The sequence below is a fragment of the Eucalyptus grandis genome, chromosome 8 (assembly GCF_016545825.1).
Source record: "Eucalyptus grandis isolate ANBG69807.140 chromosome 8, ASM1654582v1, whole genome shotgun sequence".
NCBI classification, from domain to species: Eukaryota; Viridiplantae; Streptophyta; class Magnoliopsida; order Myrtales; family Myrtaceae; genus Eucalyptus; species Eucalyptus grandis.
In genome coordinates this window covers 18,391,228-18,460,697 of record NC_052619.1, presented here as the reverse complement: position 1 = coordinate 18,460,697, position 69,470 = coordinate 18,391,228, and the positions used below count along the sequence as shown (strand labels likewise).

Here is a 69,470-nt window from a genome sequence, read left to right as displayed (position 1 = left end):
ATGAGGGCGTGAAGTTCAAACCCCCTCCCCTCCCGGATGAGGGGGCAGGGTGTGAACCAACCACCGCGGGGTGGGTTTAATCATATTCATAGCTGAAGATAGAAGAAAAAAAAAAAAAACGTTTCTAGTTAATCTTAAGCATACTACTAGGATCAGGGAATTCATGGGGACCGGCTTCAAATCTTGTTTGATGTCGCTTATCAAAACTAGCAAGAGAATAATGAAGCAAGTCACCGTGAATTTCCTAATCTTAGTGTCAATTGTCAATCTCCTTCCTTTGACTAATTCCCGAGGTGAACTTGAGTCTGGTGTGCAAAAGTTGGTGCGGGAATTTGTCTAACTTGGCCATGGTATCTGTTGAGAGCACTTCTAATTACAGCAACTCTATCATTATGCCTCAGCTTTTGGCAGTTTGATCATGCGGCGTGCTCGTGAATTCACTCATGAAGAATTACAAATGCTTTGAAACCAATAAATCTTGTGATTTAATTTGTGAATTCCTTTATGAGATTGATGATTGTATCGTAAGGAGTCTAAATTCTATGTGAATTATTGAGTACAGTTGATAATTGGGAAATAGTGATAGTGTTTGAGTGATTCGAGTGTTTTTATCGTTTTAGTGGCTGGTTTTGTTTATTTTATTATGCAAGTGCTTGTTTTTTGCAATAATGTCAAGTGGGAAATAGTGCAATCACGTTTGCAAAACTGATTTGGGGACATGTGCAAGTAATAAAATCCGATTGGCCCCCATAGACTTGTGTATGTTGATGCTCATCTTGCTTTGTTGTAGGTTGCAACTTCCTCCGAGTCTATTCCACACGTCATAATTGGAGATTGTTTGGGTGGATCCATTGCCTCTCTTTTCACGTTGTGGCTTCTACGTATACTTGATTCACCAACCACAAAGCGTCCACTTTGCATCACATTCGGTTCGCCCCTTATTGGGGACGGTGGCTTCCAATAGGCCATATCGCAACATTCAACTCAGAGTACTTGCTTCTTGCATATGGCTCATAAGGATGACTACTTCCCTAAACTCTTTCACTTGTTAACCATGGAGCAAAGTGAAAGGGCTAGTAAGAATATCTAGAGGGAGTGAATAGGCATGAAAACAGATTTTGCGAAATGTAATGAAAAAATTTACTTTTAACCTAAGTTTGGTTGACTACAAATTTTGCAGAAGGAATCAGACTTTAACAACTATTCCAAAACACAAAAGTATATTACAGCAAATAAAGTAAAGTAGTTTAGGGAAGAGAAAAATAGACACAATTATAATGGTTTGGCTTAAGATCAAGCCTACGTCCATTCTCCACATTGACAGGCTTCCGGTTGGTTTCCACTATGAATAAAAAGAGAATTTATAATCTTGCGATCTCGACTTCTTAGGGAAGAGTCTTTGCTGCTCTCATGAAGTCATGGTATAAGTCTCTCTCTTTTGAGTACAAATTTGAGCACAGTGTAAGAAATAACAAGTAAATGGAAGTTTCAGACTTTGGAATTCTTCTTTCACGCACACTGTCGAACAACTGGAGAGGCCTCCTTAAATACTCCTTCATGCTTTCTCAACCGTTGGCACTTTCCAAATGAATTCTTCTTATCAATCCATTGGACAAAATCAATCAAGGAGATCTTGAGCCATTTGAAGATTGTGATGAAAGCCTGTTAATCTTGTTCGCTCATACATACAATTAGGATCTTGGTTTTCATAAGTAGATTCTTTCCAAAATAACTTGCCTTCTGAAATGATTTGATGTATCTAAATTGATTCCAATAAAGATAACCAATCTCGTAGGTGATATTTTCAAACAAAAAGCCATATCTATCTTGTACGAACCAAACCTTTGAAGAAAGAAAGATAATCTCAAGTCTGGTAAAGTCTTCATTCTTCACTTGCGTTCAGTTTGGAATTTGTCAAAGTTGGCAGACTTATGTTGTAAGATAGACTTTGACACAGAAGTCTAGCAATCTTCGGAAAAGAACTTGGATAAGTTTTGTCAGCTTCAAAACATCATAGGAGTTTTCTCCAACACAAAGTCTATACAAACCTTTTTGGTACATTTTTTGTGTGTTCTGAATCTGGTGCTGCATGTTTCGAAGCCCCTAATTCCATAATTCAGGTGCTTGCCCCTAGGAGCCCGGAAAGTGCCCAAATCATCAATTACAAGAGCATCATTAAATGTATTGAAAGGCGATTGATTTGCAAGAACCATTCTACAGTTTATGTGCCTGATACTAATTCATTTAAAGTTGGGATAACTGCGCAAGTTGCAGCAACTGGCCTTATGCAAATTTAGGTAACTATTTATTGTACCTTCTTTTGCATACGTGGTCTCAGTACATCTCAGAAGAATATTTCACAATTGTTCTAGTTAAAACCAGAAGGATAATTGCGCTTTGCCACATAAACCAAAATGAACTGTATCCATGCTTTTAGCTTCATACTTAAACCAGGAAAATTTGCTCAACTTAAATAGTCCCTTATGAATGTTTTCCTTTACCCTTTGGAAGTCATTTATTGAACTCTCATTGTCATGGTAGCCGCAAAATATGGATATTGATACTCTATTGAGAGGGATTGTCAAGTCTGAAAAAGACGTCCTAGAACAAAATAATCAAGCATTTAATCCTGCATAGCGTTTGAATGACATGAAAATTTGCCTGGCTAATTTGGAATAGTACAAGAAAAAATGCAAGAATGATGGCTAGGGTTTTGGTTACTACGACAGCTTCAAGAATAAAATGGCTATGTGTGACCATGTAGCCCTCAAGTTTATGAGAAAGCTCACTAATTACTGGGAACGCGTGGTGGAAGAAGTGGAGAAGCGGCCTCAGAGAGAGGGAGCAATGCTGCGAGTCCGCTGGCTCTTTGGAGGGACAAATTACCGGAGGATGGTCGAACCGCTCCACATAGCCGAGTACTATAAGTGGGGATCTCCCCTGAGATATGTAACCTCTGTTGCCCCCATTTATATTACTTAACTATGTGGAGTGGTTCGACCATCCTCTGATAATTTGTCTAGCGGACTCAAAGCAAAGCATTGCTCCCTCTCTCTAAGGCCGCTTCTCCACTTCTTCCACCACGCATTTCCAGTAATCAGTGAGCTTTCTCATAAACTTGCTACATGATCACGCATAGCCCTTTTATTCTTGAAACTGTTGTAGTAACCAGAACCTGGCCATCGTTCTCACATTTATTCTTGTACCATTCCAAATTAGCCAGGCAAACTTTCATGTCATTCAAACGCTCTGTAGGATTAAATGCTCGATTATTTTGTTCTAGGGCATCTTTTTCAGACTTGACAATCCCTCTCAACAGAGTATCAATATTCATATTCTGCGGCTGCCATGACAATGAGAGTTGAGTAAATGACCTTCCAAAGGGTAAAGGAAAGCATTCATAAGGGACTATTTAAGTGGAGCAAATTTTCTTGGTTAAGTATGTGAAGCTAAAAGCACAGATACAGTTCATTTTGGTTTATGTGGCAAAGCACAATTATCCTTCTGGTTTCAACTTGAACAATTATGAAATTCCCTTATGAGATGTACTGAGACCACAGGTAGAATAAATAGTTACCTGAATTTGCATAAGGCCAATTGCTGCAACTTGTGCAGTTATCCCAGCTTTAAATGAATCAGCATCAGTATCAGGCACATTAACTGCATAATGGTTCTTGCAAATCAATCTCCTTTCAAGACATTTAATGATGCTCTTGTAATTGATCATTTGGGCACTTTCCGGGCTCCTGGGGGCAAGGACATAAATTATGGAATTAGGGACTTTGAAACATGCACCACCCAATTCAAAACACACAAGAAATGTATCAAAAGGTTTGTATAGACTTTGCTCCATGGTTGACGGGTGAAAGAGTTTAGGGAAACAATCATCCTTATGAGCCACATGCAAGAAGCAAGTACTCCAGGTTGAATGTTGCGATATGGCCTGTTGGAAGCCACGGTCCCTAATGAGGGGCGAATTGAATGTGATGCAAAGTGGACACTTTGTGGTTGCTGAATCAAGTGTACATAGAAGCCACAACATGCAAAGAGAGGCAATGAATCCACCCAAACAATCTCCAGTTATGACGTGTGGAATAGACTCGGAGGAAGTTGCAACTTGCATCAAAGCAGGATGAGCATCGACATACACGAGTCTATGGGGGCCAATCGGATTTTATTACTTGCACATGCGTCCCCAATTTTGCAAACGTAATTACACTATTTCCCACTTGACATTATTGCAAAAAACAAGCACTCGCATAATAAAATAAACAAAACCAGCCACTAAAACGATAAAAACACTCGAATCACTCAAACACTATCACTATTTCCCAACTACCAACTGTACTCAATAATTCACACAGAATTTAGACCTCACGATTCCTCACGATACAATCATCATTCTCATAAAGGAATTCACAAATTAAACTATAAGATATACCGGTTTCAAAGCACTGGTAATTCTTCATGAGTGAATTCACAAGCACGCTGCATGATCAAACTGCCAAAAGCTGAGGGATATTGATAGGGTTGCTGTAATTAGAAGTGCTCTCAACAGATACCGTGGCCAAGTCAGACAAATTCCCGCACCAACTTTTGCACACCAGACTCAAGTTCACCTCGGCAGTCCGTCAAAGGAAGGAGATTGACAATTGACACTAAGATTAGGAAATTCACGGTGACTTGCTTCCTTACTCATTGGCTAGTTTTGATAAGCGACATCGAGCAAGATTTGAAGCCGGTCCCCATGAATTCCCTGATCCTAGTAGTATGCTTAAGATTAACTGGAAACTTTTTTTTTTCCTATCTTCAGCTATGAATAGGATTAAGGTCAACCCAACTAAAAAAGAATGGAAAAGGCAATGGGCCATCAATTAACTGACTGCTCATCAGCAGCCATTTTGCCAAAAAGAAGGGGGATGATCCACTTTTCAATCAAATAAAGCTAATATTATGTGAAGAAACAGCTCAAAATGATAATCAGTGAAGCAATTATCAGAGCAGGAACCCACTTCAATAAGACCTAATTCCAAGATCTGAGACCAACTTATTATGATTAGAAGCAGTGACTAAGCAAAACTCATTGACCTTCAAACTTAGTAACTAGAGCTCATCGATTACTTGAAAAGAAACGAAAGATAAAAGGGTATTACCTGAGCTTTCAGGGGAGACAGCTTATCTTGGAGAGCGTTGAACAGAGAAATCGCAGCTTTGTTTATGGAAAAAGACGGGTTCTTCTTGGAGCAGAGGAACTTAAACTCAGACGCCTCTGATGAAGAATAAGGGACCAAACCGCTCTCTTCTTGGAGATAACTGGTAACAACTGGTGGGGTCACAAAAGCAATGATTTTGTATTTAGGGTGCACAAATTCTTGAATTTTCACTGTGTCAGAAGATGGCGGGCTTTGGTGATCGCAGTCAATGAGTTGAAAAGAATACCGGAGGACAGGGCCAAGTTCGCCAAATCGAGTCCGTTGCTGAATCTGCCAAAGAACCAAAAAAAAAAAAAAAAAAATGAAAATGAAGAACAAGAAACCAACTGAGAAACAATAACAAGAATGCGTCCTTTCGGAAGCCGAATTGCGAAAAGGGCTTTCGTTTGAGAAAGATAAAAAAGTTTTAATAACGTACAGAGGTTTAGCGGCTCCCTCGAAGTCCATTGTCGGAGCTCGTTGTTGGTGTTCTTTCGTAAATGACGTGCCTTTATGAACAAATTCCCCGGCCCGGAGTCCACGCGTTCTTCCTGAAGCTCCCCCGACCATGAGAACGCGTTTCTCTGGAGCTGCAGGGCTGTGATGTGTTTGGTGGTTTCTTCAAAATGGAATGACTAGGGGTGTCTCACCGATGAAGTTGGAAAAAGAATAAAATCTCAACAACTCTGCACGGTACAATGCCACTTCCATGACTGAGCTATGCTGACCCTGTTGCCTTCGGGAGCAAGCGTTTCCAGGGTCCACCATGTGATCGGACATCAAGACTTCCCTTTTATGCACTTTTAAGCGCATTCAAATCCAAATAATCTTGTTTCTATCAGGGGAATCGACGGCCTGGATATGTTCAAGGCCCTCACGTTGGCCCAATTTAGATCACTTTGGCTTTTTTACAAAGTATACTACATACAATCAACTTTCGATTCATATGAAGTTCTGAGGAACTGAATGGACCGGCTTACCAAGCTGGTGAGGGAGCTCGGACAATGTGAAGACGTGGGTAACTACCACACCGATGGACAAGAAAACGTGCACGGATGGGTTTGAGGTGAGGTTATGGACGAGGGTGTAAAGGCGATGGTAACGCAAGAGGGTGGTGGATCTCGTCCGGATTTTTATCGCCTTCATTATGTTTTTGCCATTCATCTATCTTTTATCTTCATTAATGAAAGGACAACTTTAATTATTGAAAGGTCGATGATATGGAACCCATAGCTTGTCAGGCATTGTACTTCATGCATCTTTGTTCATCTTCCCCTTAGGGTTTGTGTAATATAGAATCGCACGGAGGATTCCTAGGCTTGACTATGTTATGGACACAACATGTGACTAATAATTGACAAACCAATTTATTAGTTAGGTCCATATCATAGTCAAAATTCAATATATACCAGAGATGATAGGTTGAAAATTTCAAATTATGTAGAGTGTTAGCTTATGTTAAATAAGAAATCATTACTTTGAGACTTGGGATAATCCAAAACTCAAGTTTGCAATCAATGTCACAAAATAAAAAAAATGCCGTTGTAAAAACTAGGGGTGTGCAAAAGAACCGGACCCACTTAGACTGCCCGAAATCGGATTGGAACCGCCCAGAACCGATGGTTCTTAAGGGAACCGGTCCGGTTCCCCGTTCCAATTTATGGGAATCAGTAGATAACGGTCCGGTTTCCGGTTCCATGGGCAGATCTGCCCACCCGCCCACTCAGACCAGACCGGTTATATTATAATAATATATTAATTTTAATATTAGAAAAAAAATGAAATTAGCAAATCTAAAATTTAGGACTCCAATCACCATCTTGTCTCAATTCACTACTTTCCTACTTTATCTCGTCTCTCTTAATTCAAAATCTCCTCGAGCTCGCTCTTTCTCTCCAATTTACCTCCAGATCTATTCATCTCTCTTTGAGTCCTAGTTTGAACTCGGCGAAACAGTGAGTTGATTCTCCTTTCCCCCCTCGAACTTGAACTCTCTCTCCATGTCATTGACATCCTCGTTGCCACCTTTGTATTCATTGTCACTATTGTCCTCTTTGTTGTTGGGCTCGTCTCGCTTCTACTTCCCCTCTTCCTCCTCCCCCTCCTTGGGCCTCCCCCCATCGTCCTCATTTTTGGGGACAAGGGCGAACTCCAAGTCTAAGAATAGCTCATCGTCCCAATTGTCCTCTTCATTGTCAGTCTCGAGGGAGGAGCGGGAGATGGTGGAGGCGGTGGCGAAGATGGTGGTGGTGGTTGGGATGAAAGCGGCGCAAGGGTCACAACTACCGACACCGCACTAGTACTTGAGGAGGATAAAGCTACCATGATCAAGAGAGCTAGAATAAGTAAATGTGAGGAGGGCGAAAAGGGGAAGGCGCAGAGGTTGAACCGGTTTTATGGATCCACCTGAGAACTGGACCGGACTGGCGGTCCAATTCCCGGGTGGATTCATGCAATTAGCGGGTGTTTCTCGGTTTCAACTTTTCGGAACCGGTTTTTAGTGGGCGGTTCCGAGTTCTAGGTTGAGAATCGCCCACCTCGACCATGCACACCCCTAGTAAAAACTACGTAGCTATGAAAATTTGAGGCAGTTTGTCGGTCCACATTCCGTCGGGAGTATGTATCATAACTCCTAAAAAAAACTACAGTGGGTCTGATTAAAGGAGAAAAAGGAAAATCCGAGAAGATCACAACCGTTGGACATACAAAGCTCCCTTCAGAGGTGTGCTCACGTGTAAATCTAGAGAAAACATAAAATAGGTCAGTCTTGCCAAGTAGACAATGGAACACTTCATTCAACGCTTGCCACATGTCATGGGTCTTACTCTAGGATTTTTGGAAAGCAAGCGATTGCAACAAAAATCGCCCTTTTAGCTTCTTTTGTATGTAGTTGCCTTCCCTTTGCCCGAATTTCTCGAATTAGAGTTATGGTTTGAAGAATATTTGTGATTTAGCTCCAATTCCTTTATTTGAGACAAACAAAAATGTTTGACACCAATTATGCTAGCTCACTTTGCTAGCAAGCCGCATCAAGCCACATCAAATAATTAATATTAAGAAATTGTTACATTGGATTTTTTCAATCACACAAATCGACAATGTTACTAAAGTGATTTTTTTAATAAAAAATAGTATTTAAGTGATCATTCAAATAAATTAATATTAAAAGAAGCGTTGTAATGGACTTTACAATATCATTTAAAAAAATTCATATTACACGTGTTGCAAAATTTCAATAAAAGGCAAAAAGTAAAAACCACTTAAAAAAGCTTTTAAATTAGGTAAAAATTCAAAAATAAAAAATTAATTTAGATACGCTTGGAAAAAGTAAAATAGATTGTATTAAAGAGCGAAAGAGGACAAATGGGAATTAAAAAAGAAGCAATGTTTTAAGCTAGTTTATACTCATTTTCTTGAGATGTTTTTGATTGTGAAACTAAATCCCTCCGGGTCTCTAAGAAATGTTTCATAGTAAGGATTGATCAAATGGTGATCTTTGAACTTCTTTTTAATATTCAATACCGTCCTTTTTTTAATTCATATTAATGTCGAATTTTTAAAAATTGGGACAGATCTCCTGCCTTGTTTCTTCTCTCTTTAAAACCTTTTAAGGACTTGCTCAAATTTAGTTCAATTTATATTTTCCCTTGAAAATTTGATGCCATCAAGTGACGAGAACCTTAATGGGTAAGGGATTAACTTGTGCGGCATCCTTTTCTCCCTCGTCCCTCTCTCATGAAAAGAAATGTGGCACCACCATTGCCAAAGCAACGCACCATAAACAGCCTTCACCACACCGAAGCCGCGGTCAAACACCACCAAAAGCTTTGCTCATATGAAACAAAGAAGAAAAAAAAAATCTGACTCAGATACGTTACGGCACTACTTATATTTATCAATCATTTGGTCCAATCAGCAATGTCACAGCCATCCACATTAGGAGAAAAAAAAGGGAGGGCAAAGTACAAGAAATAAATCGAATATATATATAAGAAGGGTAAAACAGAGACAACATGATCGCCTTCTTAATCACGCAACCAATCTAAGTTATCCTCCTCTTCAGATATTATTACATTCAAACCCACAAGACTTTTTTTTTCTTTGTCACAAACCACCAGGCTTCACAATAGACCGTGACAGCATAGACAACCCCATGCAAATGGAGCATTCTCGAGATCCTGGCCAAATCTTCAAATTCCTAAAGCTGAGGCTCGTGTCTTGAACTTCGAGACCAACATTCAAACCAAATCTTATGCTTTGCCTGAATTCATTGGGAAAGCAGATAAGCTCAAAACCCTAATAGTAACAAACTACAATCTTTTTCCAGCTGAGCTAGGCAATTTCCATGTCATTGGGTCCAATTTAAGGAGAATAAGGCTTGAGGGGACACCCATTGCCCAATATGTTTAGGGAATGCAGAAAAATTATGACAGTTTATGATACTAAGCTTCCTCAATGGCTTTATCTCACAAATGCCATCTGATAATGTCACCAAATCATCACAATAGTCGATGACGAGCTCTACTAAGTTTAGCATTGCATAAGAGATTTTGGCGTTGTCCAACGTTGAAGCCTGACCGATCTCTCACATGAAAAAGGATATCTTTTGCAAACTAAGCAAGCGTAGCTTTCCCACACTTACGAAAGGAACCGTGACGCGTTCGAATCTTATCCTCCTTAAATTGGACCCAATGACATGGAAATTACCTAGTTCAGCTGGAAAGAGACTATAGTTTGTTACTATCAGGGCCTTGAGCTTATCTACTTTCTCAATGAATTCAGGCAAAGCATAAGAGTTAGTTTGAATGTTGGTCTCAAAGTTTAAGACAAGAGCCTCAGCTTTAGGAAATTAAAGATTTGGCTAGAGTTCCATCTACATTATGAACATATAAAGTTAAGAGGTAATTTATGTTTTAACTGCTAACCAACTGAATTTTTCCCCACAAGTCATTGAGAGAGAGAGTTCCCAACCTGTGGAGATGGACACTAGACGAGCACTGCGAGTTGATTGCTTTTGCTCACTCCACCAATCAGGAAAATTATTTCCGGTCAAGTCGAGAATAAGTCTCGCTCTCTTTTCTACTTCCCCCTGGCTGCACTCCATGATAGCCAGTTCTCTAAGCATATCGTGCTGTATAGCATAGTGGCTATTGTAAAATTTGTCCTCGTCCTCACTTGAATTTCTCCTGTATGTATGCAGTCAAACCCTTGGATATAAGCATTTGCGCTCAAGTTTCTTGTGCCAAAATCTAATGCAAGGCATTTGATGATACTAATTTACAATTAAAGAAAGACATTTGATCCTTCCCATGCTTAATATATTAAGTGAGGAGATAGAAATATTTTTTTACAGGCCTTTGTATAATCCATTTGAATTTTTCAATGCAGAACATGTCTGAAGGTCAGATGCAGTAACTGTGGTGTGGATTCAAAACACCTAGTATGCCCATTTTTTGGGGAAACAGAAAGTTTGTTGTGCATAAATTACTCTCTCAATCTTGGTGCAAAGAACTAATAATGCCTTTGCCCATTTCATACATGCATTCTAACCATCACGTATCAAGGAAAACTAATCATTTGCCAACAAGAATAGTAGAATTTGATGAGGTACATCTAGAGTAGTAGAAAACTAGAAAAGTAAGAATGAGAGAACAAAACGTACTTTGGAGCCATACCTGGTGACTACAAGGTCAGCTAGGTTCCTGTAAACGAGTTCATTGAGGTCAGCAACAGCATGCATGCCATCGAAATCTAGCTTATACAATTCCACCCACATATCAATAAGGGCAATGGCAGGGATCTTGCGATCCTCCGGAAATGAGCCAAGGTCCATGAAATGTTCCTTGATTGAAGGGACCAATCAAGAAGCTTTGTTTCCCAAAACGAATGATCCTTTCCACGGAGAGACGTGGCAATGCCTGTAAGAGCCATTGGCAATCCCCTACAGCGTTTCACTATCTGCCACAAGGAAAAAGAAAACAGAAACAATTATGGGAACTTTGATAAGATCTGTGATTAGTACAAACCAAGGCCTCTATTTGATGAAAGAGAGATCAAAGGATAGGGAGGTTGAATTTCATTGATCAATTTTGTTCAAGAAAAAAGTTAACTCGGAGTTTCGATAACCATAAGAAATCCTATAATGGATGTACTCAAGCAGGTATATACCTGGTCCAACAGCTCATCATCTGGTGCATCCATGCTAGTATCATCAACAGTAACAGATCGACGAGGTTCGACCTGGTCGGCTTGGGTCCGACCGGACCCGGGCTCGGTCTGGTGGGGCTAGGCCTGACCGGTCGGGCCTCCGTTCAGCCTGGCTTGGGCCCAAGTAGGATCAAAGGCCGAGTGGGCCAGATCTGTGATCTGGCCCAACTCGGCCTGCCCTCTTGTCTGCGACCAGTCAGTCACGACCAGAGGGAGCTGCGGTGGCGTCCAGCTCTGCGGGGGCTGCTCCGGGACGGCACGACGGTGCCTCCTCGGCTAGGCAGGCGGGGGCGAACGGCCCGGCTTCCTCGGTCATGGCGGCGTCCCTCTGGCCGCCAGTAGTCCTAGGGTGCTCTACACGGAGGAATCGAAAATGGAAATCTCATTCGGGCATTTTGGCGAGCAGGTGGTAGGCACGAGCGAATAGAGAGACTTCCTACCCAACCGGGGCTCGAGACGGGCCTAGGGTTCCCGGCAAGTGACCAGCAGACAAACGGCGACCTATGGGGGACCTATGGAGGCCGGAGCTCGCCCGAAACGAACGGAACGGGCTCCAGCCAACTCGACCTCAAGGACCGCACAGCAGGTGTTCGATGAAATACCAACCTGAGTTCCGGCGGGAATGGCTGCTCGGAGACGTGTTGGAGGCGGCAGCGGTGGCCTGGGGACGCGTCGATGGCGGTAGCAGCGACCTGACCCGGAGGCGCGTCGGCGGCGGTAGCCTCGGTCGGTTCTCGCCTCTTCTCCCTGCCCTCTACCCCCTGGTTCTTCTCCCTTTTTCGGTTCTCGCCGTTCCAGAAGAAAGGCGTCAGGGAGGGGGATCCCGTGCACAGTCGAGCCTTCCTTTGGCTCGACACCCTCTTTCCAGCACCACCCCTCGCTCCAAACTCTCTCTCTCGAGCCCCTCTCTCCCTCAAGCTCTCCCCGTGCTTCTGTCCTCTGGGTTCCGGCGGGGGTTGGAGGTGGTCGGAAACTCCAGCAGCGATCGACGGCCCGGGGGGTCTTCTCCTCCTCTCCTTCTCTCTGCGTTTTCTCTCTGTTTCTCTCCTCGATGGTGTTCTCCTTTTCCCCCCCCATTCTTCCTGTTTTTCTCTTATGTTTTTCTTCTCTCCGCGGGCGCCCGGCCTCCTGCCGTGCCAGCTGCTCTTGCCGGCCTGATCCGCGACCACCAACTCCAGCCGATCGTCCCTTGATTCAGCCGTTCCCTCTGCTCTCCCACTGCTGTTTCTGCTTTCCTCTCTTTTTTGCAGGCGTGCGCGAAGGACGGCAGGAGGGAGATGACCAGCTCGCGCGCGGGCTGGGCTAAACGGGAAAGGAGGATGGGTCGGGCTAGTGGGCCGCGCGAGGGAAAGAGAAAAGGAAAGAGAGGAAGGGGCCAGCCCAAGGTTTGTCCGAACCCGGCCCGACTGCCCATCTTTTTCTTTCTTCTTTCTTCTTTTTTTTTCTTTTCTTTTATTTTTTATTTTTTTTATTTTTCCCTTTTTTTAATTTCGAATTTTTTTATTTGAATTTTTTTGTTAATTCTTTTTGATAAATTTTAAAACTAGTGACGCAAATGCTTCTAATGTCTAAATGTGATGCAATTTTAATGAAAACTTTTTGTTAATGGATTAGAAATTAATCCCTAATTTTTCAATGCAATTAATAAACACTTAAACAAATCGTCCAAAATTTAGGTATCAACATGAGTGCTTTGTGTTTGAAGCTCCATTTGTCTATGCAAATGAACGTTGTTTGCCTATCTACGGTGGCTCCACAAAACTTATTCGGAGCTTTAGGGTTAGCATGCTTCTCGATTCCCTCTCTCAAGGAGGCTCAATTTGTTCGAAACTCGCTTGCTGGTTGAAGACAATTTGGGACTTTATGGTTTCATATGTTTACTAGTTGAAGACGATTTAGGCTTTTGGTTTCATATGTTGCTTGATTCTTTTTGGCTCCATTGTTTCATGGAAAATGTGGCGTTTTTAGAAAATATTTTCCGGAAAATCATTTTCTAAGAAAATGTAATTATTTGTTGGTATTCGGATGAAATCTGAAAATGAAGCAAAAATATTTTCCACTGTTTGGTAAGGAAAATCTTTTTCTCCATACATTTTTTCATTTATTTTTTAATATTATTTTTATTAATTATTAAAAGATTGATTTCTAATTATTATTTTTATTTTTGAAAGATTCTATTATTATTTTATTATTTTTTCTTTGTTTTCCTCCTTTTCTTTTGGTCGATCGCTGGCCACGACTCAGTCGACAACCAGCCACGGGCAAGCCTTGAGCTCACTCGCCTAAGCTCACTGCTCACTAGATCGGTGAGCTCAAGGCTCATCAATCTGGTGAGGCCCAAGCTAACGAGCTTGGAGCTCGCCCGATCTAGCAAGGCTTGAGTTCGGAGAGCTTGAGGCTCGCCCGGATTGGTGAGCGTGAGCCTCGCCACAAGCTCACGCTTGCCGATTTGGTAGACTTGAGCTCGCCACCTCGAGCCTCACTAGATTGGTGAGCTCCAAGCTTGTCGACCTCTAACCTCACCAAATCGACAAGTCTCGAGCTCAATGCTCGCACTCGTCGAGTTCACTAGAGGTGGGCACGCCTCATGCTCACCGATGAGCTCGAGGCTCGCTTGTGGCTAGTGTCAACAACCGACCAAGAAAGAAGAAAAGGGAAAACAAAGAAAAGTAAAATAAAATTATAAAATAATTAGAATTTAATAAATAATAATTTAAAGAAGAAGAAGAAGAAGAATAAGAGGAGGAGGAGGAGGAGGAGGAAGAGAGGGCTTGTAGGAATGTGAGATAAGAGAGAACAAGTGAGAAAAAATATTTTTCACTTTTCGAAAGTAGAAAATATTTTCTTCAAGTTTAGAAGACTTCTTTCTTTTCGTCGATAATATTTTTCCCAATCAATTTATTTTCAATGAAACAAACACCAAAAAAATCCAAAAAAACGTTTTTTTGAAAATTGTTTTTTGCGAAATGAATGGAGCTCGCGAAACAAAAGGAGGTAGCCTAAGGTTCCGTTCGTTTTGCGGAAAACTTAATGATAAAGGAAAATAAGCATTTTCCCTTAATACAATTTATTTTCCTTTATTTTTTCCACTGTTTGGATTCCATTTGAAAATGATTACATACCATCTCAGCCAAAACAATTTGAATTTTTTATTTTAAAAAAATTCTTATTTTAATTATTTTAATTTTATATTTACTTTTATTTTCTATATTTCCTTTTTCTCCTTTTTCTTTTTCTTTTTCCTTGTTTCTTCATCTCTTTCGCTCCTCTGCTTCCTTGTGCCATCCCTTCTACTTCCTTTGGTTGTTCATCCCTAGCTGGTTTACGAGGGGCAACCTTGAGCCTTCGCCAAAGCCTGCGACCTCGCCGATCTCGGCAAGCTCAAGCCTCATCACTCAAGGCTACAAGCTTTCTTGATTAGGCTAGGCTCAAGCCTCGCTAACTGACCGCCAAAGGCTACAAGCTTGCCTGATCTGGCGAGGGTTGAGGCTTGTATCCAAAGGACATGAACTCGCCCAATTTGGTTAGGCTTAAGGCTCACCGGCCTTGGGCAAGGTTGAGCCTCGTTGCTAGAGGCTGCGAGCTCACCCGATCTTGTGTGGCCAGAGCTTGCCAGACATCCCCTTGGGCGATGATGGGTGAAGAAGAAGAAAAGGAAGGAAAAAAATTTAAAAATTAAAAATAGATTTTAAAAAAATATATAATTTTATAAGAATAATTTTTTGTAAACCAAACACCAAATCTAAGCTTTGGTAGATTTGGAAAACATTTTCTGATTTTTTAAAAGGAGAAATTATTTTCCTAAATTTAAGCTTTAGTAGGAAAACTTTTTTTGTTAGGTAAAAAAAAAAAACATTTTCCGTTGACTTATTTTTCTGAGTAAACTAAATATCGAAAATGAGGAAAATGTTTTTCCTGAAAATGTTGCGCAAAACAAACACTTTGGCAATTCTGCTAGTCGTTTTTTTTTTTTTTCCTTTTTGTTCCTATTCGCCTCTCCTCTGATACTTTTAAAAGTATCATTTTGCTCTCGTGGACCTTTTCCTTTTTGTCAGAAATTTGCTGCCATGAACTTGCGTTTTGTTACATGCTAATCCTTTTTCTATTTTGTTTTTTGTTTGGACGAGGGGTGGGGTTCAGAGTGCAACTTGTTCTAATTTTCCATCAATGCCTTCTGTTCTCTGAAGTCAAAGTCCGCGGTTCAACATGCACCATCTCTAAAATTAGAGCAACTTCAATGGCGTCCAATGGCGGTGAACAGCTTAATAAGCTGAAGGGTTCAGTGATGAGGTTTTCCCAGACGTGGAGGGCTTACAATGTTTTGGAAGATATGCCTGAAGATTTGGAAGATCTGGAAGATATACCGGGAATTGGATTTTGATCTGATTTGATTATAAAATCAATTAGGAATTAGATAGAAATATTAAATTGATTTGTAGAATATTTCATTACCTTTACATGTATATCTTGTAATATAATTGTTAAATGATGTACATTAATTACAAGTGAAGAAATACAAAAGATTTCTCTCCCTAAGTTTCATCCGCTTCTTGCTTCCTTTTACTTTCTTACATGGTATCGAAGCACCAGGCTCTAAACTCCACTTCCGCATTGATTGCCTTCGCAAATCCCTTAATTTGCAAGACAAATTAATACGAAGGAATCATTTTTCAGTAAAAAGGAAGAAGAAACAGAGGCGAGTTCTTACCATGACTCACCCAGAGGATCTACTCCTCGCTGTTGGTATTCCATCCATAGGAGACACCACACCTACGAGAGATACGCAAGCCCCCATTTCCACGATTCCTATAACCCAACAATAAATCCAAGCCTAAGGCATACAGTGGCAGTTATTCCCAGCTTAGTCAAATATGGGACAGCCCTTTCCAGGCCATCCTTACCAATGGATACTTTATCCATGGTATGTTGGGCCAGGCCCAAATCCATCATTGTCGGGAGTAGCAAGCTACCAGAGTAACGTCCAACCTGACGGGAGCCGACCAGCCACAAGTGAGGCAAGCCCATTCGTCGAGACAAGACAAGTTGGTGGGTCAGGAGAACCAAGTTTAGGAACGAATCCCTACTCGAGACTCTTCAATGCGGGTCATGGAATCGGGTCTAGTGGATTGGGTACAGGGACAAATCCTTACCTGAGCCTCTCACCCTGGTTTATACCTTTTCTAATCATGGCCGTCACCGGTCGACCAGAGCCCAGTGAGCCTCTGCACGTATCAATCGCTGACGGTCTAGAATTGCGACTAATCAGTTTGCAACTGATTAGGCCGGAAAATTACAACAGATGGTCGCAAGACTTCTAGCAAGTCCTCGTGATGAAAGACAAAAACGGTTTCCTTGACAGGACTGTACCAATTCCCTCGGACGAGCGACTGGCCAAACATTGGAGAAAGTGCAACCACATCATTCGCATGTGGATCGGCAACTGCGTTTCTCCAAACGTCGCAACCAGCCTCCCACCGACAGAGGATTTGAAAATCATGTGGGACAACATCAAAGAAATGTACGGGAAGTTAGATTGAGCAATAATATTTTCTCTCATGCAAGAACTCAGCGAACTCAAGCAAGGAAATATGATGGTCATGGCTTGCTACAACAAGCTCTCGTCACTTTGGAATGAGCTCGAAGCCGCGGAGGAAAAGCTCAAAGGACCAGCAGAAACCCTCAGACAATACAAATCTATGAATGAGAGGGAAAAATCCACTTGGTTCCTTTTGATTTTGAACAAGACATACCTAACTTTCCATTTGTAGATTCTGTCGATGGATCCGGTGCCGCCCCTCGATCGGATTTTTCAGCTAGCTGTCCAAGAAGAGAGCTAGCAGCTCATGACCTCGGAGCATGCACAAGGAGGCGACGGCATCACTCTCGCACTCCGTGGCGAGCGCCGCGGGTGAGATTTGGGCATGAAAACCCTAGCCCGAGAGAGAGATAATCGAGAGGGGCTAGGGCTACATCCCAGTGACAAATCCCTTAAAAGGGACGGTGGCAACGATCCGGATCTTCCTCAGCGATTGGGCGGTCTACAAGGGCTCGATCGCTCCATTGCATCGGACGATAGATCTAATTCCACGATGAAGGCATTCGACGGCCAGATTTTTTCTGCATCTTTAAGGAATTTCGGCCAAAATTCAAAAAGGAGAGGTAAACTATATTGCGAACATTGCAAACGTCCACATCATACCATAGAGAATTGTTTGAAGTCTGCATTGGTAAGAGCATTAGCAAACTTGGCATACCATTGCTTGGAAGCTTGTTTTAGTCCATAAAGGGATTTGCTGAGACGACATACTTTATTCTCCCCCTGTCTCCATAAGCCCTGAGGAATATCCATGTAGATTTCTTCATCTAGGTCGCCATGAAGAAAGGCATTGTTGACGTCCATTTAGTGTAACGACCAATCATGGATTGCTGCAACTGATAAGAATGAGCGAATTGTGACATCCTTAGCAATTGGAGAAAAGGTTTCATAATAGTCAAAACCTTCTCATTGAGTATATCTTTTGGCCACCAACCGAGCTTTGTAACGCTCAATGGATCAATCAACTCTATACTTTATTTTATAAACCCATTTGCATCCTATGGACTTTATGTTCGGAGGTAGATGAACTAATTCCCAGGTATGATTATCAGTCAATGCTTGTAGTTCTGTTGTCATAGCTTGTTGCCACCGTGGATCTCTGGATGTCTCATCATAACAAGTACGATGTACTGAAACAAGCTTTCAAGCAATGGTATGTCAAGTTTGCTAATGCTCTTACCAATGCAAACTTCAAACAATCCAAGTACGATTATGCCTTGTTCACATGGACTAAAGGTACGTCATCTATTTATTTAATGATATATGTAGATGACATCCTTATCATGGGAAATGATGAAGCTACAATAAAGAGTCTTTATCATGGGAAATGATGAAGCTACAATAAAGAGTCTTAAGAAATATTTGCATACAACATTTCATAAAAAGGATCTGGGAGCGCTAAAATATTTTCTTGTGATTGAGATTGCTCAATCTCACCAAGGAATTTGCCTCAGTCAGTGGAAATTTGTATTGGAGCATATCATAAGCCAGTTTATTAGGATGCAAGCTAACAGTTATTCCAATTGAGTAGAATACTAGATTGACTACAACGGATCATATTGGGGGAATATCTCGGAATGATAATCATGTACTAAAAGATCCAACGAGTTATCAAAAGCTCATTGGAAAACTTATATACCTAACTATGACCAGACCGATATATCATACGCAGTGCAAAATCTCAGTTAGTTTATGCACAACCCAAAGGAATCTCACATGAATGCCGCTCTGAAAGTTGTGAAGTATTTGAAGAAGTGTCTAGGACTTGGAATACTTCTATCTAGAAGATGCAACATGGATATTACGGCATATTGCGATGCAGATTATGCAACTTGCCCTTTGAGTCGAAGATCCATCACTGGGTTTTGCATTAAACTGGGAGATTCTCTTCTTTCATGGAAAACCAAGAAGCAAGCAACGGTTTTTTTATCTTCAGCCGAAGCAAAATATCGGGCCATGGCAAAAACACATGTGAGATTGTGTGGATACGAGGTTTGCTTGGGGATCTCAGAGTACAACTGAAAGGGCCAACAAAGCTATTTTGTGACAACGAGTCAACCCTCAAGCTTGCAGCAAATCCCATAATGCATGAAAGAACCAAGCATATAGAAGTGGATTGTCACTTCACTCGGGAGAAAATTCAAGAAGGGATAATCGAGACAAGAGAGATTGGAACCGCTGAACAACCTGCAGATATCTTCACCAAACCTCTATGTCAAAGACAACACGCATATCTACTAAGCAAGCTAGGCATCTTGGATATCTACAAGCCACCAGCTTGAGGGGGAGTGTTGGAAGATATGCCTAAAGATCTGGAAGATCCGAAAGATATATCGGGAATTGGATTTTGATTTGATTTGATTATAGAATCAATTAGGGATTAGATAGAAATATTAAATTGATTTGTAGAATATTTCATTACCTTTTCTACATGTACATCTTGTAATATAATTGCTAAATGATGTACATTGATTACAAGTGAAGAAATACAAAAGATTTCTCTCCCTAAGTTTCGTCCGCTTCTTGCTTCCTTTTAAGCTACGTTTGGTCGTTCGGATTTTTAATTGAGATAGGACTAGATAGGATAGGATATGAAATCCTGGGATTTTTTTATATCCTATCAATTATTTGGTATATCGCAGTATTAAAGTTAGATATATTCATATCATATCATATATATATATATATAATGACATATCATTGTAAATGAACCTAAATATTCATAAATAACGATAGTAAAAATCTTTGGTAACACTATTCCTTAATTAACTTTTATTTTATTTTTCCTATTTTTATATTATTTTCTTTATTATTTCTTTAATCCCCTCCCATCATTCTTTAATAAAATTTTATCAAATAGTAAACTGTACTAACATATTTAAAATACAAAAATACATAAAATATATAATAAATATAAATATATAATTTATAGATTGTATGTTTATTATAAGATAGAATTAAAGTTGAATATATAAATTAAAATAAGATTAATTAAATATAATTTTTAATTTTTAATTTCTTAAATTAGAATTCAAATGTTATTTATATTGAAATATAATTCAATTTTGTTAATTTAATAAGTTTGTTATTTGAAAAAATAATTTTTCTATTATGAACATTAGAAATTCTATTCACATTTATCTCACCTCCCCTATGAGATAATTTTATTCAGTTTATATCTTCTTTATATCCGATTTTATTCTGTCCTAAGTGAATACCAAACGTAGGATATGATAAATTATATCATATCCTGAATTTTATCATAACTGCCAAACGCGGCCTTACTTTCTTACGCAAGGAAAGCAATGGAGAAGGAGGGTTCAGTTTTAGTCCGGACAAAGTCCCCTCCCCTCAGGAGGTGAATCGGGATGCCCTCCTTGCACGCTAGGAGGTGGAGTCACTGCAAGTGGAACCAGGAATGCTCTCTACCTGTCGAATGAGCGGAGATCGTCATCCTTGTTGCACTAGGTGTTGTCAGTCAGGGACAGGATGGAGAACCCCCTCCGAAGTCCCCGCTGAGTATATCGAGTCAATCATCCGACGACGAACTAATGTTGGATTATTATCAAAACCAGCGGCATTATTTCCCTGAGCTCGAAGATCCCGTCCGTCTCTTCAGAGACGATGCGCCAGGCCCATTAGAGTACAGGCGGACATTACGGCCACAAGCTTCATATGAAGGCCATAGCTCGGAGAATTCTTCCTCAGATAGTACGGTGGTTCACGTCAATGAAAATTATGCCCACTACTTCCCGATTTCACTTTTTTTAGTTATATTGGCTCTAGCAATTCCTTGTATTACTTACTGGTTTATACTGTCAGATTGATGTGTTTGATGAATGTTGTTGTGCGAAGAGACCCTTTTTGAGTTTAAAAGTGCACGCCGAGGAGATTCTCATATGTTTTATATTTTGAAATTTAGATAATATTCTCATGCCCACAAGTATTTTGTGCATTCTCTATTTGCTAATGATGTCGTAACTTTTAAACCTAGAAAAGAATGAATTTAAGAAATCCCCCATTTGGAGTGCATTTTATTAGCAGAATATTGATGTGACATTTATGAAAGTGAGTGTTAGCATCGCTGATAAAAATAAATTAACAAAAGATATTTTCACGTTGTCCCATAATCAGAGTGCCAAGAGCTACCATTTCCACAACCATCGTCACTTGACACCTACGCTGCCGTGCTGGAGATTACTCTGTTTCCCCTGTTTTACTATCAAAACTGCTTGAAATGCTTTGCACTCATTCAATCTTCTTTCGCCGGGCCGATCACCAGGGATGACTCTTCCGGTACCTTATCTCTCTGTTTTGGTCATTGTTCATGACCAACAACTGCGCCTTCAACGTAGTTCACTTTCAGCAGTCGTGCGGCGATCGTGCGACGGTCGTGCAGCAATCGTGCGGCGGTCGTGTGGCAGTAGGCAGCGGTCGGCGGTCCGTAAGTAAAAAGAAAAAATAAATAAATACAATAAATAAGCTTGGTATATTTCTTTCATTTAATTTTTTTTAACTGTTATATTTCTTTATTTTTGCAACTCGATGGCCTATTTAAGGAGGCGATCCACATGCAGTTTGATTGAATATTCGTCTTAGTTTTTGGTTCATCTATTTGACCGAGTATCTCACCGCCTTCGTTTGAAAGAGACATCCCTCGATAACAATGTCTATTATTAGCGGTGAAACTCCATGTGCACGACTTACCGCAATATTATGAGCTGCCAATATATTTCTGTGTAATAAACAATTAAATCCTCCAAATACAACAAACTTTGTATTATCCTACATCTTCTAACTTGGCAAAGGCGATCATGCGAGAATGCGCAAGCAGTAAACAAAAAGGCCCGGTTTAAATTTGTATCTGATATGGCTCAGATGTTGACCAATATGACTTGTCTCTCATGTCCTCATCTTAACCAAAAATCCCTAAATCATATTGTATAGCGATCAATTTACTCTCAAACTTTCCGATTTACCTAATATATGCTTTGTTTGTTTCGCGAAAAATGAATAATTTTCTCCAAAAATGATCTATTGTATCGCTTAAAATAATTAATCAACGAATGAAGTTTTCATTACCTACAACAATTTATGTCCAAAACATTTCGTGAATGATGAAAACCAATTTTTGTTCATTCACTTTTGTAACAAATACCAAAAAAGCTTAGAAATAAATTGATCCGGTCGGAAAGTTTGGGCTTGAATTTGCCCTCTCTATAATACTCAAGATATTAAAGTGCGCAATCAAGTGTGAATAAAGTAAACACACATATAACCTAATATTGTCTCTCTAAAAAAAAAAAAAAAAGGCATCTGAAAATCTCTATTATAAAGCCCTAAAGGCTTATTCGATTTCAGGTTTCAATTTTTTATTAATGGATTTTAACAAATTCTTGGAGAAAATTACTCGAGAACTGATTTTTTTTTTTTTTTATAACTTTTCCAAAGATTTCTGAATTTTCTGAATTTTTTTATTGATTTTCATTTTTTTCTAAATTTTATGAATTTTTAGATTTTCTGATTTTTTTTATGAATATTCTTATTTTCTAATTTCTATGAATTTTTTGAATTTTGTAAAAAATTATTATTTTTATGAATTTTAATTTTTCATTATTAAGAAAAGGAAATTCCTATCCGGTTGGATCCGGCCCAACTAGCTGACCTGGATCCTAATGGCTGGGTTCAAATCAACCCAACCTGATAACCGAATCTGACCCGATTCACTTTTATTATCTGAATTTTTTATCTTTTCCTTTTCTTATTTTTTTATTCCTTTTTATTATATTTTCTATTTTCTAATTTTTCTTTATTCTTTATTATTAATTTCCTTTTCTTCTCCACGTCTTCTTCTTCCCGAAGTGTTCTTCCCCTTTGTGACGAGGATGTTCTCTTCACTGAAAAACTCCAGCCCTTCTACCAAGCTCTTGCCAGAGCACTAATGGCTAACAAATCGTTCCCCGCCGTTGGTTGTTCATTGATGCCGATCACTGCCGGATTTTTGCCAACGATGACCTACGCCAACGCGGTTACAATCCAATGCACATCCTCTATCGAAACAATCTTTTCTTCTAGATCAACAATTACATATAACAATTTCCAACAAAACGAAACACATATGCTTGAGGAAAAAGTATAGGAGATCTAACATGGCCGCGACTAATCGCAAATCGTTGTCGAGAAAATAGAGGTGCAGTTGAGACTCCAACCATGGACCACTGACATTGTGATTCATGAGCGTAATATCCATTCAAGAAGAAAGAAACACCGCATTAGACTCAACTCAGCGATCAGTGGAATAAACAGAAATCGATCGGGATCAAAAACACCATCGAACGATTGATTATATGAAAGCGCTCTCAATTCATCCAGTGAATAAATCGTCCAAGAGGTGGTGCGCATTATGAATATAAGCCTTGGATAATTAGTCTGGACACGGTATATCAACTTCAAAATCAATACGAATCGTCACAAAGCAGTTGACATAGGCCCACCCGCTGTATCATCATCATCATCATCAGATTATGTCTAATTTTCTTGTTTATTTTTATTTTTTTGCCTTTTTATTTTTTATTTTTGCAAAATAGACGAACGCCTATATAAACGATAAAAATTCGGGTGTAAACGATACCATTTATGACCCGAAGCACATACATGGAACACGCACTCAACATTTATCCGCAGTGTGACCATGCCATCGTGTCCCTTGTACAAATCTCCCCTGGACGCTTTGTCGACCAAAGTTATGTTTGGCTCACGCCCCTGGCAGTGTTGTAAACAGATAATGCACATATTTTTTGTGGCCTTTCAGCTTCCCAGCCACTTGTAAACGGACCAAAATCACATCCGTTAGTTCATTGATAAACATCATATGTTTTATTTATTATTTCACCTTCCTAGCCAGGCACTTTCCGGGCGCTTCCATGTTATCGCATCATTACATCTGACCCAACTTTCTAACTTGAAGGACACACGAAACGCCCAGCCATGAACAATGTTTCTGCAAGTCGCAAGCATGTCATTCACGAGTCACGAGCCATGGCCGAAAATATCATCGAGCATTATTTTTTGTTGACATATCATTTTTAAAAAAAATAGAGAATTTCGACACGATAGGATATGTTGTATATTAAATGTATATTTTCATATAATATTATTTTTATTGGAATTCTTTATTTTTGCCTTTTCGGCTAAAAAGATGGTTTTCTCTTTTAAGATTTTCTAATTGGTAATCAATGTGTTGCCCGTTCCATTGATATGCTTTGTAACTGGCCAAATCTTTTTGGGGGCTAATTCCCTCAACGAAAAATCTTCAATTTTAGGTTTGATCCTATTGTGCTTCGAACCGTTCCAAATTTTCATGGCAATCTCAAATCTACTTGCTTGTCCAAAAATCGTCACTAAATTTTTCAATATTATTAATATCAAGGGGTTGCTATTATCCCTTACAAGTTGACAATACTAAGGAAAACACAAATTCTGATGAAGATTTTCTAACTGATTTTAATGTCAATAATTTTGAATAAAGTAGTGGCATATTTTGGACATGTAAATAGATTTAGGACTAGAGTGAAAAGGTTGGAGTAAAATTGAGATTAGACCTAAAATTTTGACTTTTGTTAGAGAATAGGACAATTTAAAAAAAAAAAAAAATCGAAATTTTTATCATGACACAAAAATATTCTTTTTTGAAATGAACTAAAAAAACTTACAGGCTATTATTCATGATGATGGGGCTAACGGCGCTGACTTCTCCGACATGATACATTTCTAATAGCCAAAAGAGTAGCAAATGTGTCAACAGAAGTCAGATGACGTTGTTTCTGCAAAATGTCTTTGTTTCCTATTTCTCTTGATCGAGACTAATCTGCTCTATTATGTTTCGAGATATTATTGCGACTCTTTTTCTCTCTATTCTCACTTCAACGGATTAGCCTCGTCATCTACCATTTTAGTTGCTCCCATAGAAAATATAAGGGTGGGTGCTTTTTTTCATATCATTCGGAAAGTCGGGATTACTTTTGTATTATAGGCAAAAGTTCAATGTGTTTCTTTGGGGACTTAGCGCCTTATAACTACAAAACATGCATTTTAATATGCCTTGCATTTTTATGCAAACAAAGTGAGGATATAACGCATATTTCGAAAAAAGAAGAAGAAAAAGATGGACTTTTAATTTTTTGTTTTTTTGACTAGCCAAGTACTGGCTCTTGTAGCTATGGGTGAACATCTGAACTGGTTTAATTTGGGAACAAAATTGAACCGGCCTTACTTGATTGGTTTCAAGCCAGTTTACATGGAGATCGAGTGAGGATTGAAGAACCAACTTTAACTTGTTTAGTGTCTAGTTTTGTACCATGAACCACTGGTTCTATCAAGATGTTTTTGAATTGGTTTTTTTTTTTTTTTTTTACTTTGTTTAAAGAAAATGTAGATTTGATGGAGATAATTTTCAACCCATTGATGGAGGGATTGTCACAAATGTACCAATTTGGAGTTTTCAATAATCGAAAAATTAGTTTGGGATAAATTTATTATCGATGTATCAGTTTGAAATTTTTGACAGCCAAAAAATTAATTTTTGGTAAATTTATCATAGATGTAGCAACTTCAAGTTTTTTTATGGTATTAACCCTTTAATCTATTGTCCCACACAAATAAGATACATGAACTATATTCAAACATGTGCAATTAAAATTTTTTTGGTTAATTATACAAAACTTAGATTAGTACACATTTGTCTTTGAAACTTCAATCGTCACACAATAACCCTATCAACTTTCATTTTGTTATGGCCATCAACCATTCGTTATTTTTTCCAATAAAAGCGTTTTCATTTCATTTGCAAATGAAATCTCTCTTTGCCATTATTTGCCGTGAAAAATGAAGGGAGAGAGAGAGAGAGTAGAAAAAAGGAAAAGAAAACTAAATTAATAAAAATAGTAATGATAGAATAAATAAATATCAAGACCAATATAAAAAAAATAAAAATTGTTTTGATAAATAGAGACATTTTATAGAACTACATAAAAAATCTATAAAAAAAATAGAAATAATTAACGCAAATTAAATAAGAAATAAAACGCCTTAAAGTACAGGGGAGTTTTATCTAAATTCCCGAAAGTTTTTATTTTACTATACTGACCATATTTAAAAAAAAAATAATAAATAAATAAATAAAAATAAAAAAAAAACCTTCATTCTTTGTCCCCATGGGTAGAAATGGTTAGGTTGCCATCACGTAAGGAATTACCCACCTTAAATTAAGGCTTGCGCTATTTTGACCCTCTTATTGGCTCTTAACACCATATTTTACATTAAATTGGTTAATTCTCCCTTATAGGTCTCATTCTCGATGTAAGATTATTTATTACTTTTTTTCTTATTTTTTTTGTTTCGATTTTACTAGAGATGAAACTAGCCATGCTCATTGAAACGATATTTTACTAAAGGTAAATGTGGGACCCACTCTTGATTCAAATTAATGCTTGTCTTCTTTCTTTCTTTTTTGGTTCTTTTTTTTCCTTTTCTCTCCATTTGGAACAAATTTGTACCTCTTTTCCAAAAAAAAAAAAAAAAATATTTTTTCTTTTGGGTTTTTTTTTTCCTTTTCTTTCTCCAAAAAATTTGAAAAAAGATAGTTATTTGTTTTTTTTTTAAAAGAAAAATGATAGATTTGGTAGGTAGCTAACTAATTATCGTGCTCCTCACAAAAGAAAACTAATTATTTTGTTAATGAATTTTATATTTTTTTGTACTAGGAAACTATTATTCAAAAAATAACTTAAGCACAAGTAAGAGGATATTCTTTTAATAAATTGTGGAATACATCAACCACAATATCCAATCCTTGAATAAACTCTCATAAATTTATACAAAAATCAAAATAAAAAAATTCACAATCATGAGGACAATATAGAAAAATAAACTAAAAAATTTGTAAATAAAACTAACATTTCTTTACACCCGTATATGTGGCCGATTGCCAGCCTAGGGTTAAAAAAAGAAAAGAAAAGAAAAGAAAATTAAAATATTATTAAAAATTATTCATGTTAGCGTTGATGGTGTCATATAAGACAATCAGCATCTGAATAAGTAATTTCCAGTTAAATTTGACCAAATGAACTCAAGTAATATATATGAAAATATTTATGACTCAATAGGGAAAATTTAAAGATTTAGGACATTGACAAAAATATAATAGATTTATGACATTCTAGACAATTTTCCCTAAAAATCTTACCACTTGTTTACTTATTTAATAATCATACAACGTTGGTAACATCATAGTAAGTTCATTAAAATGGTCCTCTAACAGGGCTCATTTTATTTTTTATCTTTTAAATTGGTAGCTTACTAATTAATTTGATGGTTAAGTCTTATTTATGAACAAAATTTTTGGTAACTTAGAGTGCGTTTGTTTAAATGTGTTTTTTTTTGTTCTTTGAAAAAAACTGAACACAAATTTTTGTTCCTTTGTTTCTCTCTCTCTCTTTTTATTCTCTTTTTTTTCTTCTTTTCTTTTTCCTTTTCCTTTAGGAGAAAAAAAGAAACTTGGCGCCTTTGTTTACACTTATGTTCCTAAGAACAAAATTTTTTTTATTCAAAATTTTTATGTTATTTTTTTCTATTTCTGTTCCCCCTGAAATAATTTTTAACATAAATAAAAAGTATAAAAAAGACTTACATTTCTTGTTTAAACGTGTTTTTAGGGAACACAAATTTTTGTCCTTTTATTCCGGGAAAAAAAAGAACACTTATTTTTTTCTTCTTTTTTTTTTTGGCCATTCTAGATTGATTCAGAAACACATTTCTTTTTCTTTTTCGTATTTTACATGAGTATCAACAATATCATCAAATCTTGGCCTCACTAAAAAGACTCAAAGTTTACTCAAGCATTTGAACAAATGGTCGGCATGCACTACTGTGAGATGAGGGATCTCCGACCTGCTAGAGGCTCTAGCGTGGATTTAGCTCCTAACAACGTGTACTAGAACACACAGAGGTTTCATGGAGGACCAACGGGATTGAAACTTGCATGAACTAGTCGGCCGCGGGCTCCGATCTGAAGCTCCCAAAAACAGAACACACATGCTTAGAGAGACCTACCTGGTATGGGGGGAAAGGTTGGGACGGACGGTAGCTAACGAGCGGACCTCTGGTGACGGCTCGCCACCCTCTCGAGCTCACTCTCTCTAGCTCTTGGCCGTCTCCTCTCCGTGAGTCTTCTCCTGCCGCTTCCCTCTCAACCCCCTTTTGTTTTTTGTGTTCTCCTGGTTCGGATGACGAGCAACGGGCGTACTTCAGGCGACGGCAAAACGCTCTCTCAGTCTCACTCTCTTCCTTTGGCTCGCCCTCTACTCTCTCGAGCTCTCTCCCACTCTCTGTCCTTCACTTGAACCAAAGAACAGCCGAGAACCCCCTACAAATGAGCGAGACTCTCACTTTTAAGGGTGAGTAGCAAGGCGCGCATGGCCTCTCGCCACACGCCCGCTGCTTTGCGGCCGGACTGATCCCGACCCACGGATCTTGCCACCATCTGCCCCTCGCGATCTCCTCCTCCTCTAGCTTGTACATTTCTCCTCCTTTCCGCAGAATGCATTAAGGACAAAGAGAGAGGGAAAAAGAAGGTTGAGCTCATCTTGGGCAAAAATAAAAGAAAAGTGGGCCAGCCCAAGCAAAGAGAAAGAAAAGGGAAAGAGAGAGAGGCCAGGCTGACCTGCCCTCGGCCTGGTCTCATCTTTCCCTTTTTTCTTGTCTCTTCTCTCTCTCTTTTTTTTGTAATTAATTTCTTTTGATAATTTTTTAATCTTTTTCTTTTTTATGACAATTTTTTTGGAAAAAATTAAGAAAAGACCATTCAATGTACAGTGCAATAATGAAAACACAATACATTTTAGTGGTTTTTTTTTTTCACTTTTCTTTCTTCTTCTTTTTTTTTCTTTTTTTTTAACGATTAATTCTCAATTTTGTATGTGATTAAGTCCTAAATAAAATAGTAAAATTTAGGTGTCAACAAGGTTTAAGATCCCCATTGCTTGACAACAGTCAGTCACTTGCAGAATGTCAAGGAGAGAAAACTCTAAGCTCCATTGAAACAAAAGCTAATGCGCTGGAAACAAAGCACAAATTCTCCGCTCTCACAAAGCCAAGAATAAACCAGCAGGACAAGCTCCAGAACAAGCAAACGCCGATGACGATTAAATTTAGGAAAAAAATTGTACAGCAAATCGACATCCTCTAGGATGCGAAAGAGCATGGATGGAACAGGCCAATCGGAGGGCGCGAGAAACTCACGTCCAGGTGAAAGTGGCCATGGATCTCCACCATGGGAAAGACGCACCAGGTTGCCGGTCATTGGCGGCGAGCGAATTGGTGATCGAGCAGCCGGCGACGAGACCCCTCGGGACAGCAGCCATTTGGAATTTGGAATCGGCAGCGGGGAGGGAGGGACAGAGCTATGAAGTTTTTTAATCAAATTCATGCACGAGGGATTTGTCCGAATCAAAAGTTGGTCGATGGCTTCTCCCAACAAGAATTATCGAAAGCAGACCAGTTTCATGGATTCACAGGGGACCGGACCAATGATCTGATTCTTAGATGAGTCCATAAAACTACTGAGCAGTTTTGAGTTCCCATTTTATGGCACCAGCCCTTAATGGGCAGTTCTCGATGGAACTAATCACCCCTAATTTGGATACGCTAAATACTTTGATTCTAACTAAATCAGGTAAATAGTAAATTATTATTTAATTAAAAATACTAATTTTCTTTGAATATGTACCTGTTCACTTTGCAATATTTCCCATTGTCTCTGTTTATTAAGACTAAGATAAATACATCAATTTTAAAATGAATGAGAATCAAGTCTTTTTTGAGTTTTCTTTCCAAAAATATAATTATTGTTTCAATTGTTTTCTTTGAATCTAGTATATCTTGGAGGAAATTTGTTGATAATCATTAGCAACTTGTGGGCAAATAATTTCTTAAAAAAAGTGATATCGCATCTCAAAATTTGATTCCATTGTTCTTCTCAATCGTTAATCATATTTTCCCAACGCATACTCCCTCGCCTCTCTTGCCACCGAGCTGCTTTACCTCATTCTTTGCTCTTTCTCGATCTTACGCTCTCTCTCTCTCGAACTCATTTGGCTGAATTTACAATGGTAGAGGCATTCGATATTGTCGAGGACATCGTTTTCATTGCCACCTAGCTGCTCCCGCTGGCTTGGCTCGTGAGTCGAAAGTGGCAGCGATTAGGCAAGAGGAACCGTGAGATAAAGCGACTGCTTGCTATTGGTTTCGAAGGGAGCCACAAGGGCCAAGCTTTTGAGGCCTCGACTGTTGCATGGGTAGGCCCTATTGAGGCCTTGGTCCTCTGCACTCTTTTGATGCCGCCACTCGTCACATTGTTAATCCAAAGGATTTGGTGGAGATTAGTCGAGAGGAGTTGCAGGACTGAGTAGCTTCCAGCGTTGGCCTCGGAGGAAGCTTCAAGGGCTGGGACGGAGAGCCGCATCTGATCTGCCAAATTCTCAGTGAGAAAAGTGTCAAAAAAGTCCTAAATATTTTGCATTTGTTGCTAATTTAGTCTTAAACTTTTTATTAGTGTTGATTTAGTATTAAATATTTTCACTTTGTGCCATTTTAGTTTTTCGGGCTAATTTTGGCAGGATTTTGCTTACTAGACCGGTCGGCTGACGTGACATGATTGGTATTGACGTAAACAACTTTTAATAATATTTTAATATTTTTTGAATTTTTTATTTTATCTTATTTTATTTGTCTTTTTCTTTTTTTTCTTTCTCCTCCCCCTTCCTCCAGCAAGTTGTTGGACCTCGGCAATCGGCCAACAAGCCTCGCCAACCATTGGCAAGGCTCAAGCCCTCGCCAAAGGTCACAAGGACGGCCTCGCTCTAGGCTGGTAAGGCCCGCTCCCGCCGGATCTAGCGAGGGTCAAGCCTCACCCGACCTCTAGGCGAGGCTCTCCAGCTATTGCCTTTGGCTAGTTGCTGAGGTCCGGTGACCAACTGGAAGAAGAAAGAGAAAGGAAAAAGGAAAAATAAAATAAAATAATTCAAAAAATATATTAAAATAATATTAAGAGTTGTCCACGTTAGCCGGCCGGCGCCTAGTCAATAAAATCCTACCAAAATTAGCTAGAAATGATTAAATTAGCACAAAGTGAAAATATTTAAGACTAAATTTACACCAATAAAATATTTATGACTAAATTGGCACAAATACAAAAGTTTAACACTTTTTTGACATTTTTCCTCTGTTCTCGCTAGTGTCCATTTGCTGTGCTGTAGTTAGATACGCATTAGTAAGTCAACTTTTTTCTTTTTTGGACTAGAAATACAGAATATATGCGCAGAATGTGCCTGCAATTCTTCTTCCTCATAGTCTTAACGTGCCAAATTTACTTGTTTTAGTTCTGCTCGATGTCAGAGAACTCACTGGCAAGAAGGCCATAGCCAACAATGCCATCCTCTTGAGTCATAGTGAGCCCCGAATAGATTGGTCTTAACAAAATCATGTCTTAACAGTCATTTGGTTGCACCAAATAGTTTGATTCTAACTAAATTATGTACATAATAGTTATTTGAATTAGGAGTGTGCAAAAGAACCATAAATCTTCCGGACCAAACCAAATAAGTCTGTTTAGGGTGATTTTTTATTCCAATTATTAGAATGAATGAGTCTAGTCCAATTCAAGGTAAGGACTACTCATCTAAACCACTTGGACTGAGTGGGCACACATTATATATTTGAATTTTTATGTTTGCAAAATCAAAGCCCTTACTCCCACATCTCACTCTTAGTCTCAACTCTCTCACCTCATCTCGCTCTTGATGACCTTTCATCTAAGCTCTCACCTCCGGCCACAATTCGCGGCATCACAATCGCAGCTTCACTTCCAGCAATCCCTTGCAGTCATGGCCTTGCCTCCCTCTTTTTCTCTCACTCTCGGTCGCCTCTAATATCATCGCTTCCTCTCCTATAAATTCAAAACCCTAATTGTCATTTGCCCCTTTCCTAGTTTCTTCACTCAACCGTCATTGAAAGATTTGGAACCTAATGTGATATCATATACTTTGATCATTAATGGGTTGTGTAGAGAAGGGAAAATGAAAGGAACAGTGATGTTTTGAATGAGATGAGCAGAATGGGCTTCTTTCTGACGAAGTCACCTGTGATACACTCATAAATGGCCATTGCAACTTGCAAGGATGATAACTTCAATCAAGCGCCTGTTTTGCATGTAAAAATGGTGATAAACGGATTGTCGCCAAACGTTCACTTATACTTCCTTGATAAATATTTATGTGTAAGGCTAGTAATTTGAACAGAACTACGGAGTTTTTTTTTATCAAATTCATGCTCGAGGGCTTCGTCCGAATCAAAAGACATACATGATGTTGGTTGATGGCTTCTCCCAGCAAGGATTATTGAAAGTAGACAGTTTCGTGGACTCACCCGATGACCAGACCAAACTAGACCAGTGATTTGATTCTTAGATGCATCAATGAAATCAACGGGCAATTCCAAGTTCCCATTTGGTGGCACTAGCCCTTAGTGGGCAGTAAGGGTGTGCAAAGAAACTGAGAACCACCCAAATTGCTTGGAATTGGATCGGATCAGCCTAATACCGACAGTTCCCATGGTAATCGATCCGATTCTCAATTTCATTTTAGTGAAACCAATGAGTACTAATCTAATTCCTAGTTCTAGGCTTGGAATCACTCACCCACTCATATATATGTACATATATGTATATTTGCATTTGTTAGATATTATTAATTAATTTTGTCTCTTGGGTGTGTAATAGGTTAACCCCCTACCTTTTTTTTTTTTTTAATTCTAATAAATCATTTACTTGTTTTCTCAACCAAACAAAATAAACAAACAAAGAGGAGGGAGGGGACCGATTGGAGATGTTCATTAATGTTGCGGCGCTTTGTCGTCCTATACAAAATTGAAAGCCAACAGCTTGTTTTAATAGTATAAATAGATATTGGATACACCATGATATTGATTGATGAATACAATTTGTAGGTATTTGAGACCGATTCCATGGATCCACTCAAGAACCGGACTAGCAATCCAGATCTCCGGTGGATCTATGGAACCAACGGGCGGTTCCTAATTTTAATTTTTTGCAACCAATCCTTAGTGGGCGGTTCTCGTTTGCAAGATGGGACTGCCCACCCAGACCATACTCATCCTTAGTGGGCGGTTCTTGGTGGAACCGATCACCCTTAATTTTGAGATGCTAAATACTTTGATTCTAACTAAATCAGTGACAGAGTAAACATTTCGATGCATCATCACTTGTACATACTAAATGCAATATTACTTGTTGACTGTTCTTGCAACTTTGCTCGCATCAGCATAAAATGCTCAAATTCAATTGAAGGACTAACCAATGAACGTAGCTTTCGAGGGATACATATCCATGCTACAGCTCAAAGAAAGACGTTTACAGAGGACAAGTGCAGTTATAAATTATTAGAAGAGCCAAATCATGGGCAACTCACTAACTTTGCAATAAAACTAACATTTCAGTTGAGCTTCCTCCTAGTTCAATTTATCACACCCCTAGCAATTGCTAACAATAGTGCTCTGCATAAACATGAAGAGTAAACCCGCAGGCTATGAAAGTAATTGCCGCACTTCGCGTCTCAAAACTCAGGATTTGCTTTCACGAATTAAAAATTTGACGAATCTCAGCTCAGCTCAACACTTTTGACACTACACCTGCACCAACCGTCCTACCTCCCTCTCTCAAGGCAAATCTTTGTCCTGTCATACAAGGATCAACAAGAAGCTTATTGAGAAATCACATTCTAGGTTCTCAGCTACAATGAAAATCACAACAAATAGCAAAATTGAAACATGAGTTCCACATACCTGCTTCAAGTGGAACTGCTGAAATAAGCTCGAAAACTGCCGTCACGTTGTCTCCAGGCATAACCATCTTAACGTCTTCAGGTAGTTCAACTTTTCCTGTGATATCTGCAGTTCTCATGTAAAACTGAGGCCTGTAATTTGAAAAGAAGGCAGTGTGGCGTCCACCTTCATCTTTTGTTAGGACGTATATTTCTGCCTCAAATCTCTTGTATGTTTTGACGGTACCAGGTTTCGCAATGACCTACTCAAAGAGAGGAAACTAATCACATTCTCTCCAAAGCAATCCTTGATAATGTCACATCTGATTGTTTATATCCTATTCAGAGCAAAAAGTATACGGCCTTGACATCATCTCTAAATCGTCCATCAGTAGGCCAAAGATGTACAAACACGACGACAATAAATAGCCATCACTAGAGCATAACAAGAATGTATGTGACATCACTTAACTTATCAATAAAAACTCCACCTTATATAATTTAAGCCTGATTACTTACCTGACCACGCTGTATATCATCCCGCTTCAAACCACGAAGGAGGAGGCCAACATTGTCACCAGCCTACAAGTTTGACAGGATGTATCAGAAACATCGCTGCATAAGGTTCTGGAGAGGTCTGCAAAGAACCAGAGCCTTACCTGTCCCTGATCCAAGATCTTCTTAAACATCTCAACACCAGTCACTACAGTTTTCAGAGGAGCACCCTACACAAAAAGCTTAGGCATCAGGCTCAAACTTTCCTCTTACTGATTGATGAGATGAGGTCAATCCAAGTAAAATCACCCATGATATGCCATGCTGACATGAAATATCTCCAGAATAGATGATAAAGGAGAAGATTTATTCTGATATTCACCTGCATTAAACCCAAAACCTCAACTTCCTCGCCAACTTTAATAATTCCCTGTTCAACACGGCCAGTTGCAACAGTACCACGTCCCTGAAACACAATCAGAGTTGCAATATTAGCAAACAGTGACACTACCCCTTTTGGTGGCATGGAAAGGGAATTCAAGACAAGAAGCATCTATGCTAGAAAAGAGCAAGTACTGTGATCCTAACAGTCAGCTAAATGGGCCAAAGAAAGGAGCAGCGTCCTCTTTCAAATGTTCAAAATGCATAAACATAGTTGATGGTGGGGATTTGGGTTTAGAATATCTGTAAACGCAGTCTCTTATAAAAATGTAAGACAACACCAAAATGATATCATGTTATTGACAAGTGAACTTCTACTTCACCTGGATTGAGAAAACGTCTTCAATTGGCATGAGGAAAGGTTTATCAAGTTGACGCACAGGATCAGGAATGTACTCATCAACAGCCTCCATCAACTTCAAAATAGCTTTCTTGCCTATGTCTTCATTTGTCCCCTGTAAAGCGGACAATGCCGAACCGCGAACGATAGGAATTTCATCCCCAGGGAACTTGTAGAAGCTAAGAAGCTCTGGAAAACATTGAAGTTCATATAAAACCTTTCTAGCTCAACCTCACAACAAAAAAGAGTAGATATCCAACAAGAGAACTTCCATAAGCACCCTACCCCTAAGTTCCATTTCTACAAGCTCCAAGAGCTCTGGATCATCAACAGCATCAACCTTATTTAAGAAACACACAAGGGATGGCACCCCAACCTGCTCAATGCAATAAAAAATGCTTATTATTTACACTGCTACTCAAGAATTATTTAATGACAAGCATGCTTAAAAATCTGCTGGATATGTATACGGCTTTTACAAGCAATATACAGACCTGACGTGCCAAAAGAATATGCTCCTTTGTCTGGGGCATCGGACCATCAGGGGCAGATACAACAAGAATACCACCATCCATTTGAGCAGCTCCAGTTATCATGTTCTACAAGATGAACACAGTGTGTTGATTATTGCAAGGAATCATAGCACACGCGAAATTCCCATCTCTAAATTAATATATCAAATATTTAAATATATTGACATTAAAACTATGCTGCCATTAAAGCACAATAGCACTTTTATGAGATATATCCCTTGCTGATAATTTAACATCTCATAGCTCTCACACTTGCCCAAAATTGTTCCAACTGAAAAGATTGGTCCATTCACATCTTACTTTAACGTAATCAGCATGTCCTGGGCAATCTACATGTGCATAGTGCCGCTTAACGGTCTCGTATTCTACGTGAGCCTGCAAAATCATGTCCAATTGAGGTTAAACAGAAAACATGCAGTTTATAACTAAACAAACTACAAAGTGAATTAAGATGCATAAAAGAGCTTAAATCGTGCCGATAAATTAAGCAAGCAGTTGATATCTTACAGTTGCAATAGTAATTCCTCTTTTCTTCTCTTCAGGAGCCTTGTCAATTTCATCAAAGGCAACAGCCTTTGCTTTTCCTTCTTCTGCCAGCACCTAAACATACCATTAAACGAAAAACTTAAGCCACTTCTTGTCTTTATGATTCGAGGCTTTCAAAATCAATCTTTAAATAAACAAAAGAGAAAAGTGACGAAGGATGGCATAAGCCATCCCACCCAAAACCCACCCTCGTAATTGCAGCAGTAAGCGTAGTTTTTCCATGATCGACATGGCCAATTGTACCGACATTTACATGAGGTTTTCTGCAGGAAAAGAAAATTATAGAAGTAAATTCAAGATTTACTGGAAAAAATATCATAACTAATCTTTCTCCTCTCACCACTGGAAATTGCCTATAGCATATTTTTTAAAGAACATTTTTTTATATCAATAGCTAAGACAGTGAAAAGGAAAACAGACAATATCGTAATGGAAACAACTTTACTTTTAAGCAGGGCAAGAGTTACATTTCTGAGGAATTTAAAAGCAGGTCAGAAAAATAATGAAAAAGCGCAGTAGGGAAGTCAATTTATGCCAAGTGAATCAGCTAAAGAAGAACAAACACCATGCAGACAATATAGGCACACTGCATTCAAATTTATGTCCTAAAATCCCAATATCATGCCTGCCATTAATATTTCTACATAGTGGGATCAGCCATATTTCTCCCTCAAAGATGATAACAGCACACACACAAGTTGCTACTCAAAAACCCCAGTACACATTCAAGTTCACTGTTCAATGCAGTAGAAATGATATTCTCGCCTTTACACTACTCGTTCAGCTAAACGAATTCACCAAACACTCCATCGCCCCACATCATCCCGAGCTTTAACCAATGGCAAGAAGACTAAAGTTTAATACTTCCACCAATTGCTTCCATGTTCTTAAAAATTCATCCTTTCCTTTCCCTGCACTATCACTTTTTTCCGTCTGGCAAAGCTTAAACAAAAGAAGCTTCATTTTTAACCATGCCAGGTCAAGATCCCCACCGTTTAACAACAGTCGGTCACTTGCCGTATGTCAAGGAGAGAAAGCTTTAAGCTCCATTGAAACAGAAGCTAACAAGCAGGAAACAAAGCACAAATTCACTGCTCTCGCAAAGCCATGAGAAAAACCAGAAGGACAAGCTCCAGAACAAGCAAACCCCGACGAAGATAGGATAGAAAGAAAGAACAGAAAAAGGGCACAGCAAATCGACATCCGCCAGGATGCGAAAGAGCACGGACGGAACCGGCCAATCAGAGAGCGAGAAACTCACGTCCGGGTGAAAGTGGCCATGGATCTCCACCACGGGAGCGAGGCGCCGGCGGGTCGGTGGTCATTGGCGGCGAGCGAATCGGCGACCGAGCCGCCGCCGGCGAGCCCCCCGCAGCAGGAGTAGATTCGGGAGGGGAACGGCAGGAGGCGCTTGGAGTGGCGGTGCGTCAGGGCGACGGCGGCCATTTGGAATCGGCGGCGGAAGCAGCGGCGGCGGCGCTCGACGGAGCAATGAGGGGGTTTTAGGTGGGGGACTTTGCTCTCGCCGCTCGTTTTTGCTTTGCTAGCTGCTTCGAAGGGTTTAAGGAGGAGAGAGAGAGGGAGAGGGATCTGGCCAGTTTGTCCTGAAAATTACGGAATTGCCATTGATTGTTGACTTAATAAGAAAAAATTTTACGACTTCATTATTTTCTGTTCAATGGTACCCTAAACTTTCATAATGTTGACTAAAATGTCAATTCGCCCATTATATTTTTCTTATTTAAATATTATAAAAATTTTGAATTTTTAAATTTTTCTTTAACGGTAAATGAATGACCCTAACTTCTTGCTCTCTCTTCTTTCTTTCTTTCCTTCTTTTTTCTTTCTCCAGGTAAAATGAACATTACATAAGATATAGCTTCTGAGTGAAAAAAGAGTTATGTAATGGTCCAATCATTTCATGGAAAATATGACATTTCTAAAAATATTTTCTAAAAAAATAATAATATTTTCCACTATTTGGCTAAAATCTGAAAATGAACTAAGAATATTTTTGTTATTTGATAAAAAAAAAAAAATATTTTCCTCCATGCACCTCTTAATAATTTTGTTATTAGTAATTTTTAAAAATCAAATTTTCAACTTTTTTCTTTCTTTCTTTTTCTTCTCCTCTTGCGTTGGTCGATCTCTAGCCATGGCAACGATTAGTGACTAGCCATGGCTAACGAGCTCGAGCATCACTAAATCTAGCCACTTGGGTAAGGCTCGAGTCTCATCGAAGGTTGCTAGAGCCTCATCAACGTTTAGCAACCTCAAGCAAGGATTGAGCCTTGCCGAAGTGGTTGGATCTAGTGAGGCCTAAGCTCACTTGAGGGTAGTTGGACAGGTTGGGGTGGGCGAGGCTTGAGTCTTGCTGGAGGTAGCTAGAGCCTTGCCAACATTTGGCAACCTCCAACGAGGTTGAAGCCTTGCCTAGGTGGTCGAATCTAATGGGACTCAAGTTTACCGACTTCAAGGGAGCTTAGCATCATTGGCCTATGGCAAGGCTCCAACTTGCCTATGGCTTGTTGTTGGCCATTGCTGTGGCTAGGGACGGGCCAATAAGAAGAACAAAAGAAAAGAAAATTCATATTTAAAAAAAAATTAAAAAAAAAGATAATATAAAAATAAAATGAGAATTAATTCGATGAAAGAAAGTGACATGAAAGAAAACATTTTCCTTAACTAATTCATTTTTTATAAAACAAACATAGAAAAATCAGAAAAAAAATTATCTTACCAAAAAAATCAGAAAATTATTTTCCATAAAACAAATGAAAACTAAAATCATGGTCAATTGATCACCAATAGTTGCAAGATTGAATTTTATGGGGCTTTTATGAATTTGCACATTATTATTTATTTTGATAGATCCAATTTAAATTAATTAGTACATCAATTTATTGAATAAATTTTGATATAGCTTATACGATTGTTCTCGATATTTCCTATTTCCTTTTTTGTAATAGAATTGCGCTTCTTTTGGCCATTTGGGCTTCCGTTTTCTCAATATGCTTTATACTTTCCATTAGACAAAACTTTTATGAAGATTAGGTTTTGAAAAAACATATCAATATTATTAAATCATATGTTTCTTAACACGTTCTCATTTGGAAAAGTACAAAAAAAATTTATAAATCTATAGCATTGGTATAAATTTAGCCATAAACTTTTCAATTGACCAATTTAACCCTAAATATTTTCACATTAATATCAATTCAGTCCATCCAAATATTTTCATGTCAATTTTTAAATAATTTTTTAAAATTTTCATTAATTTTTTTCATCCATCCAAATTACGTTGACATGGCAATGTGAAAAAAGAAAATGAAAAAAATTATTAAAAATTGCCACATCAACCTTGCTCAGATTGTTAGCATCAACGTTAGCACCAGCCGATTAAAATTAGTTGAATGAATTGAATTAATGCCAATGTGAAAATGTTTATAATTGAACTGATTCAATTAAAATGTTTATAACTAAATTAGTACAATTGTCATATATTTAGGACTTTTTTGGTGCTTTTCCAAGTCTTACATATGAAAACTATGAACTAAACCATATTTAGTAGCTTTTTCCCTCTAATTAAGTGAACCTAACATGGGTGAGATAAGAACATTATCATCGTTTGAATGTAAATACAACCATGTCGATCGGTTAATCAAAGGGATGGCAAGCGAAATAACAACATTGAGAAAGAAAGTTAAAGAGCATCGAGAAGCTTGGGTTAGTATGATGGACAGCCATTTTTAAGAGGGTTGAAAAGTTCAATCTCTTTGGAAACGAATCCGCAATGTTTGTAAATCAATCATTTTCAGTAGAATTCTATCTAATTGGGAAAAAAAACCCACTTGAATATGATTAGTGTCTTAATCTCTTTGAGAGTTGGATCAAATAATAATGATCTAGGATCCAAATAAAAGATGATCATAAATTTATATCTATATGATATATTTATATTAAAAATTTAGTGTCACGGAAAAAAAAATTAAGGTTTTTAGAGTCATAAAAAGATTCGAGTTAAACTTCACTAAAAAAAAAAGAAAAAAAGATTCGGGATAAATATATCTCAGTTGAAAGGTTTGGAGGTTTTTTAAGCTTTTTCCACGCATCAAAATGATCCTCAAAACTTTCGACGACAACGGCGTCGTGTCGTCGCTATAGAGCGTCCTCCGTCGGCCGTGCATCCCGAGATACTCTCTCCCTCTCCACACGGCCGGTTCCTCACATCCTCACCTCCCCACTCATCGTATCCGATTCCTCTCCCCCGCCGTACCCTTCGATCGTTTCTTGTTCTCGTCCCTCTTCTTCCTGTTCTTGTCCTTCCTCGATCCCCGCGACCTCGGTGCCCCTGCGTTCGGGGGAGCTCGTCCTTGCCGGTCACGCTTCTTGTGGCCTTCCGGGCTCCGTTCGGGGGTGGGGGCTTGATCTCGGTCGGAGGTCCCCGGGCTTCGGTTTCTTGTTCATGGTCAGCAGGTGGGTCGCGTTCGCTTCCACACATGATTCCCTGGGGCGGCCTGAGCTGTTGCCTGAGCGCGGCGGCTCTGTACGTGCTCGGCAGGAGCAGCGGAAGGTAATGCGTACTTCCGGTGCTGCCCGAATTGCTTCGGATGAGGTCGGGGTTTCGAGCTGTTTGTTTGACTTTCTCGGATGTCGAGCTGAGCTAAGTTGTGGAGTGAGAGGTTCTGGGACTACGCGTCGATGAGGCGTCGAGGGTTTTCGATGGTTTGGCTAAAGTTTGGATTTTTGAATCTTGTCGCAGGGATGCGGAGGCTTTGAAGTGTGTTTTTCGGGTGAACCAGTTGAAGGAATTAGGTGAGCGCATTTTCGAGGTCTTGGAGAATGTTCCTCCTTGCTCTTATTGTCTCTCCTGGACTGAGTGGTTTATGACTTGTCGCGAATTTGATGTGGGCATTTTTCGACTTCATTTTCCAGCATTCTTGTATGTGCTGCGGCGAAGAGATTTGGAAATTTGTAATCAATTCCATTTTGCTTACCTGCATAAGTTTCTATAATAGCTGAAATGACTCAGTGCCTGTTTGCTTAAACTTATCTGAAGAATGGTTTTTACATTCCCTTTGCCTGAAACAGCACAGCTTTTGGATACGGAATGTAAGGTGTTACCTTTGGTTGTCACACTTTGTGGAAGAGTTGGCTCTGACACGCCAATTAATTGTGAATATAGTGGTCTACGGGGTGTGATAGTGGAGGAGACGGTAATAACCTTTCACTTGATTGTAACACTTGCTTTGTTGGTCTTTTGTTATACTCTACCCTTTGTGATACTAATGTTATTGGCTTGTTCTCAGGCAGAGCAACACTTTCTGAAGCACAATGATGCTGGTTCTTGGATTCAAGACTCTGCGTTGATGCTATCTATGAGTAAAGAAGTTCCTTGGTACCTGGTGAGGAATGGCTGCTCTCTCATGCTTTTCTTATCTTCCTTGTTCACTTTGATTTGGTGGTCCAAGTAAGTTTGCTTAATACTGATTGCATAGCTGACTAGTTGCAAGTTTGTCTTGTCTAGAAAGATTGGAGCCTTCTCTTCTACTTTTTGAGAACATCTTGTTTTCTGCTCTATGTCCAAATGATGATCTGAAAATAGGCCTTGATTATTTCTTGTTCATATGCGTAGGATGATGGTACTGGCCGTGCTTATGTATTGGGGGCCCGAGGAGCCTCAGGTTTTGAACTAAACATTGCAAGTGAAGTGTTTGAAGAGTCTGGACGATCTCTTGTACGAGGAACATTAGATTATCTTCAGGGTCTCAAGGTTTGTCTGTCTCAGGGCTTCCTGTTTAGCGAAGACTTTGTTGATGGACCATAAGCCAAGCTCATTGAGGATTCACTTGATTCTTTTTCCATCTATTCACCTTCTGTTTTTATTCCAGATGCTTGGGGTCAAGAGGATTGAGCGCCTTCTTCCTGTTGGTTCCTCCTTGACTGTTGTTGGTGAGGTAAGGTTTCTGCCATATCGTGTTGTTTAATGAGCCTGTGCTGTTATATGCTGAAAAATGAAACATTGGCAACTTAGCAGCTACTTGTGTGATAATGATGGATTGACCAATGTGTTGTCATTTGATAAGCAGTTCTGTTGGGCTTTTCAAGTAGTACTTTGTGCCATTTCTTATGACATGATTATTGATGTGAAATATTGGGTGTGGTTGAGTAAGAATCAAGCAACCAAGGACAGTGTTGTGAAGTACCGTATCATTTGTAACTTAAATGCTTTAGGATGAGCTGCAATTCAATGGGTCTGCTGCTGAATAAGATTGGGTCAATAATAAGTTGCCAATAATCTGTAGTCTGGATGCTGTGCGATAACTGGTAGTTGCTGCTGAATAAGAATTCATAATATTAACAAGAGCAAAAAAAAAAAAAAAGATCTTGTTAAGCCTATGATGTACTAAAACCAACTTGTAGACTTAGAAGTATTTAAACCGTGAGTTAGTAACTAACATTGTGCTACAATGCTCTTCACTGTGTTGTTATATTGATAATGCTGATTTTGTCTTCCATGAAAAAGACTTCAATCTCTCGGACTTCAGGGCACATGATTTTATGAGCATTGTCTGGAGCCAACAGCAAATTTATGCTAATTTTATTTATTGAACTTGTTTAGGTTGGTAGTTAGAACCTATGGTGGTCTGTATAATGCTCTTCATTATCCTCACAAAGAAAACCGAGTTTCCAAAATGAATATGATGGGTAGTAAGGGCCACTGATTTTGTAGATTTGTTTCTGCTAAAAAAGTGTCCCCTATAAATTTTACATTTATTATTTTCTTGAGCTGATTTCTGACTGAGTCTGACTAATCACAATTTCATAGTAAGTTAAATCATCCAATTGTGGAGTTGGCAGTTTTGAGAGATTTAATGTACATCCTCCTGTCTCCTCCTTAGAAAGGAATGTTACTGTCAATTGATTGTACCCTCATCAGGATACAAATAGCCACTTATCAGGAAAATTGGCAGTTTATTGAAATATGACCCTTGTAGATTTTCGTGAGGATGTGTGTTACTTAGCTAATGACCAGCCAGTGGCTTTTCTCTAAATTAATTGCACTCAGCAATGCAGTGAAGTTGACTTACATTTTAAACCCCTCCAATGGGAAGGCTTGATCTCAATAGCTAAAGCCAAAAACAGAGAGATTACTAACACACTCTAGAAAAATGTCACTTCTGTCAGTGTATAAGCATTTTAAGCGTCTGAAGAATCAAGTCATGGAATCAGGTGTAGTCATTATGTAAGGTATGGCAACACTGTTATGAGTTTAGGTTGTCTTCAGTGAGTTAGTATGTTTGAATTGGTCCTTGTGAATGCTTTAAATTGTAAATCGAGTACTTCAAGTTCTATACTCATATACCTATCAGACACCCCCCCCCCAAAAAAAAAAAAAAAAAGTCATCCCATATATATATATGATGAACTGGGGCAACTTTCATGGAAGAGCACTGCGGCGTGCTACTTGTACATATGCAAACAATTTCAGAGTACAGGATTTAACTTGTCTACTTTGTTGAGGCATTTCTTGCTCCAACTCCATTTGATATTGTTTCTTCTATGAATTTACCATATTTGCTTCTTTGCTTGAAGTCAGGCTGTCAAAGATGATATTGGGACGGTGCGGATCCAGAGACCACACAAGGGGCCCTTTTATGTATCTCCTAAAACTATTGACCAGCTCATTTCAAATCTTGGCAAATGGGCTAGGTAAGTATGTTGGGGGACAACTGTGGCCTCATTAATTTCTCTGTTTCTTTCAAATGCAAGCTAACTAGAAGTTTGAACAGGTGGTATAGGTATGCTTCCTATGGGTTTACAGTGTTCGGCATTTGTTTGATTGCAAAACGAGCTATCCAATACATCATGGAGAGAAAGCGACGCTGGGAATTGCAGCGAAGGTACATTTAGTGAAGCTAGTATTTTTAGAAATGGAGATCACTGGTTTGTTGAAATTATCATTCTTTGTTGTTTCTTCATTTGTCTACATGCTCTGAAGTATTTGATGGACTGGATGTGGCCATAAGTTCCGTGCCAGCGACTAAAATTGGATGACTATTTTTTGCATCTCACAAAATCCTAGGCCAATCTTAGCCTTCTTATGTCATTTATTTTGTTCAAAACTGGGACATTTGGGGAGATATATTTAGCTATTTCCTTCTCTTCGCACTTTGCATTCAATTAGTTAACATCAGAGTTTTATTTGATGACTGTTCTTTGTTGCTTCCTCTTCTTCTCCACTTTTGTTGTTCTTAACTGCAAGGATTCTGTCGAAGTATATTTTAATGGATATTAGTCAGGAGTTACTAGGAAGTCAGGAATGAGGAGATTGGGATTTTGTTAGCATCTCTTGTGCTCTATAAATTGAGCTATCTTGTGTGCCCTTTCATCAATCTATTTTGTAAAGATTTACCCTCTGAATTTCTCTTGCTCCCTCTTGAAGATCCTAAAATATTTCTATGGTATTAGAGTCACCAAGAGGGAGGGGACCCAAATCAAGACCCTAGAATGCCAATACACAACTTTTTCTTGCTGTTAATCATAAGAAAAAAAGAAGAAGGGTTTTTGTCTTCTCCATCAAGCCAAGTATTGTGTTCTTTTGTTGCAAGCTCTACTCAGTTGGTCGCTGTTACTTTTCCAAGCCCATCTTCAGTAACACATCAAAATCTTCTTCTCTGGCGAGGACTCAAGCTTCGTCCCTCGCTGTCTTCTTTCTTCCTCAATTTCTTCCCGTCATCAGGAGGAGCTTGTTGCGAACCCAGGTCGTCCTGATGTGGGAGTCGTGCGTGTTCCTACACTCACTGCCACCAGTCCCTACTGGACGAACTTCCTCCATCAGCTACAATTTCTCTCTTGCGGGCCATTGTTCATCTTCATCTTGGTCAGCCTTCCATTGTCATCCTTGCAAGCTGTCCTTCTGGCCATGAGCTCATCCTCCACATTTGTCTCTGACAAGCACATCCCGTTTAATTTCAGCGTTTTTCATCATTTGTCTTTAGCAAAATGCCCCAGTTTTGGTCCTTTAAAATCTTAACAACCTCTACTGTGAATGTCTTCCGTTGTGAGACTCATCTTTGATTGTGAGCATCATGAACTAGCAAAATCGGTGTCAAGTTTTCGGGCGGCTGTGAGTGTTGGAGTCAAACGCACCTTTTTTGAGCAACCAGAGTGGGGTGATACAGTACATTTTGCTGCAACGATAAAGTCATGTTGTCACACGATTTTATCTTCGTTGTTTGAGGAAGCGGAAGGTGTCAACTTTCCAGTCTTGATTTGTTTTTTCAGCGCTTCTGTCAAATACGATGTTAATATGGCTTACATATATTTTGTCAGCTTACACACTTGCTGTTGTCTTAAATCCCTTCAGACAGGACCCTTCTGATGAGATGAATAAATTATCATTCAAGACAATTGCTAGAACTTTTGAAGTTTCTTCCTCACACTGATTGATTTTCAGATATTTGACCTTTTCTTTATCTAGCTCAAATTGCTATCTTTGCTGGGTGGTCTCTGATTTGTCCTCAAATGCCTCTTCTACTTTTCAGAACGTCTCTTTTATTTGTTTTCTTGATATATTTCCTAGTTTTACTTGAGATTTTTTGTTTGCTTTTTTGTTGGTAATCGATCAGGTGCTTTTCCTTCTGGAGACTGATCAGTTATCAGTAGCATATCTCGGTTATTGTTCTCTTTTCTGCATAATGTTGATTAAGTCTTCTCCATGCAGGGTTCTTGCAGCTGTTGCTAGGAGATCAGAACAAGATACTGAAGGTAACTTGTGTTACATAATTGTTACTTCAAACAATCGATCTATTCACATAGTGACGGTTATGATTTATTCTCAGGCACAGATGACAAGACCAAGAATGCACCAGACAGTGCTAAGAGAGACCGTTCGATGCCAGATCTCTGTGTCATATGCCTTGAGCAGGAGTACAATTCCGTCTTTGTCCCGTAAGCAATCTTTTCTTTATTCGATACAATGTTATTAGAGTTTGCCGTTGATGGTGCCTTTGTATATTTACCAATTCCACTCTTCCATGTCGCTGCAAGCCTCAGGTGTCTAGAGGGTTGTGTTCAGTGAAGAGACGAAAAGCTTTGATTTGATTTTCATTGTCCTGGAAGAAGTTTTATATGATAAGATGGTTAATTTCCATGTTCAGGCTTTGCAGTGCACGATATTAGTTAGATAGTATGTACATAACTGTGTACTCTTTAACATTTAGTAGCTTTGGAATACACTGATCCTCCTGCTTTATTCTGCCAACTTTTGTGTTTTAAGTTTTGGCCTCTGATGTTTGAGCTTTCTGGGGTCCTAATTGCGAAATGCTATGGGCAATTGCTTCCTTATAATTGGATGAATGATACTCAACATTATAATCCCTGTGGAAGGTATCTGTCAAAAATATAAAAGAAATAAATCACTGTTGGAGGCGTATAATTTTTATCCATGACCTGAAAAACAAGCATCTCTTCCCTAGCGCATGTTGGAGTAGAATTGAACCTTGTAAGATGTTTCATCTTTGCTTCTTCCGATTGCCTTTTAAACTTGTACTTAGCATGCTACATGCATTTCTTCAACAGGTGTGGGCATATGTGTTGCTGTACAACATGCTCATTGCAGTTGACAAATTGTCCACTTTGTCGGCGGCGGATTGAGCAAGCTGTGAAGACCTTCCGCCATTGAATTAATTGTATTGCAGTTTGGATCTGATAAATTCGGATGCAGTCAAGGTTGGGAAGGCTAAATTCCGTTCTGGCTGCATTGCTTCTCATCTTGCCATGTAAATTTTCATACTACAGAATTCTTGCATTATGCACGTGGTTAACAGGCCAACTTCTTGGATGTCATTAGCGACTCCCACATAATGTCTCTCAACAACAAGTCTATCGGTATACTCCACTATTGTAAGTTCAAGGTCAGTTGTCGCTTGTCCTTGTATATTTGACACGGACCAGCAGGAATTATGCGGGTCTCTGTTGCTTCTACCATTTTGGGATCATCTATTCCATTCTCTACAATTTGCTTATAGTCTGGCAATTTTATCATTCTGGTGGGCGTTCATGGGCTGCACTTAACCTGGCCTTTATTACTAATGCCAGCAGTGAACTCGAGTACATTCCTGATGTAAGAGTTGCGCCAGCTAAATATTTACTTTTGCAAGGGTTAAGCTACTCAACTGTTTAATCCACTGATTCTTGAGTTGGATGCCTCTGGTAGTTGGACAAAATAGAGATGATTTATTCGTTAAATTTTGACGATGCATGTGGTGCCAACTCAGAATTCTCTTTCTTGCTTGTCATTGTTATCGGAATCGCTTTTTACTCCTTTCGTCTGTACAACTCTGCTATTAGATTGCTTTGGCAATTTTTTCCAAAGCAGTAGCGACAGGTTTGCCAATCCCCAGTTTGATGTGTTAGAATGCTATTGTTAGATTCCCTTTCTAGTTCTTCTGGATTGTTTATGGGCAAGTAAAAGTGGGAATTTGATCCTATACTTCAATTCACCGGGACAAATTGGGAAAAGCCTGCTTTCTGGCTGATATTCTAATGTTTAATACACGTTTAGATCATGGCATCTTGATCTTTCACGCAACCAAGTGATGTCTGCACCATTACGCTCTCTTTGTTCCATTCTCACTAGGCTGGTTTAATCTCGGCCTCATTCTTCCCTCACATGACTCGGTATATAACACCCGCACAAGCACTTACTGCATACTCGGCCTTCCTCATTCCCTTAAAACGCCTCTAGAGGGAAAAGGAACCACTCTGATTTGACTTCCCATCTCTAAGCCCTTCGTCGTGCCCCAATGTACCCACGATCTGTCGCTGCTTCTGAAGCAGTTCCTGTCGAGTTTGAGTATGTGAGTCCGCCGGAGGCAACGTCCGACTTTGAGGCCCCTGTTCACAAGATGGCATCTCCTTTAAAGGTGGCCGATGGCCAAACTACTGGCGCTAGGAAAGTTGAGTCCCATGCTCACGGCTTGACTCAAGAGGAGACTCATCAGGAGAAGGCTAAGCCTGCACCTCGAAATGCCCCGGGGAAAGATCGAAGTAGGGAAGCGAAGGAGAAAGGAGAGGACATCAACACCCGAGTGCCGGAGGGACGAAGGGTAAAAATAAGAATGAGAACCATGTCGAATGCCGGAGGGACGAAGGGCGCAGGGCAAAAGGACAGCTGGAGCGACCATAGTTCGGCCTTTACTCAAAGAGTTACGATGACGATACCGCTGGCTGGCATCGGTGGCGGTGGCGGTGGCAGTGGCGGCAAAAATGCTCAGTCTAAGTGAGGCCGCAAAAATCTGACTGATAGCGCCTTTACTTGATACTGAATAATTCAGAGCGCGATGCTTGGCCATGGCTACTCCTCAGGATCTAGAAATATGTATTGGATACAGGTACTGCAAGAACAAGCTTCTGCTTGGTTCTAATGATGTAGCTTGTCTCAGTTTCGACTTGCCAGAAAAGATTGCCTATTTGTGCCAAATTAGCTTGCTTTCTCCGTAAATACATGGCGTCCAATAAAACCACAAAATTGTCAGTGAAAACATCTGGCACGATTAAGTTAGATTCAGTGGTTACAACGAAAAGAAAGTTGGATTAAGAGATTGCCTTTGCACCAAGGGATACACATTAAACCACCTTCAAGCTTGCACTTATCTCATTAGTTTTAAATCTATTATATGGATACTAATTCAGTCCTAAACATTATAATTTTTCCAACTTAATCCTAAATCTTTGTGTGAAATTTGAATATAATCTTTTCAATCAATTTTTGTCGGAAATCGCCAAAGTAGCAGTTCGGTTATTGTTGGCCATCTTACGTGACACCATGGTACACCACCGCGTTAGCAATTTTTGACGAAAATTGACCGGAATGACTATATTTGAATTTCGCGTAAAGGTTTAGGACTAAATTAGAAAGATTGGAAAGTTTAGAATTGATTGGACAAATTCTCCTATAGTAGGCATCATACCAGGTTAAGAAATAGTCGTACCGAATCTCATCTCATCGGAATGTTCATGATTGCTCGTGATTGACCCAATCTGTAAGCTCATAATTAGAGGGATTTTCAGAGGAGTTGAGCTAATTAACAGCTAAATTAGCCAGGTAATTGATGCATATACAATAATTTTGGTTGACGACCACTTTAAGTTAATGTAATCCAAACCATCAGAAGGGCAACATTGGCAGTGACTTGGACCAGCATCGTACTATGTCACAGTACCCTTGTCTGAAAAATTCAGGCCGACCATCATTTCCTTCTGCTGGCCCAACAAAACTGATCAGTAACGGTTAGATATGATCCTCTGTCCAAAAAGTTCTGAGAATGAAATCCCGACCTACATTAGATACTTTAACACGCCCTCTCTCGTGCATAAGCTCGCCTTTACATGTAAAACATATCACGTGAATGTAGGATTCGGACGCACAAGGAGGTGGATTGGACGTCCGGTCAAACCTAAGCCAGCCACGACTCGGCCGGACATCTGACCTGATGTCGAGAAAAGTTGGAGAGATTTTGATGGGCTGGATGTTCCAATATAGATTATAACTCAACTTGCTCGACAACGTCCAAACCTAACTTGTTTGGGAGAGATTGTGAGGATGACTTGCATTTCACTGACTAATTATTGTGGGGGCGCTGAGGTGTAATTAGCATATGGGAAACACTTTTGAGTATTTGAGAATTCGAGCAAATTGCAATCTTGGCATCTTGACCATTGTGGAATATCCCATCGATTTATCCCTTGGAGTTGGCACACTGCCGAATCATGTAACTTCTCTATCTCATATTTATTTCTTTTCACATTTATTTCTTGCTCGATTTTATTTTATTTTTCGGCTTTTTTTAGTGCTTTCGTCATTTTACGTGAGAACACGATAACAAAAATAAGGGATTGAGTGATTGAGTGATTGTTACACGTGAAATGGTAGAATTCACATACTTTTAGCATGCAACTCTAATATCACATCAGTCTAAATCAAATTTAATAAGATCATGCATATAGTGTGTAGCAAGTGTTGCTATTGTCGCCATGACAAATCAATAGAGGATTGGTGGAATTAGTAGACAGAGTCAATGGTCCAAAAGTTGAATTGGAGCTTCATATGATTGGATTACTAAACGTCTCCATTCCCCTATGTAAAGAAGTAGAGTTGATCACGGACAAGTAATTGCTATATGAGAGTACGGGTGCTTCTAGGTCTCGTAAGCAAGGGCACTAATCGTAATTTTTTTGAAAGCATGAGAATTGGGGGGCAAGTGCAACTCAAAGATTGTAGAATTGGGTATGGGGATGATGATTCCATCATATAGCCTGTTTCTTGTAAACTAGTTGATGGTTTCTCGTTTGATTTTAGTTTAAGTGAAAACTATTAAAAAAGTTATATATATGACTTACAGCTAAATTTGGCTAGATAAATAATTTGATTTAGTGCAAATTCAGTCATTTCAGCTAAATTTGGCCAGATATTATTAATATTAATGCCGGTTGACTTACGTGGTACGGTTGGTGTTGACGTTGATAAATAATATTTTGAATTTTTTTGTTTTGTTTTTTCCTCTTTCTTTTTTTTTCCCTTCCCTTCTCCAGTCGGTTGCTGGACCTCAACAACCGGCCAACCCCAACCTCGCTAGATTCGGCGTAGGTGGTGAGGTCGAGGCTGGTTGTTGGGGGAAGGAAAAAAAGGAAAGAGAAAGACAAGCAAAAAATTAAATTAAAAAAAAAAGGAAGAAGAAAAGAAAATAGAAAATGAATATACAATTTGAAAAATATTAAAATATTATCTAAAGTTGTTCACAACGTTGATGTTCATATTAACAATATTAGGCTAAAATTAGCCGAAATGATTGAATTTGTACTAGATTAAAATGTTTGTCACTAAAATAGCACCATTAGAAAATTTAAGGCTAAATTAATATCATCACTTCTGTCGTTTCCTTCTCTGACAACTACATCGCGTGTATCCTCATCCTACAGGGAAAGAGACCGTCAAACCATTGCAGTACATATTGATACTTCTGATTGAGCACCTGATATCCTAAACAAACTCACCTCTTTTACAGCTCCATCGGGGGAGCACCGTATACTTGCATCTCTCTGAAGTGTTGAGTGTCTGGTCGTATTGAAATCATGTGGAACACCAGATAAAGCAGCGCAAACACGTTCCCCCGAGGAAAGTATAAAACTTCACTGTATCTTATCTTTTCGCCGAGTAATGCTGTTAACAATGGATCGAATCACTTAAGAGAGGAAAACCGATATAAAATACTCCAAATGACAGCATGGCGGGAAGTCACATTTCTCCATGGCTCTTCACGAAGACAACCTTGTCAAACCCAAAACTATGGCAAGGCATTAGCAGCTAAGACTGATTCTATTAGGAAAAAGGAACAATCTAACGTCTCTACTTGTCAACAATAGTCACGCGCGCGCACATACTAGCAAGCAGGTTGATTTCATGCACTGCACATCTCTAGCCTTACTTTATGCTGCGAAGAGAAGCGCCCAGTGCTAGAGTTTGAATCTGAATTTCTAAAGACTACTGAATGAGCAAACCGATTGCTCCATTTCAATCTCTTTGCGTCTTGCTATTAGATTGTATTAAAAGGGCTAATGCAAGAAATGACGACGGCACGATAGAAAATTACCTCTCTTTTAACGTTTTCAATGAGAGCAGCAACTCGCAGCCAGTGAGAAGCACTCGCTCGTATAGTATGGGGGGTTCTCGTGAAGCCAACAGACAAACGTCAAACATCATGTAATTTAGTTCAGTATAATGGCACTTCCTGCCAAATTACCAGAAAGTATTGCAATGAACCGTCTATTTCATAACCAAACCCATCAAACTTTCTGTTAGAAATAGAAGTAACAAGTATGGACTATCGAGTTTAACTGAATCTCACTGGGGCCAATATTAATCCTCAGCCAAGAAAAAAACATATATATGTACCTCCGCCATAATATCCACAAGGTGCAAATATTGGAAGGGCAATTTGATATACACAAACTCTTTTACCTACAAAGGACGAATACCCAATAAGAACAATTAGACTGCTTTTGGGAATTAGGATAAAATTTAGGATATGATAAAATTTATCTTATACTACATTTGGTGTCTAGTCAAGATAGAGTAAAGTCAATTATAAACAAGATATAAGCTAGATAAAACTATTTCATGGAGGAGATGGTAAAAAAGTGGATATGATTCCTAACATCTATAATAGGAAAGTTATTTTTCTCAGGTAGTAAACTTCTGAAATTAACAAAATAAAGATCATAATTCAATATAGATAATATATATATCCTGGCATAAGAAATCTAGAATAACAAAAAAAATTTAATCATTTTAATTTAATCTTATTTGTATAATATATTTGAATATAAATTCAATATATAAATATAAATATATTTATTACATATTTTAGGTGTTTTAGTATTTTAGGTATATTATACAATTTACTGTTTAATAAAAGTTTATTAGAGAATGATGGAAGGGGAAGAAAGAAATAAAAAATTAATTAAAAATGAGAGGAAAATAAAATAAAGAAGCGGATAAAAATAAAGTAAGTAAAGAGTATTGCAAGAGATTTATACTATCTTCATTTGTAAACTTTTGGTTCATTTATACTATATATTGTTTATACCAAATAATGTATATGATATAACATAAATATATTCGACTTTATTATTATAATCATCAAACAGTGGATAAGATATAGTAAAATTTTTGGATTTAATATCTTATCCTATCAAGTGTTATCTTGATTAAAAATTTGGGCAATTAAGCGTAGCCTTAGAATAAAAAAAATAAAATTGGTACTCTTATATGTTTCCAGCTTGACATTGAAGCTCTGAGCAAAAGGGCAAAGACATCAGCATCCATATGATCCTTCAACTCCACAAAGCCTCCATTATTTAAATCCGCAATCCCTTTAAGCTGATCGACTTGAATGACGGGCATGCTACTAGACTTGCAATCGACAGTCTTGTTCCCATTTTTCACAGACTTTTATTCGGTCTTGAATAAATTTGCTCGCACGGCAATAATTAGTGGAACAAGTAAAAATATATGTCGCTGTGGATGCCGTGCAAGTTTTTCTGACAGCTCGAAAATTTGTGGTTTTTGGTTCAGGTAATAGTTGTAAAATTCGGATATCATCCTTGTTTTGGGTGGGTGATGTAGAACAGCTTGCACATACTTATATAAAAACCTTCGGACTCTACATTATATATGATGAGTTGACTTCGAAGATCATAACATTTTTTTCTTTTTGGTGACCTAGGGAACTCTGTACAGCCGATAGTTGGCGAGCAAATTTTGGAGTGACGCTAGTGAAGGATTCATTATCCCGAAAATCATAATTTTTGTTACAAGAAGAGTTGTGATGCGTGCAACATGTCAAATCGAATATCACATTAGTCTAAATCGAATTTAATAAGATCATGCATACAAAGTGTAGCAAGTGTCGTTATTGTCGCAATGACAAATCAATAGAGGATTGGTGGAATTAGTAGACAGGGTCAATGGTCCAAAAGTTGAATTGGAGCTTCATATAATTGGATTACTAAGGCCCTGTTTGGTAACCATCCAAACAGGGCCAAATTCGATTCTTTGTTCCCTAATCGCCTTTCGGCCTAGAATCGCGTTTGGTAAAATTTTTGTTCCCTGAACAGATTGGGAATAGAATCAAGAACAAAAAAAAAAAGTTGATTCTTGTTCCGGAACGAATTTGAGAATCAAAATCAATAAATTTTCTTCTTCCCTTCGGCCATCTCGCGACCGCCGTCCACCACCGCCCGCCACCGTCCGCCGTCCGCCACCGCCATCCACCGCCGCCGCTGGCCGCCGCCGTCCGCCGCCGCCGTCCGGCGAGCTCGCCGAGGCTCGCCGACTAGGGCGAGGTTCGGCGAGCTCGCCGGAGGCTTGCCAGCCATCGGCGAGCTCGCCGGAGGCTTGCCCGGCCCACCGGCGAGGCTCGGCCTCCCCGGATCCGGGCGAGGCGGGCCTCGCCGGGCCGGGCGAGGCCTCGGCGGGCCGGGCGAGGCCGAGCCTCGCCGGATCGGGCGGGGCCGGGCGAGCCTCGCGATGCCCGGCCCCACCGGTGGCCGGCGAGGCTCGCCGCCACCGGCGAGGCTCGCCCACCTCGCCGGTGGCCCGGGCCCTCGCCCAACCCCGACGAGGTCGGCCCGGCCACCGGGCGGGGCTAGGCGAGCCTCGCCCGCCGCCGGCCTCGCCGAGGGCCGGCGACGCTCCGGTGAGGTCGCCGGCCCTCGTCTGGCTTGGGTCGCCGGCCCGGCGACCGGCCGAAGAAGAAGAAGAAGATGAGAAAAAGAAAAGAAAAAAAGGAAAAAAAAAAAAAAAAAGGAAAATGAAAAGAAAAAAAAAAGGAAAATGAAAAGAAAAAAAAAAAAAAAGGAAAATGAAAAGAAAAAAATTAAAAAATTAAAAAAAGAAAAGAAAACAAAGGAAAATGTAAAAAAATTATTTAAAAATTAAAAGAAATTGATTTGGAACGCAATTAATGAACACGGTACCAAACGCAATTCTATTCCGAGAATCGAAATTTTGGACAGCTTACAAAACGGCTTAAAATGCTTAGAATCGGTTCAGGGAAATGAATAAAAAGAATCGGTTCGATCGAATCGCTCCCGGGAATGGAATCGTTACCAAACGCGCCTAAACGTCCCCATTCCCTCTCAAAGAAGTAGAGTTGATCACGAACAAGTAATTGCTATATAAGAGTACAGTGCTTCTAGGTCTCGTAAGCAAGGGCACTAATCGTAAATTTTTTTGAAAGCACGAGAATTGGGTGGCAAGTGCAACTCAAAGATTGTAGAATTGGGTATGGGGATCATGATTCCATCATATAGCCTTGTTTCTTGTAAACTAGTTGATGGTTTCTTGTTTGATTTTAGTTTAAGTGAAAAACTGTTAAAAAGTCATAAATATATTGCATTTCTATCAATTTAGTTATAAACATTTGAATTAGTGCGAATTCAATCATTCTAGCTAATTTTGTCAATATATTGTTAATATGAATGCTGGTCAATTTATGCAAAGATTGGTGCCGACGTTAATAAATTTTAATAATTTCGACCTTTTTTTGTTTTGTTTTTCCTCTTTCCTTTTTTTTTCCCTTCCTTTCTCCGGTTGGTCGCTAGACCTCAACAATCGGCTAGAGGTGAGGGCTGGCAAGGCTTGCCCTGCCAAAGGGCTGGACGAGAACCCAACCTTGCTACATTTTACCTGGGTGGTGAGGTTGAGGCTAGTTGTTGGGGGAAGGAAAAAGAAAGAAAGAGAAAGACAAGCAAAAAAATAAATAAAAAATGAAGAAGAAAAGAAAATAGAAAATGAATATATAATTTGAAAAATATTAAAATATTATCTAAAGTTATTCACAACGTTGATGTTCATATTAACAAATATTATGCTAAAATTAGCCAAAATGATTGAATTTGTACTAGATTAAAATGTTTGTCACTAAAATAGCACCGTTATAAGGCTAAATTAATATCATCACTTTTGTCGTTTCCTTCCCTGACAGCTACATCACGTGTATCCTCATCCTACAGGGAAAGAGTCACCGTCAAACCATTGCAGAACATATTGATACTTCTGATTGAGTACCTGATATCCTAAACAAATTCACCTCTTTTAACAACTCCATTGGGGGAGCACCATATACTTACACCTCTTTGAAGTGTCGAGTGTCTGGTCGTATTGAAATCATGTGGAACACCAGATAAAGCAGCGCAAACACGTTCCCCTGAGGAAAGTATAAAACTTCAATGTATCTTATCTTTTCGCCGAGTAATGCTGTTAACAATGGATTGAATCACTTAAGAGAGGAAACCGATAGAAAATACTCCAAATGACAGCATGGCGGGAAGTCACATTTCTACATGGCTCTTCACGAAGACAACCTTGTCAAACCCAAAACTATGGCAAGGCATTAGCAGCTAAGACTGATTCTATTAGGAAAAAGGAAAATCTAACGTCTCTACTTGTCAACAATAGTCGCACGCGCGCACGCTAGCAAGCAGGTTGATTTCATGAACTGCACATCTCTAGCCTTACTTTATGCTGCGAAGAGAAGTGCCCGGTGCTAGAGTTTGAGTCCGAATTTTTAAAGACTACTGAATGAGCAAACCGAATGCTCCATTTCAATCTCTTTGCGTCTTCCTATTAGATTGTATTAAAAGCGCTAATGCAAGAAATGACGACGGCACGATAGAAAATTACCTCTCCTTTAACGTTTTCAATGAGAGCAGCAACTCGCAACCGAGCACTTGCTAGTATAGTATCTGGGGTCTCATGAAGCCAACAGACAAACGTCAAACATCGTGTAATTTAGTTCAGTATAATGGCACTTCCTGCCAAATTACCATAAAGTATTGCAATGAACCGTCTATTTCATAACCAAACCCATCAAACTTTCCGTTAGAAATAGAAGTAACAAGTATGGACTATCGATGATAATATGATGTTAATATGGCTTACATATATTTTGTCAGCGCTTCTGTCAAATACGATGTTAATATGGCTTACATATATTTTGTCAGCTTACACACTTGTCGTTGTCTTAAATCCCTTCAGACAGGACCCTTCTGATGAGATGAAGAAATTATCATTCAAGACAATTGCTAGAACTTTTGAAGTTTCTTCCTCACACTGATTGATTTTCAGATATTTGACCTTTTCTTTGTCTAGCTCAAATTGCTATCTTTGCTGGGTGGTCTCTGATTTGTCCTCAAATGCCTCTTCTACTTTTCAGAACGTCTCTTTTATTTGTTTTCTTGATATATTTCCTAGTTTTACTTGAGATTTTTTGTTTGCTTTTTTGTTGGTAATCGATCAGGTGCTTTTCCTTCTGGAGACTGATCGGTTATCAGTAGCATATCTCGGTTATTGTTCTCTCTTTCTGCATAATGTTGATTAAGTCTTCTCCATGCAGGGTTCTTGCAGCTGTTGCTAGGAGATCAGAACAAGATACTGAAGGTAACTTGTGTTACATAATTGTTACTTCAAACAATCGATCTATTCACATAGTGACGGTTATGATTTATTCTCAGGCACAGATGACAAGATCAAGAATGCACCAGACAGTGCTAAGAGAGACCGTTCGATGCCAGATCTCTGTGTCATATGCCTTGAGCAGGAGTACAATTCCGTCTTTGTCCCGTAAGCAATCTTTTCTTTATTAGATACAATGTTATTAGAGTTTGCTGTTGATGGTGCCTTTGTATATTTACCAATTCCACTCTTCCATGCCGCTGCAAGCCTCAGGTGTCTAGAGGGTTGTGTTCAGTGAAGAGATGAAAAGCTTTGATTTGATTTTCATTGTCCTGGAAGAAGTTTTATATGATAAGATGGTTAATTTCCATGTGCAGGCTTTGCAGTGCACGATAGTAGTTAGATAGTATGTACATAACTGTGTACTCTTTAACATTTAGTAGCTTTGGAATACACTGATCCTCCAGCTTTATTCTGCCAACTTTTGTGTTTTAAGTTTTGGCCTCTGATGTTTGAGCTTTCTGAGGTCCTAATTGCGAAATGCTATGGGCAATTGCTTCCTTATAAGTGGATGAATGATACTCTTCATTATAATCCCTGTGGAAGGTATCTGTCAAAAATATAAAAGAAATAAATCCCTGTTGGAGGCGTATAATTTTTATCCATGACCTGAAAAGCAAGCATCTCCTCCCTAGCGCATGTTGGAGTAGAATTGAACCTTGTAAGATGTTTCATCTTTGCTTCTTCTGATTGCCTTTTAAACTTGTACTTATCATGCTACATGCATTTCTTCAACAGGTGTGGGCATATGTGTTGCTGTACAACATGCTCATTGCAGTTGACAAATTGTCCACTTTGTCGGCGGCAGATTGAGCAAGCTGTGAAGACCTTCCGCCATTGAATTAATTGTATTGCAGTTTGGATCTGATAAATTCGGATGTAGTCAAGGTTGGGAAGGCTAAATTCCGTTCTGGCTGCATTGCTTCTCATCTTGCCATGTAAATTTTCATACTACAGAATTCTTGCATTATGCTCGTGGTTAACAGGCCAACTTCTTGGATGTCATTAGCGACTCCCACATAATGTCTCTCAACAACAAGTCTATCGGTATACTCCACTATTGTAAGTTCAAGGTCAGTTGTCGCTTGTCCTTGTATATTTGACACGGACCAGCAGGAATTATGCGGGTCTCTGTTGCTTCTACCATTTTGGGATCATCTATTCCATTCTCTACAATTTGCTTATAGTCTGGCAATTTTATCATTCTGGTGGGCGTTCATGGGCTGCACTTAACCTGGCCTTTATTACTAATGTCAGCAGTGAACTCGAGTACATTCCTGATGTAAGAGTTGCGCCTGCTAAATATTTACTTTTGCAAGGGTTAAGCTACTCAACTGTTTAATCCACTGATTCTTGAGTTGGATGCCTCTGGTAGTTGGACAAAATAGAGATGATTTATTCGTTAAATTTTGACGATGCATGTGGTGCCAACTCAGAATTCTCTTTCTTGCTTGTCATTGTTATCGGAATCGCTTTTTACTCCTTTCGTCTGTACAACTCTGCTATTAGATTGCTGTGGCAATTTTTTCCAAAGCAGCAGCGACAGGTTTGCCAATCCCCAGTTTGATGTGTTAGAATGCTATTGTTAGATTCCCTTTCTAGTTCTTCTGGATTGTTTATGGGCAAGTAAAGTGGGAATTTGATCCTATACTTCAATTCACCGGGACAAATTGGGAAAAGCCTGCTTTCTGGCTGATATTCTAATGTTTAATACACGTTTAGATCATGGCATCTTGATCTTTCACGCAACCAAGTGATGTCTGCACCATTACGCTCTCTTTGTTCCATTCTCACTAGGCTGGTTTAATGTCGGCCTCATTTTTCCCTCACATGACTCGGTATATAACACCCGCACAAGCACTTACTGCATACTCGGCCTTCCTCATTCCCTTAAAACGCCTCTAGAGGGAAAAGGAACCACTCTGATTTGACTTCCCATCTCTAAGCCCTTCGTCGTGCCCCAATGTACCCGCGATCTGTCGCCGCTTCTGAAGCAGTTCCTATCGAGTTTGAGTATGCGAATCCGCCAGAGGCAACGTCCGACTTTGAGGCCCCTGTTCACAAGAACGATCAAGTGGGAACAAAGCCTACCACGGTCGAGCTTGGGAGGCAATCGTCTCCTGGAATGGCCAAAACCAAGTTGAAAGCCAATTCGGTTGTTTCTCCCCAGGGACGTGGCCAAGCAGTCGGATTTGCACCGAATCCCCCACCAGGAGCATCTGTTGCTGTTGTCCGAGAGAAACCAAAGTTCGGAACAGAGATGGCATCTCCTTTAAAGGTGGCCGTTGGCCAAACTACTGGCGCTAGGAAAGTTGAGTCCCATCCTCACGGCTTGACTCAAGAGGAGACTCATCAGGAGAAAGCTAAGCCTGCACCTCGAAATGCCCCGAGGAAAGATCGAAGTAGGGAAGCGAAGGAGGAAGGAGAGGACATCAATACCCGAGTGTCCGCTTTCATTGATCGCGCCAAAATAAGAATGAGCACCATGTCGAATGCCGGAGGGACGAAGGGCGCAGGGCAGAAGGACAGCGGGAGCGACCATATTGAGAACTTTATTCAACAAACTAAGATGAAGATCAGAACGATGTCTGGCATCGGTGGCGGTGGCGGTGGCGGCAAAAATGCTCAGTCTAAGTGAGGCCGCAAAAATCTGACTGATAGCGCCTTTACTTGATACTGAATAATTCAGCGCGCGATGCTTGGCCATAGTTACTCCTCAGGATCTAGAAATATGTATCGGATACAGGTACTGCAAGAACAAGCTTCTGCTTGGTTCTAATGATGTAGCTTGTCTCAGTTTCAACTTGCCAGAAAAGATTGCCTATTTGTGCCAAATTAGCTTGCTTTCTCCGTAAATACATGGCGTCCAATAAAACCACAAAATTATCAGTGAAAACATCTGGCACGATTAAGTTAAATTCAGTGGTTACAACGAAAAGAAAGTTGGATTAAGAGATTGCCTTCGCACCAAGGGATACACATTAAACCGCCTTCAAGCTTGCACTTATCTCATCAATTCTAAATCTATTATATAGATACTAATTCAGTCCTAAACTTTATAATTTTTTCAACTTAGTCCTAAATCTTTGTGTGAAATTTAAATGTAATCCTTTCAATCAATTTTTGTTGGAAATCGCCAAGGTAAAAGTTTGGTTATTGTCGGCCATCTTACGTGACACCGTGGTATGCCGCCACGTTAGTGATTTTTGATGAAAATTGACCGGGAGGACTATATTTGAATTTCGCGTAAAGGTTTAGGACTAAATTGGAAAAATTGGAAAGTTTAGGATTGATTGGACAAATTCTCCTATAGTAGGTATCATGCTAGGTTAAGAAACAGTCGTACCGAATCTCATGTCATCGGAATGTTCATGATTGCTCGTGATTGACCCAATCTCTAAGCTCATAATTAGAGGGATTTTCAGACGAGTTGAGCTAATTAACAGCTAAATTAGCCAGGTAATTGATGCATATAAAATAATTTTGGTTGAAACTTTAAGTTAATGTAATCCAAACCATCAGAAGGGCAACATTGGCAGTGACTTGGACCAGCATCGTAGTATGTCACAGTACACTTGTCTGAAAAATTCGGGCCGACCATCATTTCCTTCTGCTGGCCCAACAAAACTGATCAGTAACGGTTAGATATGATCCTTTGTCCAAAAAGTTTTGAGAATGAAATCCCGACGTACATTAGATACTCTAACACGCCCTCTCTCGTGCATAAGCTCGCCTTTACATGTAAAACATATCACGTGAATGTAGGATTCGGACGCACAAGGAGGTGGATTGGACGTCCGGTCAAACCTAAGCCAGCCACGGCCCGGCCGGACATCTGACCTGACGTCGAGAAAAGTTGGAGAGATTTTGATGGGCTGGATGTTCCAATATAGATTATAACTTAACTTGCTCGACAACGTCCAAACCTAACTTGTTTGGGAGAGATTGTGAGGATAACTTGCTTTTCATTGACTAATTATTGTGGGGGCACTGAAGTGTAATTAGGATATGGGAAACACTTTGAGTATTTGAGAATTCGAGCAAATTGCAATCTTGGCATCTTGACTATCGTGGAATATCCCATCGATTTATCCCTTGGAGTTGGCACACCGCTGAATCATGTAAATTCTCTATCTCATATTTATTTCTTTTCACATTTATTTCTTGCTTGATTTTATTTTTTTTCGGCGTTTATTTAGTGCTTCCGTCATTTACGTGACAACACGATAACAAAAACAAGGGATTGAATGATTGTTATGCGTGGAATGGTAGAATTCACATACTTTTAGCATGCAACTCTAATATCACATTAGTCTAAATAGAATTTAATAAGATCATGCATACAGTGTGTAGCAAGTGTTGCTATTGTCGCCATTGTCGCCATGACAAATCAATAAAGGATTGGTGGAATTAGTAGACAGGGTCAATGGTCCAAAAGTTGAATTGGAGCTTTCATATGATTGGATTACTAAACGTCCCCATTCCCCTCTGTAAAGAAGTAGAGTTGATCACGAACAAGTAATTACTATATAAGAGTACAGGTGCTTCTAGGTCTCGTGAGTAAGGGCACAAATTGTAAATTTTTTGAAAGCATGAGAATTGGGGGGCAAGTGCAACTCAAAGATTGTAGAATTGGGTATGGGGATCATGATTCCATCATATAGCCTGTTTCTTGTAAACTAGTTGATGGTTTCTTGTTTGATTAATATATTGCATTTCTGCCAATTTAGCCATAAACAATTTGATTTAGTGCGAATTCAATCATTCCAGCTAAATTTGGCTAGATATTATTAATATTAATGACAGTTGACTTACATGGTACGGTTGGTGCTGACGTCGATAAATTTTGATAATATTTTGAATTTTTTTGTTTTGTTTTTTCCTCTTTCCTTTTTTTTTACCTTCCCTTCTCCAGTCGGTCGCTAAACCTCAACAACCGGCCAACCCCAACCTTGGTAGATTTGGCGCAGGTGGTGAGGTCGAGGCTGGTTGTTGGGGGAAGGAAAAAAAAAGGAAAAAGAGAAAGACAAGCAAAAAAATAAATAAAAAAAAGGAAGAAGAAAAGAAAATAGAAAATGAATATACAATTTGAAAAATATTAAAATATTATTTAAAGTTGTTCACAACGTTGATGTTCACATTAACAATATTAGGCTCGAATTAGCCAAAATGATTGAATTTATATTAGATTAAAATGTTTGTCACTATAATAGCAACATTAAAAAAAATTAAGTCTAAATTAATATCATCACTTCTGTCGTTTCCTTCTCTGACAGCTACATCACGTGTATCCTCATTTTACAGGGAAAGAGTCACCGTCAAACCATTGCAGTACATATTGATACTTCTGATTGAGCACCTGATATCCTAAGCAAACTCACCTCTTTAGCAACTCCATTGGGGGAGCACCATATACTTGCACCTCTCCGAAGTGTTGAGTGTCTGGTCGTATTGAAATCATGTGGAACACCAGATAAAGCAGCGCAAACACGTTCCCCCGAGGAAAGTATAAAACTTCACTGTATCTTATCTTTTCGCCGAGTAATGCTGTTAACAATGGATCGAATCACTTAAGAGAGGAAAACCGATATAAAATACTCCAAATGACAGCATGGCGGGAAGTCACATTTCTCCATGGCTCTTCACGTAGACAACCTTGTCAAACCCAAAAACTATGGCAAGGCATTAGCAGCTAAGACTGATTCTATTAGGAAAAAGGAACAATCTAACGTCTCTACTTGTCAACAATAGTCACGCGCGCGCACATACTAGCAAGCAGGTTGATTTCATGCACTGCACATCTCTAGCCTTACTTTATGCTGCGAAGAGAAGCGCCCGGTGCTAGAGTTTGAATCCGAATTTTCAAAGACTAATGAATGAGCAAACCGATTGCTCCATTTCAATCTCTTTGCGTCTTGCTATTAGATTGTATTAAAAGGGCTAATGCAAGAAATGACGACGGCACGATAGAAAATTACCTCTCTTTTAACGTTTTCAATGAGAGCAGCAACTCGCAGCCGGTGAGAAGCACTCGCTCGTATAGTATGGGGGGTTCTCGTGAAGCCAACAGACAAACGTCAAACATCATGTAATTTAGTTCAGTATAATGGCACTTCCTGCCAAATTACCAGAAAGTATTGCAATGAACCGTCTATTTCATAACCAAACCCATCAAACTTTCTGTTAGAAATAGAAGTAACAAGTATGGACTATCGAGTTTAACTGAATCTCACTGGGGCCAATATTAATCCTCAGCCAAGAAAAAAAAACATATATATGTACCTCCGCCATAATATCCACAAGGTGCAAATATTGGAAGGGCAATTTGATATACACAAACTCTTTTACCTACAAAGGACGAATACCCAATAAGAACAATTAGACTGCTTTTGGGAATTAGGATAAAATTTAGGATATGATAAAATTTATCTTATACTACATTTGGTGTCTAGTCAAGATAGAGTAAAGTCAATTATAAACAAGATATAAGCTAGATAAAACTATTTCATGGAGGAGATGGTAAAAAAGTGGATATGATTCCTAACATCTATAATAGGAAAGTTATTTTTCTCAGGTAGTAAACTTCTGAAATTAACAAAATAAAGATCATAATTCAATATAGATAATATATATATCCTGGCATAAGAAATCTAGAATAACAAAAAAAAAAAAAATCATTTTAATTTAATCTTATTTGTATAATATATTTGAATATAAATTCAATATATAAATATAAATATATTTATTACATATTTTAGGTGTTTTAGTATTTTAGGTATATTATACAATTTACTGTTTAATAAAATTTTTTTAGAGAATGATGGAAGGGGAAGAAAGAAATAAAAAAAATTAATTAAAAATGAGAGGAAAATAAAATAAAGAAGCGGATAAAAATAAAGTAAGTAAAGAGTGTTGCAAGAGATTTATACTATCTTCATTTGTAAAATTTTGGTTCATTTATACTATATATTGTTTATACCAAATAATGTATATGATATAACATAAATATATTCGACTTTATTATTATAATCATCAAACAAAGGATAAGATATAGTAAAATTTTTTGGATTTAATATCTTATCCTATCAAGTGTTATCTTGATTAAAAATTTGGACAATTAAGCGTAGCCTTAGAATAAAAAAAATAAAATTGGTACTCTTATATGTTTCCAGCTTGACATTGAAGCTCTGAGCAAAAGGGCAAAGACATCAGCATCCATATGATCCTTCAACTCCACAAAGCCTCCATTTTTTAAATCTGCAATCCCTTTAAGCTGATCGACTTGAATGACGGGCATGCTACTAGACTTGCAATCGACAGTCTTGTTCCCATTTTTCACAGACTTTTATTCGGTCTTGAATAAATTGCTCGCACGGCAATAATTAGTGGAACAAGTAAAAATATATGTCGCTGTGGATGACGTGCAGGTTTTTCTGACAGCTCGAAAATTTGTAGTTTTTTTGGTTCAGGTAATAGTTGTAAAATTCGGATATCATTCTTGTTTTGGGTGGGTGATGTAGAATAGCTTGCACATACTTATATAAAAACCTTCGGACTCTACATCATATATGATGAGTTGACTTCGAAGATCATAACAAATTTTTTTTTGGTGACCTAGGGAACTCTGTGCAACCGATAGTTGGCGAGCAAATCTTGAAATGACGCTAGCGAAGGATTCATTACCCCGAAAATCATAACTTTTGTTACAAGAAGAGTTGTGATGCGTACAACATGTCAAATCGAATATCACATCAGTCTAAATCGAATTTAATAAGATCATGCATACAGTGTGTAGCAAGTGTCGTTATTGTCGCAATGACAAATCAATAGAGGATTGGTGGAATTAGTAGACAGGGTCAATGGTCCAAAAGTTGAATTGGAGCTTCATATAATTGGATTACTAAACGTCCCCATTCCCCTCTGTAAAGAAGTAGAGTTGATCACGAACAAGTAATTGCTATATAAGAGTACAGGTGCTTCTAGGTCTCGTAAGCAAGGGCACTAATCGTAAATTTTTTGAAAGCACGAGAATTGGGTGGCAAGTGCAACTCAAAGATTGTAGAATTGGGTATGGGGATCATGATTCCATCATATAGCCTGTTTCTTGTAAACTAGTTGATGGTTTCTTGTTTGATTTTAGTTTAAGTGAAAACTGTTAAAAAAGTCATAAATATATTGCATTTCTATCAATTTAGTTATAAACATTTGAATTAGTGCGAATTCAATCATTCTAGCTAATTTTGTCAATATATTGTTAATATGAATGCTGGTCAATTTATGCAGTACAGTTGGTGCTGACGTTAATAAATTTTAATAATTTCGACCTTTTTTTGTTTTGTTTTTTCCTCTTTCCTTTTTTTTTCCCTTCCTTTCTCCGGTTGGTCGCTAGACCTCAACAATCGGCTAGAGGTGAGGGCTGGCAAGGCTTGCCCTTGCCAAAGGGCTGGGCGAGAACCCAACCTTGCTACATTTTACCTGGGTGGTGAGGTTGAGGCTAGTTGTTGGGGGAAGGAAAAAAGAAAGAAAGAGAAAGACAAGCAAAAAAATAAATAAAAAAATGAAGAAGAAAAGAAAATAGAAAATGAATATATAATTTGAAAAATATTAAAATATTATCTAAAGTTATTCACAACGTTGATGTTCATATTAACAAATATTATGCTAAAATTAGCCAAAATGATTGAATTTGTACTAGATTAAAATGTTTGTCACTAAAATAGCACCGTTATAAGGCTAAATTAATATCATCACTTTTGTCGTTTCCTTCCCTGACAGCTACATCACGTGTATCCTCATCCTACAGGGAAAGAGTCACCGTCAAACCATTGCAGAACATATTGATACTTCTGATTGAGTACCTGATATCCTAAACAAATTCACCTCTTTTAACAACTCCATTGGGGGAGCACCATATACTTACACCTCTTTGAAGTGTCGAGTGTCTGGTCGTATTGAAATCATGTGGAACACCAGATAAAGCAGCGCAAACACGTTCCCCTGAGGAAAGTATAAAACTTCAATGTATCTTATCTTTTCGCCGAGTAATGCTGTTAACAATGGATTGAATCACTTAAGAGAGGAAAACCGATAGAAAATACTCCAAATGACAGCATGGCGGGAAGTCACATTTCTACATGGCTCTTCACGAAGACAACCTTGTCAAACCCAAAAACTATGGCAAGGCATTAGCAGCTAAGACTGATTCTATTAGGAAAAAGGAAAAATCTAACGTCTCTACTTGTCAACAATAGTCGCACGCGCGCACGCTAGCAAGCAGGTTGATTTCATGAACTGCACATCTCTAGCCTTACTTTATGCTGCGAAGAGAAGTGCCCGGTGCTAGAGTTTGAGTCCGAATTTTTAAAGACTACTGAATGAGCAAACCGAATGCTCCATTTCAATCTCTTTGCGTCTTCCTATTAGATTGTATTAAAAGCGCTAATGCAAGAAATGACGACGGCACGATAGAAAATTACCTCTCCTTTAACGTTTTCAATGGGAGCAGCAACTCGCAATCGAGCACTTGCTAGTATAGTATCGGGGGTCTCATGAAGCCAACAGACAAACGTCAAACATCATGTAATTTAGTTCAGTATAATGGTACTTCCTGCCAAATTACCAGAAAGTATTGCAATGAACCGTCTATTTCATAACCAAACCCATCAAACTTTCCGTTAGAAATAGAAGTAACAAGTATGGACTATCGAGTTTAACTGAATCTCACTGGGGCCAATATTAATCCTTAGCCAAGAAAAAAAAAAAACATATATATGTACCTCCGCCATAATATCCACAAGGTGCAAATATTGAAAGGGCAATTTGATCCACACAAACTCTTTTACCTGCAAAGGACAGATACCCAATAAGAACAATTAGATTGCATTTAGGAATCATGATAAAATTTATCCTATACTACATTTGATGTCTGCTCAAGATAAAGTAAAGTCGAATATAAATAAGATATAAGCCAGATAAAACTATTTCATGGAAGAGATGGGAAAAAAGTGGATAGGATTCCTAACATCCATAATAGAAAAGTTATTTTTCTCAAGTAGTAAACTTCTGAAATTAACAAAAGTAAGATTATAATTCAATATCGATAATATATATATATATATATATATATATATATTATGGCATAAGAAATCTAGAATAACAAAAAAATAATAATTATTTTAATTTAATCGTATTTGTATTATATATTTGAATTTAATTATAATTTATAATATAAATTCATTATATAAATATAAATATATTTATTACATATTTTAGGTGTTTTAGTATTTTAGGTATATTAGTACAATTTACTATTTAATAAAAGTTTATTAGAGAATGATGGAAGGGGAAGAAAGAAATAAAAAAGAGAGGAAAGTGAAATAAAGAAGCAAGCGGATAAAAATAAAGTAAGTAAGAGTGTCGCAATAGATTTTTACTATCTTCGTTTGTAAAATTTTGGTTCATTTATACTATATATTGTTTATACCAAATAACGTATATGATATGATGTAAATATATTCGACTTTATTAAACCTGGTGTCTTCACTGCCATCTTCCGATCTTTGGATTGGATGCGGTTTGATGTCAGCTGATGCTTCTACTTCTGGTTTCTGTTCTTTTGTTGCTGTTTGGTAGTGTAGGTTTTACCTGCCTTTTCCTTGTTCGCCGCCCTTTTTGTTAGCGGCTTTTTGCATTCGGCTCCCTTCTACTCAGGTTGACTTGTTGTCTTCTTGAGTACAAATTTTGTGGAGCCGAATCTTGTGTATATTGTTGGTTTAAGCTCAATAAATTATTACCTTTTACCAAAATAAATAAATAAATATATATATATATATATATATATATATTCGACTTTATTACTATAATCACCGAACAATGGATAAAATATAGTAAAATTCTTGGATTTAATATCATATTCTATCATATTTAGTCCTATCTTGGTTAGAAATTTAGACAACTAAACGTAGCCTTAGAATATATAAAAAAAAAAAGTGGTACCCTTAGATGTTGTTTCCAGCTTGACATTGAAGCTCTAAACAAAAGGGCAAAGACATCAGCATCCATATGATCCTTCAACCCCACAAAGCCTCCATGATTTAAATCCGCAATTCCTTTAAGCTGATCGACTTGAATGACAGGCATGCTACTAGACTTGCAATCGACAGTCTTGTTCACATTTTTCACACACTTTTAGTTCGTCTTGAATTAATTTCTTGCACGGCAATAATAAGTGGAACAAGTAAAAATATATGTCATTGTGGATGCCGTTCAGGTATTTCCGACAGCTCGAAAATTTGTGGTTTTTTTTTTGTTCGGGTAATAGCTGTAAAATTCGGGTATCATCCTTGTTTTGGGTGGGTGATATAGAACATCATGCACATACTTATTATAGAAACCTTCGAGTGTCAAAGAATGGCTAGCCCCATCCACATCATATATGATGAGTTGACTTCGAACAATCATAACTTTTGATATAAAGAAGAGTTGTGATGTGTACAACATGTCAAATCAAAGAAGATTGTGGAATCTTCAAAGGCATAAAAGGCTTTGCCGGTTTGGGCAATGCTTGACCTTTTCCTTAATTTTCAAGCAATACTTATTATAGAAACCTTCGAGTGTCAAAGAGTGGCTAGCCCCATCCACATCATATATGATGAGTTGACTTCAAACAATCATAACTTTTGATATAAAGAAGAGTTGTGATGTGTACAACATGTCAAATCGAAGAAGATTGTGGAATCTTCAAAGGCATAAAAGGCTTTGCCGGTTTGGGCAATGCTTGACCTTTTCCTTAATTTTCAGGCCTAAAAAGATTTTATACATGTTTTGCAAACCTTTAGGATGCGTCTTAGATCTTTCCCCCTTACTAATATTTTTCCCTTAAATCTATTATTTGATTTTAATTATTTGATTGTTTCTTAAAGAGCGACCTCCATATAAATAGACGCTTAAAATCTTATAACGGTATTCTATTTTTTAAAATAATCATTAACCTTCGAAATATTTTTTCAAATATGTCTTCCTTTGTGTCAGTAGGGTTAGGTCGCGTTGAGCTTTTTTGACATCCCTATACGGATGAAGTAAAAATTCATCCGTTGATTTATAGCCTAAGGAAACTAATAAAAAGAATCTGTTATTCGAGGGCTTCT

General features: G+C 38.7%; 4 protein-coding genes across 4 annotated transcripts; 2 read left to right on the top strand and 2 right to left on the bottom strand.

Annotated features, from left to right (window-relative positions):
* Positions 1 to 9,041: 9,041 nt before the first annotated feature.
* LOC108954367 lies at positions 9,042 to 16,424 on the bottom strand. The gene is made up of 5 exons (XM_039299687.1): positions 16,301 to 16,424; positions 16,118 to 16,205; positions 12,006 to 12,638; positions 10,868 to 11,150; positions 9,042 to 10,378 (listed from the first exon to the last, which is right to left on the bottom strand). Exons 1-4 carry the CDS (start codon positions 16,422 to 16,424, stop codon positions 11,147 to 11,149), a joined length of 849 nt encoding a protein of 282 aa, XP_039155621.1. The 3' UTR covers positions 9,042 to 10,378; positions 10,868 to 11,146.
* A 16,959-nt stretch (positions 16,425 to 33,383) lies between these two features.
* Positions 33,384 to 37,801, bottom strand: LOC104457027 (elongation factor Tu, mitochondrial). Its single transcript, XM_010071950.3, has 12 exons — positions 37,504 to 37,801; positions 36,430 to 36,505; positions 36,204 to 36,296; positions 35,997 to 36,071; positions 35,658 to 35,762; positions 35,449 to 35,539; positions 35,147 to 35,352; positions 34,765 to 34,848; positions 34,547 to 34,612; positions 34,407 to 34,469; positions 33,910 to 34,150; positions 33,384 to 33,801 (listed from the first exon to the last, which is right to left on the bottom strand). Exons 1-12 carry the CDS (start codon positions 37,686 to 37,688, stop codon positions 33,731 to 33,733), a joined length of 1,356 nt encoding a protein of 451 aa, XP_010070252.2. The 5' UTR covers positions 37,689 to 37,801; the 3' UTR covers positions 33,384 to 33,730.
* A 2,606-nt stretch (positions 37,802 to 40,407) lies between these two features.
* On the top strand, positions 40,408 to 47,272 carry LOC104457028 (E3 ubiquitin-protein ligase SP1). Its single transcript, XM_010071951.3, has 11 exons — positions 40,408 to 40,815; positions 41,005 to 41,057; positions 41,334 to 41,458; positions 41,552 to 41,647; positions 41,878 to 42,015; positions 42,134 to 42,199; positions 43,843 to 43,955; positions 44,036 to 44,146; positions 45,970 to 46,013; positions 46,088 to 46,196; positions 46,827 to 47,272. The coding sequence occupies exons 1-11, from the start codon at positions 40,742 to 40,744 to the stop codon at positions 46,927 to 46,929; spliced, it is 1,032 nt and encodes a 343-aa protein (XP_010070253.2). The 5' UTR covers positions 40,408 to 40,741; the 3' UTR covers positions 46,930 to 47,272.
* A 9,697-nt stretch (positions 47,273 to 56,969) lies between these two features.
* LOC104457029 (E3 ubiquitin-protein ligase SP1) lies at positions 56,970 to 58,510 on the top strand. The gene is made up of 3 exons (XM_010071952.3): positions 56,970 to 57,249; positions 57,324 to 57,432; positions 58,063 to 58,510. Exons 1-3 carry the CDS (start codon positions 57,180 to 57,182, stop codon positions 58,163 to 58,165), a joined length of 282 nt encoding a protein of 93 aa, XP_010070254.1. The 5' UTR covers positions 56,970 to 57,179; the 3' UTR covers positions 58,166 to 58,510.
* Positions 58,511 to 69,470: the final 10,960 nt, after the last annotated feature.

Excerpts from the sequence above, each read along its gene's own strand:
- LOC104457029 (XM_010071952.3), top strand. The coding sequence starts at position 57,180 with ATGTTGATTAAGTCTTCTCCATGCAGGGTTCTTGCAGCTGTTGCTAGG. Across the intron at positions 57,250-57,323 it reads ATCAGAACAAGATACTGAAG|GCACAGATGACAAGATCAAG; the intron begins GTAACTTGTGTT and ends ATTTATTCTCAG. Across the intron at positions 57,433-58,062 it reads TACAATTCCGTCTTTGTCCC|GTGTGGGCATATGTGTTGCT; the intron begins GTAAGCAATCTT and ends TTTCTTCAACAG.
- LOC108954367 (XM_039299687.1), bottom strand. The coding sequence starts at position 16,424 with ATGGGCTTGCCTCACTTGTGGCTGGTCGGCTCCCGTCAGGTTGGACGT. Across the intron at positions 16,206-16,300 it reads CATGGATAAAGTATCCATTG|GAATCGTGGAAATGGGGGCT; the intron begins GTAAGGATGGCC and ends GTTGGGTTATAG. Across the intron at positions 12,639-16,117 it reads GCGAGGAGTAGATCCTCTGG|AGAGGAAAGCAGAAACAGCA; the intron begins GTGAGTCATGGT and ends CCTGCAAAAAAG.
- LOC104457028 (XM_010071951.3), top strand. The coding sequence starts at position 40,742 with ATGATTCCCTGGGGCGGCCTGAGCTGTTGCCTGAGCGCGGCGGCTCTG. Across the intron at positions 40,816-41,004 it reads CTCGGCAGGAGCAGCGGAAG|GGATGCGGAGGCTTTGAAGT; the intron begins GTAATGCGTACT and ends ATCTTGTCGCAG. Across the intron at positions 42,200-43,842 it reads CCTTGACTGTTGTTGGTGAG|GCTGTCAAAGATGATATTGG; the intron begins GTAAGGTTTCTG and ends GCTTGAAGTCAG.
- LOC104457027 (XM_010071950.3), bottom strand. The coding sequence starts at position 37,688 with ATGGCCGCCGTCGCCCTGACGCACCGCCACTCCAAGCGCCTCCTGCCG. Across the intron at positions 35,353-35,448 it reads TGTAGAAATGGAACTTAGGG|AGCTTCTTAGCTTCTACAAG; the intron begins GTAGGGTGCTTA and ends AATGTTTTCCAG. Across the intron at positions 34,849-35,146 it reads AAGACGTTTTCTCAATCCAG|GGACGTGGTACTGTTGCAAC; the intron begins GTGAAGTAGAAG and ends ATTGTGTTTCAG.